Below are 72,089 nucleotides of genomic sequence, written 5' to 3' on the forward strand. Positions count from 1 at the left end.
ATCGACTGGTTTTACCGCAAATATGCCTTTGCCGGATTTAAAGGGTGAAAATATCGGAAGAGCGCAACCACTCATTATAAGTGTTGCTATGGTATTTGTTTGGCACGAGTGGAATATGATGTTGAAAACATGCTTATGCAATGATTAAAACAAGTTGTCATGTATTTGTACGTTCATAAAGTAATAATTACAATAATTTAAAACAGTAATAAAGGAGTGCAGTAAAGGAAAGCAGTAAAAGAAACAAGGGAAAAAAACAAGAGACGAGTCAGTTTCGCAATCGAAAAGAAAATTGAAGGCTTAAAAGAAATAAACAAATAATTGCGTATAAAGAAGCATAAATCACAATAATAGTCGAAATGGTAAAAGCCTAAATACCCCCAGCGGAGTTGCCATGCTGTCGCGCCCCCCTTTTTCTCGCGAAGTCGGGTTTATGACATTGACAAATCTTTTAATGGGTATTAAAAGAGAAGAGTCACCACCTAATGATTAAAGTGCATTAGGACACTAAGAAGAGTTTGATTTAGGAAAACCAGAGATTGGGTAAGGGCTTGAAATTATCCCGAAGGAAAGGTGTTATGCACCCCTCAGGATCAACTAGTGTGGTTCCCGACCATACTATAATTGTGACTTTAAGTAAGCAAATAAGAGTTTCAAATATGAGGGGGGTTTTCACATAATGGTTGCAAATAGATAAAATTAAAAGAAGTGAAAGGCAAGCTGAAATTTGAGAAAAAAACGGTTTAAAATTTTGAAAGGTAAACAACGAAATAAACAAGTAAAGGGAAGGGGGGTCCTGGGTTTATAAATAATATGGATCACCCCACATAATGTCCGGTAATCTCTCCTCGACGAGGGGTTACACGTGACATTATCGCGTGGTCATCATATCCATATCTACCCTTTCCCACCACGATAAGGTATTAAAACGCGGAATAGTCTCGTTTACTTATTGCATGCTATTACCAGCCCAAGCCTATCAGCCCTGGAGGTGCTTGGGACTACTAATCCTATAATGGTGGAAAAGTTGGCTTATTTGTGGTTTCAAAAGGTAAAAATACTAAGGCGACAAACAAAAATACGTATAACAAGTATGGGGGGACACATAAACAAATAAGGCTCAAGCATACCTCCTTAAATCAAAGAAAGCATATAGTTTAGCATGTCGTGCACGTACTGATTAAGGTCTGATTAAAACTTAAAGGGGGAAAGAAGGCTAATTTTTCACATATTTTCAGATAAGAAGTCCGAATTACACCTGCCCGCTGGTTGTAATTAACAAAAAAAACTGGTGCAGTCATAACTTTTATCGTAAGGCTTGCCAAAGAGTTAGACAAAACCTATAGGCATGATATCTACTGGTTTCAGAAAAGATGAAGTGTACTGATTTTAGAAGAGGTCGTCAGTTATTCAGGGAAGACGAGTTTTGACAAAAGATTTTGCAGATGTCAGACAATGATATTGTCGATTATAGACTTCTAGGTGAACGAAAATATTTCATACTAGGTTGTTAATTCTTATAGGCATGTTTTCTAGGCGTAGTTGACTTTAAAAACATTGTTATTGACATGCAGAAATCCTATAAGCAAGTCATCTATATGTAGTTAGTTATTTAACTCCTATAAACAATTTGCCTAATGATAGATGCACATGCAAATTGCGGGAAGTCCTATAGGCATATTATCTATATGATATGCAAAATTTCAGAAATGACTTATGGACATGGTCTCTATATAATACAGAAGTGTAGAAACCTATAGACATGGTCTATATATAATGCAGAAGTGCAGAAACCTATAGACATAGTATCTATATGAAATGCAGAATTACAAAAATATAATAATTCCTTATGAACATGGTATCTATATGCAATGCAGAAGTGCAAAAGTATAATAATTCCCAATGAACATGATATTTATATGAAATGCAGAAGTGCAGAAATATAATAATTTCCTATGAACATGATATCTACCCCTTTGCATGCATGATTCCCTCCCTTTTCACTAGCCATCCCTAATCGTTATTACAAGTTATTACAGCCCGGAATGAAACAAGAATAGCAAAATTAAAAGTATAACCAAGGGGAGCCTAATTCAGACTCCATGTCTGAAATATGAGATGAACCAACTCTAAAGATCATGATCCAAAGCCTTTCTCTCATCTTTGGATGTGTCAGAGTTCCTTAAAAGCCTCATATGGACTCCGGGCAGTACTCATACCCAAATGTTACCAGATTAAGGACATAGTGCAATGTGGAAGGGCCAGCCCTCAAGTGTCCAAGTTCAGAGGGAACTCAAGGTCCTAAAGCAAGGCTCACAAGAAGGGGTAGAAACTAGAAGCTAGGAGAGAGTGCAAGTGCAGAAGTGAAATTATGAAAGAGGAAAGGAGGGAAAAGGGAACAACTTAAAAATCAGAGCATATAGGGGTATAGAGGAGTAGGGAATTTGCAAGAACACAAGAAAAGTAGGCTGATGGGCATACTCATCAATGGGATATGCTGTCGCACCCTCCAGCCTGTTAGAGGTTAGGGCCTCACTGGTTCAGAACTCAAGTCATGGACAACAACTCATGTTGCCATGCCCTAAGTCACCACTTACAAACACATAGGGGTAATGGGGTAGGGAGCAAAGATTCATAGTAGAAACAGGCAGTAGAACATAGGCACATTAAGTTAAATATTAAACTCTACATAAGCAGTAAGGTAGCCATGGATATAAAAACTTTAAGTAAACACATTGGGGTGATGCTGAAACTAAAATTAGGACATAGCAGTTTAAGAGAAAACAAACAAAGAGAAAGCAGTAGTCTTGTAAAGCCAAAGTTCAAACGAGCATGTTTAGAAGAGAATTGTGAAGTCTGAAGTGTAAAAGTGTTGAATTGAAGGTGTCCTAAAGTGCAGAAGGGTCGTGCCCTTTTATAGTGCAGAAAGCAAGTAGAAATAGGTAAGAAAATAGTTTGGAAATCAATTACACAAGGTCTCTCTTTAATTAAGGGATTCTGATTTCAAACGGGCAAAATAATTAAGGAAAAGGGTCAATCAAACACTTTTCCAGAGCAATACAAGAGGGGTAAATACATAGAGGTATATTTAAGGACAAAGTCTTGATAGTACACGGTTTGTGCAAATAAGGAAAGGAAATCAGTTAACAGCTAGTAAATCAGAAATTGAGGATTTCGTATGAATGAACCAGGTCAGAAAGATGGGAAGGATTTCGACTTAAGGAAAATCAGCACCAATCAATTAAACTTATTAAAGGGAATTTTGAATAAATCACAAGTTGGAAAACCATTTTGAAGAAAGATTCTTCATATATAAAAGCACACAGACACGTTAAACATGAAGAAATTTGTCATGCGATTCAATAGAAGAGTCTAGTATAGGAGAATCAGAATTGTGTGCAAACAAAAGAAGTTCACACTTAGTTCATAAACCTAGAAATAAGTCTGAAAGAGTCAAGGGTCCTCAAACAGAACCCTAGTTTGATCATATGACCAAACTCGGAGGAAACCCCCAAATTCTAGGGTTTCTGACTCGAGTCAAAAACAGAGATGAGGAGGCAACATGCTTAGAGATTTCTTTTCAGAATCTCATGAGAAGACAAGAAAATACAAATAACATTCAAAGCAAACAACGTGTAGGAGCATAATGAGAGAATAGTCACGACAGTAAAGAAACGTGTTTAAGAAAACCTTTTAGAATGGACTTAAACAGAGTTCAATAGAAGAGAAAGCAATAACACATAAGAACACAATAGGAGATATAGCAGAAGAAAGTACTTTTCAGAAGGAACTTAGACAAGGTTCAGAAGAGAAAAGAGATGGTATAACACTTAAGAAAATAGTAGAAGAAACATGTTTAAAGAGGTCTTTTAAATGAGCTGAGACAAGTTCAATAGAAGGCAAACAAAACTTAAGAACTCAATAGGAAATACATACAGTAGAAGAACACAAAAATACCGGAAAAGCATAGAAAAAGATCATATAGGAAAACACAGCAAGATAAACATGCGAGCATGGTACAAAACACAGTAGAAAAACAAAGCATAGAAGAACATGCATAGCATAAGAAAGCAGTAGAAGCACATGCGTGACAAATACATAAAAAGAAAGGAAACGAAGAGTCGGAGAAATATTTTAAGCTTTTGCAGAAATCCTAAATCGGAAAGAAGTAATTTTTTGAAAAAACAAATTGGGAAATACATTTAAAAACTCAAGTAAAGAACAGATATAGAACAGATCTAAGAAAAAAATTAGAGAAAACCTCGAATAGCTTAGGGTTTCAGAGGAACCCTAAAACGAGAAAGGCTTTGAAAAGGTTCGATCTGAGTCGGAGAGGTTAGAACCATACTCAAAACATCATTATACGCCGGAGCAAAACCGGCAAGGGCCATAGAACCTTGGATCTGTAGAGATCTGAACGGACACCTTTGAGGTCAGACCTGGGACCTTCGAATACCAAGTGTTTGAGAGGGAGATGAGTTTAGGCCATCCATGGCTTGAGAGGCCATGGATTCCGGTAAGCTTGAGGTAGAAGATAGTGAGAGAGGCTAGGGTTTCGAGAGAGTTTGAGAGGAGAGGGATTTGAGAGGCGGCTGATAGAAGAGAATGAGGGGATTAGAGTAGTTATTGGGGAATTAAAAAGGTAAGGAATAATCGTGGCCGTTGATCAAAATGATCAATGGCCTAGATTAAATAGAGGGTCGGGCGGATCGGATAAGCGGGTCAGGGGTCGGGTTAAATTGAAATTGGGCTAGTTAATTTGGCATTTGAAATTGGGTTATTTGGGGGATCAATTTGGGCTATAATTGAAACAAAATGGGGCTATATTTTAAATAGCTAGTTTTTCCCTTTTTATTTTATAAAAAATAGTAACATGATTTCTAAAAATACATTAAAGGTACTAAATTAATTAATAATATATAGATATTATATTTAAAATATCAGAACCAATTTTATAATTATACGCGCAATTAAATCTTAAAATAGGTTAAAATTGCAATTAAATGCAATTTAACTTTTAAAATACTAGATAAATTTACAAAAATGTGCAAAAAATTACCTTAGCTATATTTTGGTATAAATGTGAGAATAAAATAAGTTATTCACCAAAATGATGATTTTGGGAATAATTATTAGTTTTTGTATTGCTAAAATAGGGCAATAAATTGATTTAAAAATCTTTTAAAATTAGAAAAAATACTAAAACGTTTGGATATACCTATATATGCATACATATGATATTTTGAAAGTATTTTTCATATATAAAATATACAGGGAAAAATTGGGTATCAACAAGCTGCATCTGCGACCTATTGCCCATGAGCCTTAGTCCGCACCTGCGAGTTCCAACCCGCTTCTGCTGCACCGCACCTGCGGTCCTAGCTCTGCAGGTGCGAAACCAATAGGTTTAGCAAAGTTCAGAAATTCCCAAGTCCAATTCAACTTCTGTCAAGCATCCTAAACTTACCCGAGGCCCCCGGGACCTCAACCAAACATACAAACCAATCCTAAAACATCATACAGACTCAGTCCAACTCTCAAATCACATCAAACAACGCTAAAACCACGAATCACCCTCCAATCCAAGCCTAATGAACTTGAAATCTCAAGAATTCTACAACCGATGCCGAAACCAACCAAACCATGTCCGATTGACCCCAAATTTTGCACACAAGTCACATTCAACACTACGAAGCTATTCTAACTTTCGAAATCAGATTCTGACCCCGATATCAAAATCTCACTATCGATTCGGTAACTTCAAAAATTCAACTTTCGGCATTTCAAGCCTAAATAAGCTACAGACCTCCAAAACACAATCCGAGCACACCCCTAAGACCAAAATCACTCAACGGAGCTAACAGAACCGACGGAATTCTTTTCCAAGGCCGTCTTCACATTGTTCCGACTATGGTCCAAATTCTAAGTTTAAGCTCTCATTTAGAGATTAAGTGTCCCAAAACACTCCGAACCTCCAAACGAATCCTCTTGGCAACTCACAATAGCAGAAATGAACATGGGCAAAGCAGTTAATAGGGGATTGGGGCATAAATTCTCAAAAAGACCTGCTGGATCGTTACATCCTCCCCCTCTTAAAACATTCGTTAGTCCTCGAACAAGCATATAGACATACCTGAAGTGGTGAAAAGATGAGGGTAACAGCTGCACATATCCTGCTCGATCTCCCATGTCACCTCCTCGACGGGCTGACTCCACCACTGAACCTTCACTGATGCAATGTTCTTCGACCTCAGCTTTCGAACTTGCCTGTCCAATATAGCCACTGGCTCCTCAACATAAGATAGATCCTTGTCCAACTGGACTGAACTGTAATCCAACATATGTGACAGATTACTGTGATACTTCCGAAGCATCGAAACATGAAATACCGGATGAACTCCTGCCAAGTTGGGAGTTAAGGTAGGCTCATAAGCAACCTCCCCAACACGTTGCAATACCTCAAAGGACCAATAAACCTCGGACTCAATTTCTCTTTCTTCCCAAATCTCATAACGCCCTTCATAGGTGAAACCCGAAGCAAGACCCGCTCTCCAACCATATAGGAAACATTGTGAACCTTTTAATCTTCTCTCTGGACTGGGCTGAACGGAGTCTATCCTGAATCACCTTAACCGTCTCCAAGGCATCCTGAACTAAGTCTGTGCCTAATAATCTAGCCTCGTCTGGCTTGAACCAACCCACCGGTGATCTACACCGCCTACCATACAAAGCCTCATTCAGTGCCATCTGAATGCTGGACTGATAACTGTTTTTGTAGGCAAACTCCGCCAGTGGTAAGAACTGATCCCAAGAACCTCTAAACTCCATCACACACGCACGGAGCATATCCTCAAGAATCTCAATAGTGCACTCGGACTGTCCATCCATTTGGTGGTGAAATGCTATGCTCAACTCCACCCGAGTGCCCAACTCATGTTGTACGGACCTCTGGAACTGTGATGTGAACTGAGTACCTCTATCTGAAATGATAGAGACTGGAATACCATGCAGATGAACAATTTCCCGAATATAAATATCTGCCAACCGCTACGAAAAATAGGTAGTACACACAGGAATGAAGTGCGTGGACTTGGTCAATCGATCCACAATCACCCAAATGGCATTAAACTTCCTCAAAGTCCGTGGGAGTCCAACTACGAAGTCCATGGTGATCCGCTCCCACTTCCACTCCGAAATCTCTATCTGCTGAAGCGAACCACTCGGTCTCTAGTGCTCATACTTTACCTGTTGACAGTTGAGGCACTGAGCTACAAACCTAACTATATCTTTCCTCATCCGCCTCTACCAATAGTATTGTCTCAAATCCTGATACATCTTCGCGACACCTGGATGGATGGAATACCGCGAACTGTGGGCCTCCTCTAGAATCAACTCCCGAAGCCTATCAAGATTGGGTACACATATTCGACCCTACATCATCAATACCCTATCATTACCAATGGTCACATCTCTAGCATCACCATGCAGAACCTTGTCCTTAAGGATAAGCAAATTAGGGTCATCATACTGATACTCTCGCATACAATCGAACAAGGAAGACCGAGAAATCACTCAAGCTAGAACCCGACTGGGCTCCGAGAGATCCAACCTCACAAAAAGGCCTGAACATCCATTGCCATGGGCCTCTCCGTTGCTAGTAGATAAGCCAAACTCTCTAGCCAGCGACTCAAAGCATCGGCCACTACATTGGCCTTGCCCGGGTGATACAAGATACTGATATCATACTCCTTTAGCAGCTCTAACCACCTCCTATGACGCAAATTAAGGTCCTTCTACTTGAACGGATGCTGCAAACTCTGGTGAACAGTATAGATCTCACAAGGAACACCGTACAAATAATGACGCCAGATCTTCAAGGCGTGAACAATATCAGCTAACTCGAGATCATGGAATTCTTCTCGTGTACCTTTAACTGTCTGGACGCGTAGGAAATCACCCTACCATCCTACATTAATACCGCTCTAAGGCCAATCCTTGAGGAGTCACAAAAAATAGTATAAGACCCCGAACCTGTAGTCAATATTAAAACTGGGGCTGTAGTCAAAGCTGTCTTGAGCTTCTGGAAGCTTTCCTCACTCTCTTCTATCCACTAGAACAGAGTGCCCTTCTAGGTCAACCTGGTCATTGGTGCTAAAATAGATGAAAATCCCTCAACAAATTGACTGTAATAACCCACCAAGCCAAGAAAACTACAGATATATGTAGTTAAGGATGGTCTGGGCCAACTCTGCACTACTTCCACTTTCTTCGGATCCACCTTGATCCCTTTATTCAATACCACGTGACCCAAGAATTCCATGAAATCCAACTAAAACTCACATTTCGAGAACTTCGCATATAATTTCTTTTCTCTCAAAGTCTGAAGCACTGTCCTCAGGTGTTGCTCATGATCTTCCCGACTTCGGGAGTATACTCGAATATCATCAATAAATACTATGATGAACGAGTCAATATATGGTCGGAACAAACTGTGCATCAAATGCATAAATGTTGATGGGGCATTGGTCAGCCCAAATAACATAACTAGGAACTCGTATGACCGTACCGAGTCCTAAAAGCAATCTTCAGGATATCTGGCTCCCGAATCTTCAACTGATGGTAACCTGAACACAAGTTAATCTTAGAAAATACTCATGCACCCTGTAACTGATCAAACATATCATCAATACGATGCAAAGGATATTGGTTCTTCACTGTAACTTTGTTCAACTGGCAATAATCAATACACATACGCATAGAACCATCCTTTTTCTTAATAAACAAGACAGGAGCACCCCAAGGTGATACACTAGGCCAAAAAAAACCTTTGTCAAGCAATTACTGCAACTGCTCCTTCAACTCAGAAGAAGCCATACGATAAGGAGGAATAGAAATGGGCCGAGTGCCTGGCAACAAACCAATGCCGAAATCAATATCTCTATCGGTTGGCATACCCGGAAGATCAGTTGGAAACACATCAGGAAAATCCCTTACTATTGGGACTGAATCAACTGTAGGGATATTAGTACTGACATCTCTCACATAAGCTAGATATGCGTCACACCCCTTGTCAACCATTTGCGGAGCTTTAAGAAATGAAATAACTTTATTGGGAGTGTGATCTAAAGTACCTCTCCACTCTACTCACGGTATACCTGGCATAACCAGCATCATGGTTTTGGCGTGACAATCAAGAATATCATAATGGGGTGACAACTAGTCCACACCCAAGATAACATTAAAACCTACCATACTGAGCAATAATAAATCGGCTCTGATCTCAAAACCACTAAGAGCAATTAAACATGACCGATAAACGTGGTCCACAATAAGAGAATCCCCCACATGAGTGGAAACATAAACAGGGGAACTCAAGGAATCTCGAGATACACCCAAATGCAGGGCAAAATAATAGGACACATAAGAATAAGTAGAGCTTGGATCGAATAAAACTGATGCATCCTATGACAAACCAGGATAATACCTTTGATAATAGAATCGGAGGCGACAACTTTAGTACGGGCAGGAAGGTCATAGTATCTGGCCTGGCCTCCCCCTCTAGGGCAACCTCTACCTCCCCGACCTCCACCTCTAGCTGGCTGAGCAGGTGGGGTAGCAACTGGTGCTGTGATCATAGCCTAGGAACTCTGTGGAGCACGTTGTGGCTAAAAAGTCTATGGAGGTGCACCCCTCCTAAGTCTGGGGCAATCTCTCACCATATGGCGTGTGTCGCCACACTCAAAACAAGCTTTGGGAGGATGTGGCGGCTGTGACTGGCTCGGGCCAGGTCTGCTAGACTGACTACTGAAAGCACCCCATGCAGGAAGCGCACTAGATATTGGAGGTGCATAATAAGGCTCCTGAGGTCTAGGAGGAGCTGGAATACCACTGGCTACTGGAAGAGCTGAATGAATGGGGCGACTCATATAACCCCTACCATGACGAACTCTTGTTGGGGCACGGGCACCAGAATAATGACCCGGCTCTCTAAACCTCTTGGCCTATCTCTCTCTTCTATATCCTGAGCATGCATACCCTCTACTTTCCTAGCAATGCTCACTACTTGCTGATAAGAAATATCCATCTCTAACTCCCGGGCCATTCTAGACCTGATGCTGGGAATGAGCCCCTCAATAAACCAGCAAACTCTCTCATGAACTGTAGAAACCAAGGCCGGTGCATGCCTAGCCAAGTCAGTGAAACAGACAGCATACTCCGAAACAGTCATAGTACCCTAGCGCAAATGCTCAAACTCTGCACGCCATACGTCCCTAAGGCTCTAAGGAACATACTCCCTCAAAAACATATCTGAAAACTGGATCCATGTAAGGGAAGCTACCTCAACTGGACTGTCCAACTCAAAAGTACGCCAACATTGATAGGCTGCTCCTCGAAGCAGGTAGGAAGTGAAAGAAACCCCACTCGATCCTGATATACCCATAGTGTAGAGGATACGGTAGCACTCTTCCAGTAATCCCAGAGCATCATCTAATGCTAGACCACTGAATATATGAGGCTTGTACTTCTTGAACCTGTCAAACCTCTGTTGCTCATCCTCTGAAGCTATTGCCCGGTCCTCGGGCTGAACTGGGGCTACAGGCGGTATCGGTATAACTTCTGGGATCTGATCAACCTGGACCCGCTGCTCTGGGACGAGCGGCAGGAGTATGTGCTCCTCCCCTGGCCTGGGATGTGGTTGTAGTAAGGGGAATCAACCCTACCTGAGCTAGAGTAGTGTACATGCTCACGAACTGTGCAAGGTCCTCCTGAAGAGCTGAAATAGTTGTAGCAGTAGGCGTATCAGGTGCTTGGGCTCCACCTGGAGCTACTGGTGGCTCCTTTGTGTTAGCTCGCATGGGTGTTCTAGCTGCACCACGTATGCGTCCTCAGCCTCTACCCCGGCCTCTGGCAGCTCTAGCAGGGGGCGCGGGTGCTTAGTCATCTCCAGTAGCACGTGTCCTCACTATCTGTGAGAGAATAGAAGACAGAGGTTTAGAGTTTCACTATCAAACAACTCGCACGACAAGGAAATCAAATGAAGTGGACTTTTTCTAACAGTTACATAGCCTCTCGTAGATAAGTACAAACGTCTCCATACCGATCCGCGAGACTCTAATAAATCGGCTTGTGATTCACGACTCCTATAAACCTAGAGCTCTGATACCAACTTGTCACCACCCAAGTTCTCCCTCCGTGAACTGTCGCGACGACACCTAGTCTTTACGACTAGGTAAGCCTAACAAATTGCGAAAAAAGGAAAATGAAATACGAAACAAGCAAGTTGCGGGTAAAACATAATAAAAGAGTTTAAAATATCGCTTGGCATATACAATACACACTCTCAAAACTGAATCAACACTCCCAAAACCCGGAATCTCATGAAATCACAAGCTATAGAAAACTACATAGTGTTCTAACTCCAGAATGTCTAATCAAAAGTAAATACAGGAAGTCTAAACCTATAGGGGAGAATAGAGAGGGACTTCTAGGTCTACGGATGCGGTAGATATACCTCGAAGTCTCTGATATTGCCCGCCTTACTGATAGAACAGCTGAGCAGAAGAACCTGGATCTGCACACGAAAAAACATGTGCAGAAAAGGGCATGAGTACACCATAGTGGTACCCAGTAAGTGCCAAGCCTAACCTCGACCGAGTAGTGATGAGGAAGGTCAGGGCCTTACTTGTTATATATATATATATATATATATATATATATATATATATATATATATATATATATATATATATATATATATATATATATATATATATACAGATAAAGCAGTATGAAATGTGATAGTATGATTAAGATACTAACAGTCGCTAAAAATAAAGTCACACAAGAACAACTCAGAACATAGAGATAGCAATAGGGATCTCCCGGGATATTGTCCCGTAGTCCCAAACGTAAATGTGCAGAGGATCTCTAGGGATATTGTCCCGTACTCCGAATCAAAAATATGCAGGGGAATTTCCCGGAATACCAATTCGTAGTCCCAAAGTAAATATCTAGTATGGGGGAATCTCTGAGATGTCGTCCCGTAATCCCAAATATAAATGTGCATGGGGATCTCCCGAAATACCGATCTGTAGTCCCAAAGTAAACATGCAGGGGGATCTCCCGGGATATCGTCACATATTCCCAAAGTAAACACACAAGAATCTCAAGAAAGAATCTACAGTTCTACCCCTGTAAAAGGTGTATAATAAAATCTGAGAGTAGTAAAATAAATGACACCACTGGTTCAGAACCAATGTGTTGTCCTAATCCAATCTCCTTGGGTTACAAGGATGTCAAATTTCGAGCTCTTTGTAATTTGGGTTAAGTACAACTTGTGTGATTTTAAAAGTTCACCACCAATATTTACAGGGTTGGTTTTCAATCGCTTACTAACAACGATCCTTTGGATTTCACTCGCTCACCAAAGAAACGAACAATGACACAATGTAACGACCCGGTCGGTTGTTTTGAGAATTTACGCCCTGATCCCCTATTAACTGCTTTCCCCATGTTCATTTCTACTATTGTGAGTTGCCGAGAGGATTTGTTTGGAGTTTTGGAGTATTTTGGGACACTTAGTCTCTAAATGAGAGCTTAAGCTTAGAATTTGGAGTGTAGTCAAAACAGTGTGAAAACGGCCTCGGAATGGAATTCCATCGGTTCCATTAGCTCTGTTGAGTGATTTCGGGCTTATGGGTGTGTTCGTATTATCTTTTGGAGGTCTATAGCTTATTTAGGCTTGAAATGCCGGAAGTTAAATTTTTGAAGTTTCCGGATCGATAGTGAGATTTTGATATCGGGGTCAGAATCTGATTCCAAAAGTTGGAATATCTCCGTAGTGTTGAATATGACTTGTGTACAAAATTTGGGGTCAATCGGACATGGTTTGGTTGGTGGCATGGGTTGCAGAATTCTTGAGATTTCAAGTTCATTAGGCTTGGATTGGAGGGTGATTCATGATTTTAGTGTTGTTTTATGTGATTTGAGAGTTGGACTGAGTTCGTATGATGTTTTAGGATTTGTTGGTATATTTGGTTGAGGTCGCGAGAGTCTCGGGTGAGTTTCGGATGCTTGACGGAAGTTGAATTGGACTTAGGAATTTCTGAACTTTGCTGAACTATTGGTTTCTCACCTGCGGAGCTAGGACCACAGGTGCGGTACCGTAGAAGCGGGTTGGAACTCGTAGGTACAGACTAAGGCTTATGGGCAATAGGTCGCAAATGCGGCTCAAAGACCGCAACAGCGGACCGTATCTGCGAAGAGTGGAGCACAGGTGCGACTCCTGGGGCTTTAATGAAATCTCGCAAGTGCGGGTCCCCAACCATAGAAGCGGGACCGCAGATGCGGCCTCATGATCGCAGAAGTGGAAATCGCTGGGCAAATATATGAAAAATCGAGGGTTTGAGTTCATAACTTAGAAAAATCAAATTGGAGCTCGGGGGAAGGTGATTCTGTGGGGATTTTGAAAAGAAGATCATTGGGTAATGATTCATAACCCCCTTTTGATTGTATCCCATTAATCTAAGCATAAATTCATCAATTAATTTTAGATTTGGGGTGAAAATTTGGGGGAAATGAGGAAAAGTTCTTAGGCCGAGTTTTGGGATTTTGATCGAGGTTTTGGTATTGAATTTGAGTTGATTTTGCTATGGTTTTGATCGTAAGTGAATGGGTGTTCATAACCCGTAACTTTTACCCGATTTCGAGACGTGGGCCCAGGGAGGATTTTTGGGCGTTTTTCTATTTTCTCACCTTAGCTTTGATTCCTTTAGCTAAATTCATTTTTTGTAGTTATATTTACATTATGAAATTGATTTGATTAGATTTGGGCCACTCAGAGCTGGATACTCACGGCAAGAGTGTGATTTCGATTTGATTTGAGCTAGTTCGAGGTAAGTGGCTTGCCTAACCTTGTGTTGGGGAACTCCCTTTAGGATTTGGTATTTTTATTATATGAGTGTCGTGTACGTGAGGTAACGAGTGCGTACACGTGCTAATTGTTGGAAAAATCCCATTTTCATTAAGTAAATATCTGTGTTTCCTTTTTGTTGAACACTAGTATTTTAAAGCCTACTTTTTAGCTTAAGAATCATGCTTAAGTGACTTAGTTGTTCTATCTGCTTACACTATTTACTTGAATTCTGTGCAGCATTTCAATTTTATCAGCAAAATTTTTCGATAAATCAATAGGCCTAATATTTAAACCAGAAAGCTTTTTATCTAAAAGCTGAGCTAAGTCATCAAGAGATTTAAATTTAAAATCCTGAATCTCAGGAGGTCTTTGAATATGAGTAGGAATAGCTTGATCAACTGTTTTACTTCCTGAAGTGGAGGCAATATCAGTTGGTCCTTTCTTAGTACCCATTTCTTTTATTAAAATAGTCAAATCATCAAGTTTTTTATCAAGAGAACCAATATGTTCTCCTAAAATTTTTACATACAAACCCAAATAATTGTTTTGAGAAATCAATTTATTAATTTCTGCAATGCTAATAGTTGCCACGTTATCATCAATAAATTTTTGAAAGGAAGTGAAAGTAATACCAGTATTATTAGATAGAATAAAGGGAGCCTGAGGAGGATAAATTGCTTTAGTAATATTACCACTCCCATCTTTATAAGATCTTTCCAAAACCTTTATATAAAGAGGTAAATAAGTTGTTATAAACCAAGGGACAAAATACATAATTTGATTATGCAAGGCACAAGTTTCATAAAATTCTTGAGATATATTGTTCAAATCATCTTTGCTATAAGTATCAAAAAACCATGTTTTAAACTGGTTCCACTTATTACTAAAAAATTCCTTTTGAATATAATTACGTGCCCGAGAACCGGGGCTAAAATCTATTTGGTATGGAATCAATAAATATTATTGGGGTCGAAATCCATCTCGGATACAGAAGGAATATCTTTATCTGAAATCCTCGGTAGAATTTGTGTGTGATAATAGAGTTGGAAGCCTTTTTTATAATTGGTATAAATTTATTATTTTAGAGATCATTTATTTTAAATGAAGGAAGTGCTTTGGGTTCTTAAATATGATGGAAGAACTGTTCAGTTATTTCTTTTTCTGAGTTTATTGTTAGTTCTGTATATCATTGTTTACCGTGAAAATGGTAACAACAATTAAATTTGTAAATGGAATTCTAAAAATACGTGATCTATTCCCGAGCTAGTTGTTAGAGCAGTTAATGCTAAGAAAGAAGCTTAACGATGAAATGCGAGCTAAAACAAGACTTTAATCAAACCGAAGAGGCCTGTTTCCCGGATGCAAAGCCGATCAATAAGGACCTTGGGGTCGGGACTCGAATCGAGCTCGAGCTATCGGGGGCAACCGGGAATAGGATAACAATTAAGGAAATGATCAAGCAAGGCTCTTTACGGCCAAAGTTGCGCAATACAGCATGAAATAAGTAAGAAGACAATAGATGTTAAAGCGGCCTTGAGCCAGTGAGAACGAACAAAATAGGAGAAGAGAGAGAGAGAGATATTATTGCTTTAGTGGAGAAATGGAGCAACATCAGCCCTTTACAAAGTGGTATAGGTTCCCCTTATATAGGCGAGGGAATATGATATGGTACAGATATGTGGAGATTAAACACAAAGTACAGAGATGGGATGGTGTGACGTGATGCCTCAGCATAGGCTCTGGATAGGCCGGGCCTGTCAGACGTAGCCATGTGCCTTGGGGGCTTCCCCCTCCATCCTAGCTTCGGTCTTTGTTTCCTCCGACTCGGGCTCCAACGAGCCCCGAGGTCGGGAACTTGGTTGCGGCCTCCCGCCCTCGGGGTCCCGAGGCATGCTTTCGAAATGTCCCGACAACAAGAAATCAAGTCTTCTAATTTCACCGCATACAGATAGTCTCCGCGTTTCCCATAATGAAGAGATGGGAAATGATTCTGACACTTGACTCCTTGACCTTCTTTCGGCGACGACGTACTGAGGATGCGACTCCTGGCCTGAGCTTCGTGGTGATTGGACATCCACGGGCTCCTGCTTTTCAACTTCATTCATTGCACTCCTGATTCACATTTTTCAAGGTGAAGGTACCGCCGTCGGCTCGATTTTCCATATATGCATTAACTGTGTCTGTTGGTCAGCCTTCCAAAGCCTAGATGATCGTGTCGTAATCTCCTATAAACGGGGGTGCCTTGGCTTTGCTTTTCTTATCCTAGCGCTTCCATTGGCTCGCTTGCCTTTCCCTTCTTATCATCTTCTTTCACCCCTGAACATCATGCTAGGGGCTCTTGACCTTAAGGTCGTTTGGAGGAGTTTCCTTAGACTTTGTTGTGGCCTTCTGCTGGGGCTTCCCTTCGTCGAACATAAATGTATCATTCCACTATTGTTGCAGTCATCGGTATACTGGCTCTTGCTACTACTGCTGGGTAGAGGTGATGATGGATGGGGAGTCAGTTTCTCCCTTATGTAGATAGCTGTTCGGATTATGCACCGCTGCTCACTCTCCTACCCGGACCTAGTGTGGCACTTCATCCCTAGGGTTTTTCCTCCCAAGGGATAAAGTGGCACTACCGGCCGCTGAGGCTGGGGCTCGCCGAATCTTCAACCTTTGGCTTTGGCGGGCCATGTCTCTTTTCTCTACCTCCTCTGCGTCCCCTCATTTTCCTCTTCTTCATCTTCTCCGGTGGGGATCCCTCGGGGGATTGAGCTGGGAACCTATGGGAGGTGGAGATCGAAGGAGTCAACCTCGAGGATACGTGCTCGAGGGTGCGGCGCCCGAGGATGCTGATACCAGAGATGGACTCTCGAGGGAGAATAGGGCATCAGGTTTTATCGCATGTACATCCTTCCGTTCCTCTACTTTGGGCATAGACACCTGTAGGTTTTTGCAAGTTGTATGTAACGACCCCTCGAGGGCTGCTTGTACACAAACTTTTATGAATAAGAATATACCCCATTGATTTTTGCTTTCGAACTTTGCTTTGTTTCTGTATGCTCTTATTCCCTTCGGGGCCCTTTGAACGTTTTCTTTTGTTTGCTGGCTGCTGATATCGGGCTTGGGTGCGAGCTTCCGTCTCGATCTTCTGCTGATCGGCATAGCTCTCATCCGAACGCATCGTCACCAATCTTGGATTGATCTGATAGGTTCGGGATATCGAGGCCCTCCGAGTTGTATGGAGATCATGCGTCGAATTCTGGGGCCTTAGGGAATGTTACCCTGGATGAATGTCATCTTCGGATACCCGGGGGCCCCTATTGATCTTGATGTAGATAGCCCATTTAGAATGTATAGGATAGACTTCTGGTGAGGAGTTTTCCTGTATTCGGGCGCTTCCTCGGACCTTCGTGGAGCTTTCGCAATCGGAGCTTCCTGTGTTTATTCCTCTTTTCAGAAAGAGGGGATCACAAGACTAGGTACTTGCCTTGCATCAAATGTTGGCGTTTAAAGCTTCCCGAAGTCTGAATTCTTTGGGCTGAGGTTTCGTGACGTAGAGTGCTATCTTGAGCTCGGAGATAATATGAACGGCTGCTCAAGTCTTGACTCCTCGTTGAAGGATGTTTTTTGGATCGGGTATTGACCCATCGATCTGTATCGAGGATGTTGGCTTCCAGGGGCCTACCTCGGGCAGGCGAATCATCGCTGCTTCTCGCATATATGTGGGGCGGCTTCGGCTTTTTCGCAAGACTTCTCTATTTTTACATAGCTGCCTTTATGTTTTGGCACGGGGTACTTCATATCTTAAGGCACAAAAAGTGTTGGTGCACGTGCTTGCTTTGACCTGTTAGCTTCACCATAGTCATGGAAACCACTTCGGGACCGATCCGGCCGGAGACGAGGGGTGCTGCTCCTGGTGCTCAGGAACCGAAGGAGTTCACTCTAGAGACGGCGTCCTTGATAAGAGAGGAATGCCTGGAGATAGTGAAGAGATACTGCGGGTGGAGCGAGGGGATAACACTGCATGTGCTTTCCCCAGATGAGGGCATTGTGGACTCCACTAATGGATTATTGAGCGTATACCTATTCCCTTTCATATTTGGCCCCCCTGATAGGGTCGTGCTTGATTTTTGCTTGAAGTATCGGGTTACCCTGCATAGATTCATCCGTCGTTTTGGCGAACGGCATTGATGATGAGGTTCTTCGCAGAGAAGGCCAGGCTTGAATTCACGCTTGATCACCTTGTCACGATATATCGGCCTTTTCATTGTTAAGGCCTGATAACTCTGAGATGTCGCTCGTCCATACACTTTGTTATTGATCACGAGGAAAGTGGGGATCGAGAGTGGGCCAGTTGGTTTATTCGGGTCCGGACAACCGACATTATCCCTGTGGAGTTTTTGCCATTTCACGAAGGGTAGAATTATGCACGTGAGTGAGGTGTTTGGCGCTTTTTCAGATCTCAACTATAGCGAAAATTAGCTGAGTAATAATGTTGTCTCTCTTGTTGCAGCAACTTCATGGACGTCGGGTAAAGTCCATGATCTGCTTGGCTGGGTTCGGAAGCTAGTGACCCATTTATCCTGTGACGAGCGCAGGTGGCGAGTTGTACTTCATACCGGATGGGGAGCGCAGTACCAAGGTATGTGCGTATGCTGCCTTTGCCTTGTCTTTGTATACCCGAAGTAATATTTTCCCCTTCTATTTGTGCTGGATTCGTCGTTTGCAGATATCGGGCAATTCCTTGGGATGGGGCACCCGTGGTGTGATGGAGCCTTTAGTGGTGCTGGTCGGGCTCACATTTCCGAGGAAGGAGGGTCTCCCGGGTCCACTGCTCCCGGAGCGCCTGATTCCCGACCGGCGGTTCCTTTGAGCGAATACGCCATGCCCGAGGTCGGTTCTTCTGGGGCCGCAGTGGCAAGATCAATAGGAGTGTGTTCTAACTTCGAGTAAGTCCGTCGGCTTCACTTTGTGGTAAGTTCATGTACAGTTTCCCTGTGCCCCGTGCCCTCCTCCCTCTATTGAACATTTCTTGTGCAGGCCTGTGATAGGCTTAGGTCTGAGCTGCTCCATCAAGGGGCCAAGCTTCAGAAAATTCTGGATGAGGGCGAATCCCTTAGGTTCCTTAGCGAGGAGAAGGAAGTTGAGTTGCAGCATTGGCGATATGAGGCATACAGGAGCTCAAACTATGAGAGTTATTTGATGGAGCAGGTAACTTCCTATAGTACGTGCTTCACTCCTTTCTAACCTTAAGGCTAACCCCTTTTGCCGTATCAGTTGCAGAGGAAGGCGGAGGCCTTGGAGTACCTCAAAGGCGACGTCAACCGTGTCAGAGTTGCTTACGGGGAGCTAAAAGCTCAAGTGCAGGATCGAACTTTAGAGGAGATGAGTGCTTCGGCTAAGGTTCCTGCCTTTGAGGTCCAACTCTGCTTGACTCATGACAACGCCAAAGTTCAAGTGGATATGATTGGGAAACTCGAATCTAATCTCTCGAAGGTCAGAGCTTAGATAATTGATGCCCGGGAAGAAGCAGCACTAAGTCGAACCAAGGCCGATCGTGAGATGGCGATTCGTATGAAGTATGCTGTTGATGCCCAAGTTGAGCTAAAGTGAGCCCTCGACCGGGGGAAGAGGATTGAGGAATATGTTCGTTGTAGATCCCGAAGCGAGGTACTCGAGGAGGTCGGTGCAAGAGGTTTTGTCCTCTCGGAGGAATTGGCTCGAGCAAAGGCGGATAAACATGACGCTCGGTCATTTCTTGTTGACGTTGCGGAGGGCGAACTCGACAAGCTATATCCCTTTAGCGCAGAGTATAGACTTTGCCATTTTGTCGCTCCAGACTTTGCCATTTTGTCGCTTTAGTCTTTGCCATTTTGTCGCTTCAGACTTTTCCATTTTGTCGCATTGGACTTTGCCATTTTGTCGCTTTGTCTCTGATATACGTAAGGCATGCCTGTAGATGGAGAATGCATTTTTTCGCGCATGTAATATATGAGAAGAAACTTGAAGCTTTATTTCTCCTGTACCTTTTTTTCTGTTGTTGCTTTCGATCGGGTCGGCTGGTTTTGGTGTTTGGCAAGGTCCTCATAGGCCCGGAACAGATCGGACAGACTTGGGGGCTCTTAAGTGCGATCCTTTTCGCGAGCAGGTGCTGGGGCCTCCGTGCTTGGCCCGGATGTTTAGGCTTAGTCTCTGAGTCGGGCTCTGGCTCGAGCCTTCTTGTCCTCGAATTTTGTGTGCCCGTGCGGGCAGGTAGTAATCGTTTTTATCTCTTTCCCTTGGGCATTTGCCGTTCCAACTATTTTGGGTCCAATCTTCGAGTTGCATTGTGACTCGAGCTTCAATTGACCCTCAAGCTCTTTCCTGCCTGCATGGGCAGATGATGGCCCTTTATGCTCTGGGTCGAAGTGACCTTATGGGCATGTGGCCCGGTGGTTTACTCGGCCGGCGATAGTGGCACTTATGCCATGCCCTTAAGTGTATTGTAGTTTTCGGGTCTAGTCTCTGAGTCACGTTGCGATTCGAGCTGTAATCGACCCTTAAACTTCCTCGATTTCTTGACCGGCGATAGTGGCACTCATGCCCTTAGGCATATTGCAATTTTCGTGTCCAGTCTCTGAGTCGCATTGCGATTCGAGCTGTAATCGACCCTTAAATTTCCTCGATTTCCTGGCCGGCGATAGTGGCACTTATGCCATTTGGTCGTTGAGACCTTTTAGTATATGGCCCGGAGGCTTGCATAGTTAACTATTTTGGATCCGGTCTCCGAATCGGGTTACGATTCGAGCTTATTTTAATCCTCAAGTTGTCAAAAAAAAATTGCTGGCGACAATGGCTCTTACGTTGTTTGGTCGTAGAGACCTTTCAATATGAGGCTCGTAGGCTTGCTTAGCTGGCGACAATGGCTTTTACGGTGTTTTTGCCCGTGGGCTATTTTGTAGGCTTTGTTTCCGCTCATTAAGGTCTTTTTAGAGTATTTTTGCCTGACCCGTCGTCGGTTCCAGAGGAACCTCGATTTCAAGTCATTGTCGGTGATGTTTCAAGCACCTCGTAAGGTTCATAGTTCGTAGGTCGAGTAGATCGACGCTCTTGCAGTTTTGAGTCGACGTGGTCGGAGCTCGTTTTTGCCTGTTGAGGGAAGCCTGTTTTAATCGGTTCTTTCCAAAGTATATTCGAAGTAGTGGCCTGTGATTTTTAGCGATAGTCGGGCTTCTCCCAGTCGTGTTATTTTGGTTGTATCAGCCGTTTTGACCGTAGTCATGTGCGTTTGGCCGTAGCCATTTTTGATCCCAAGCGATAGTTTAGGCATCTACACCGAGGGTATGCCCTTTAGGGATTCTTACAAATGCGATGTATAGCCTAAACTTCGGGGTTTTCATGTTTGTTGAGGTCTTACAATTTGTCATGCATATTGAGGTCTTACAACTTGTCATGCCTATTGAGGTCTTACAGTTTGTATGATGTAGAATAGATCTGGTTATGCCGAGTCTTCCCACTAGGGGTCTTACAGTTTTGGATTTTGCAGTGTTTGGCGATTGGCGACAGTCTCCGAGTCATCGAGTTTGTTTAAGCTTGAAGACCACTTCTCGTGAACTCGGAGTTGCATTGTGAGTGCTTTGTGAGCCCGAGGTTCTGACCCTGGGGCCGTGTGCGCACTGAACCATTTAAGTCTCGGAGTATCTCGGGACGTATTCAGCGGAGAGGCCTTTGCTGCGAATATTCCGAAATAGCCAGTCTCCGAGTCATCGAGTTTGTTTAAGATTGAAGACCGCATCTCGTGAACTCGGAGTTGCATTGTGAGGGCTTTGTGAGCCCGGGGTTTCGACCCTAGGGCCGTGTGGGCGTTGAACCGTTTAAGTCTCCGAGTATCTCAGGACGTATTCATCGGAGAGGCCTTTGCTGCGAATATGCCAAAATAGCCAGTCTCCGAGTCATCGAGTTTGTTTAAGCTTGAAGACCGCTTCTCGTGAACTCGGAGTTGCATTATGAGGGCTTTGTGAGCCCGGGGTTCCAACCTTGGGGCCGTGTAGGTGTTGAACCGTTTTAAGTCTCCGAGTATCTCGGGACGTATTCAGCGGAGAGGCCTTTGCTGCGAATATGCCGAAATAGCCTTTTTCGAAGTATGAAATGCCAAAAAGATATTCTTTATTGATTGGAATAAATATAGGTTGTAAATACATGTCATCTCGTTGCTGTGAGCTTGGCCCGCGTGGGTGCGGCTCCTCTAATCATCTGATCCATTTACATGATTCCGTTTTGAAACTTAGCCTGCCATTTATTGGCCCTTCCGAGAGGACAGCCTCCTTAAGAGAAGGCCATCGCACGTCGTTTGACTGTAGAAGAAAGGCCCGCGTTTTCATCGAATCCTCTTCTGGAGGTGTGTTGCTCTGCTAATAATCTTGCTGACGGGACCCTCTTTAGGTTGGAAGTCCGATTGAGGGAAGAGAGCACGGCAATACCCGCAGAGGCCTCGGATCTCCGAGTGGAGTTAGAACTTATGAATGCCTCGGCTGACTGCCTGCACATAGGTTAGCAAAAGAAAAGAAACAACAAGGAGCAGAGTAGTTCTTCTTTGCTGCGGGATGTGTAGGCGACGTTTCGAGGTCTAGTATGTTTCTTCCATTTTGAGGCGCGAGCCCTTAATACAGCATTCTCCTATGCTCAACTAGGCTTGGCGGAAGATGTGGTTCTGCTCACCCTTTGATCCATTCGAGGGCGGAGGCATTGATGCCGGCGATGGGTCACATAGTGAGGGATTTCCTCTCGTCGCGTGTAGCTCCTTGTCGAATACTTTAGTCCTACCTCTGTCGTGGAGTTTCATCCCTTTGGTGGAGTGTGGTCCAAGTCTCCTCCAGGCGGTGTGCCCATTGTCATCTGAATGAAATGTCCATGTTTCGCAGGCTCGGCATTCCAGCCCGAGCTCAGGCAGGCTGTATAGAGGGAGTGGCCTTCCTAATTATTGTGGCGATGGGCATCTGGAATCCATCAAAGATTCGAGGTGTGGGAGTGATTTGGTTCGTTAGTCCGAACCGCCCCATTAGCTTTGGTCTGACATCGTCGGTATTATTGATCGAACCATTTGCACTCATGAACACATGTTTTATTTGAAATAGGTCAAATGAGGGAGGGGGTTACCAATCCCGTTAATACGAGGCCGAGGCGAAGTCTCGACGTCCCTTTCCTTAGATGCAAGGATGTCCTTTGGGTATATTCCCTGGACCCGTCTTTCCCCGACGATGAGCCCTTTCACTCTGCATTTTATGAATCATTGAAGGGTGTCGCCGCCCCTTTAATGTCGTGGCAATACGCCGTGGCTTGTCAGCTTCATTTTTTCCTGATCTCCTTCCTCCCTTGGATCTGGATCCGAGCTTGATCGCTCGATGATACTTGGTGGCAATCTCTATTGAATAGCACAGTTGTCGTTCTTTTGAGCCGGTGACCGCGCACGCCCTGCGGTTCCTACGCTGGGCCATAGTTCCCTTGAAGGGGTCTTGGTCGAATAGGTCTGAGCCGCCTGGCGTTCTCGGTTTCACTTATGGTGATCATGATGTCTGGTATAGCAATGCTGAAATCATACTCGGCTGGGCAGGGTTTCCCTGCTAGTTGTGCCTGGTTGAATCTGGCTCCATTGGAGGTTCCTCGAGGGTGCTGTCCTCGGGCTATTTCCCTATTGTTGCGAGGTAGGTTGCATCTCGAGTCGTTCCTTCCATTCGCAGTGCATGGATGATACCTCCATCCGTTTGGCATAAGATTCTTTGTCGGGAGTCTGCTTAGATATACCGAACCCGATGAGGTTCCCAGACGGTTGTCCACGGCCCCGATTCATGGCCGATGTCCGGTGTGGGCATCCAACCAGACCTCGGCTGGGTATCTAATCAGGCTTCGCTTGAAACATCCTAGAGTCATCGAGCATGCTTCGTTTAGGCTTCGGGTGAAGACTTGTGTCGCCCGATCATCCAAAACCGGGAGCGATCTCATTCGTCCTATCAGGGAATGGGGTGAGACTTCCCGCGGTATTTCGTTTCTTCTTTGTTTGGCCTCAGGTGTATCGGGCCCTTTTGATACTGCTTTGATGGCATTGGCGTGTGATTCTGTGGAGGACCACGCTGGTATGGTAGGCGAGTCTGTGAGGTCAGGTTCCAGGCGGTAGCGCTACATCATGGTTTCTTTCGAGAGAGCTTCTTCGAACTTCATCAACGAGACGGACTCGAACTCATCATCTTGGAGGTCGCTGTCTTTGAATGAGCTTGCGTAAGTGGTTGTGCGCCCATAGGGATTTGAGGTCCTGTCGCACCTAGGGGGTTTCGGTGTTCCAGATTTTTGTAAAGCGAGTTCTGGGACCGTTTCCGTGGGAGACGGTTGCTGTAAGAGCTTCCACAAACCTGATTTAATCCATTCGAAAAGATTCCCAAGCATCCTCACTGTGGCGGGGTCGGTTACTGATCCGTCGATACTTGATCTCTCGAGTACCAGCTCGGCATAAGGAGGTGTCTCTGGCGCTACTGCGTTGGGAGTCTCAGGGCGACTTTGCAGCTGAGCGATAGCCAACTGTCGTGCCTGTAACATTTCAAAAATAACATGAAGATTAAATTCCTGTTCTACCCAGGCCAGAGTTTTTTGAGCTTCCTGTCGGTCAATGCACTATATGTTGTCATCGGCGCGTGAGGCTTCGTCGACCTGTTGCACGCCTTGCAAGCCTGCGTCTGCTTGAATCAACTAAATGCGTTATCGGGGTCTTACGGCGTCGCGCTAACCTCTGGAGCAGCCATACTGTTTTTGCCATGGTTTTCGGGGTAGTCGTTCTCGATTTTGCTTACCGAGTCGGACATTAACCTGAAATCAAAAGATCTTGGGCAAGAAAAAGTGTGAAAGATAATGTGCATTTGTGTGACGAAACTAGCAAGAAAATAATCACTATTATTTTTAGCCCCACGGTTGGCGCCAAACTGTTTACCGTGAAAATGGTAACAACAATTAAATTTGTAAATGGGATTCTAAAAATACGTGATCTATTCACGAGCTAGTTGTTAGAGCATTTGATGCTAAGAACGTGAAGCTTAACGATGAAATGCGAGCTAAAACAAGACAGTAATCAAACCGAAGGGGCCTATTGCCCGGATGCAAAGCCGGTCTATAAGGACCTCAGGGTCGGGACTCGAATCGAGCTCGAGCTATCGAGGGCAACTGGGAATAGGATAAAAATTAAGGAAACGATCAAGCAAGGCTCTTTACGGCCAAAGTTGCGTAACACAGCATGAAATAAGTAAGAAGACAATAGATGTTAAAACGGCCTCGAGCTAGTGAGATCGAACAAAATAGGAGAAGAGAGAGAGATATTATTGCTTTAGTAGAGAAATGGAGCAACATCATCCCTTTACAAAGTGGTATGGGTTCACCTTATATAGGCGAGGGAACACGGTATAGTACAGATATGTGGAGATTAAACACAAAGTACGGAGATGGGATGGTTTGATGTGACGCCTCAGCATAGGCTCTGGATAGGCCAAGCCTGTCAGACATAGCCATGTGCCTTGGGGGCTTCCCCCTCCGTCCTAGCTTCGGTCTTCGTTTCCTCCAAGTCGGGCTCCGACGAGCCCCGAGGTCAGGAACTTGATCGCAGCCTCCCGCCCTCGGGGTCCGAGGCATGCTTCTGAAATGTCCCGACAGCGAGAAATCAAGTCTTCTGATTTCGCCACATACAATCATGCTTATTTAGAATCACACATTATTATATTGTTGGCCTAGTAAGTGTCGAAGTTGACCCTTCGTCACTACTTCTTCGAGTTTAGACTAGATACTTATTGGGTACATATTTTTATGTACTCACACTACACTTCTGTACTTGATTGTACAGGATTTGAGGCAGGTGCATCTGGCCACAAGTCTGGCGTGTAGATTGATTCCCCAGCTCGAGACTTCCCAGTGAGCTGCCCTTTTGAGTTGTTCTACAGCAGCTGGAGTCTCTCTTATGCTTTATTTTCTGTCTATTTCCTTTCAGACAGTAGGCTAGCATTTGTTTTGTATATTCTACTAGATTGCCTACATACTTGTGACACCAGGTCTTGGCACATATGCTAGTAGACTTATGACTTTGATTTTGCTTACATGACTTCGATTTGTATTCTTTGCTTCCACTTATTTATGTTAAAATTGAAACCTTCTAGATTTTCTTAACAAACAGGAGAAAGTTACGACTTACTAATTTATTTAAAAACGGAAATTCACTAGTTGATCAGTGTTGGCTTGCCTAACAACGGTTGTGGGCGCCATCACGGCCTATAATGAAATTTGGGTCATGACACCTTTACTGTTTGTTGTAAGTAGTACTTATTTAAATTGAAGTACTAACAGTTTTGATGCAGGCTGTCTCCGCATTAGTCGACCGGATCTGAAGAGTAGTCGACTAGAAATTTAAAAAGACTACGATTCACCGCGTCTTGTACTTTCATAAAGTACTAGTATATAACTAGAATATTTCTTATCCTAGACTTCAAAATCTCATAGCATAATTCTTATGTATACCAAGCTAGCAAGTGATAGTTCCTTGTTAAGATAACGAAATCAACTAGGTACATGTGTTTTTTCTTTAAAAGAGCATATTCTGTTAATCAAAAACTTGTAGAGTTACAAAACTAAGTAGATGCTGACCCTCTACTATCCTATCCATATACTGCTAACACTAGTTTACAAAATTATAAACTAGTATTCTCAACAAACACAAACCAAAATCTAAAATCTAGGGAACGTCATACATTACACGAGCTAGAGGAAATAATTCAAAGATAATAAAGCTCTCTGGAATGTTGGAATCATGCTTTCTACACACTTTATCAGTATCAAAACTACCTTGCAAAAACATAACTAGGGATAGAGCTGCTGCCTGACTTCCTAGAAAAAGAATCACTTAAATGCTTGCCTAATTCGCCCAAAAGAGGTACAAAATGTGATCTTTGCGTTTTGCTCAATCTTTCTCATTTTGTATGATACTGTTTTCTTTTTTAATTAGTTTGTGCAAAACAATGACAAATTTCTCTTTTTGAAACTAGGATTATCCTTAATAACCATATTTGTCGCTAATTTTTGTTCTGTACTATTTTTTTTAATTCTTAAATTCAGGATTCAATCAAACGCCTTCAGTTTAAAATGGGATGGTGAGAGTATTATATTTTCCTAAGGCTAAACTTCAATTTTCTTTGCTTTTCCCCACCAAGGAAAATCATTGACATTTGAATTAACGGTAATAACCGCCTCTTGTGAGGCCATTAACGAGTGACACACCATAGTTATCGCTCCTTATTTCAACTAATGGACCCAAATGCTCTGCGCTATCACTATATAAGGAACAATATATGCTGTGAATGAAAATAAGCAAAAAAGAGAAACAAATAATGTGGCTTGTTTAGGAATAATCCTGATTTTAGAATTTTCTCACAAACTTTTCTCAGGGCTGGTTTAATAAGATCACGTTGGTGAAAAGGATTGACCTTGCACCATTTAACATCAACCATCAATCAGCCCAGCAAACAAATTACAACCACCTGACTCTAACTCTCTAAACATTTCAAGATTACCAATAGAAAAATGGACGTCTACAGAATAAGAATTAGTGTATTTTTTCTCCTTGTGTTACTCACATTTGCTGCATTAACGACAGCAACAAACATCCCAAGAAGGCAACTCAGTAACAAGAAATACAAAGGCCCATGCCGGGCCGAAAATGCAATCGACAAATGCTGGCGATGCGACCCAAATTGGGCCGAGAATCGCCAGAAAATGGCCGATTGCGCATTGGGCTTTGGCAGCAATGCGATCGGAGGAAAGTTGGGCCGAATTTACGTCGTCACGGACAATTCTGACGACGATGTTGTCGATCCTAAGCCCGGAACTCTCCGATATGGCGTTATCCAAAAGGAGCCATTGTGGATCATATTTGGCAAAAACATGAAAATTAAGCTTAGTAGGGAACTTATCGTGACTAGCAACAAAACTATCGACGGCCGAGGATTTAATGTCCATATACAAAATGGAGCTGGCATTAAGATACAATCTGCATCCAATATTATTATTTCTAACCTCCGTATTCACAATATTGTACCCACCCCAGGTGGCCTGCTCAGGGAATCTGAGGACCACGTTGGTCTAAGGGGTAGCGATGAAGGTATTGTTGAATTGTGTAGCTATCTCATCTTAAGAATTTAAGCTATTAGAAAGAATGCACTTTTTAATTAATTATTGAATTATATTACGTCTCAACAGGTGATGGCATCAGCATCTTCAGTTCGCATGATATATGGATCGATCACATTTCCATGTCTCGTGCAACCGATGGTCTTATCGATGCTGTTGCTGCTTCCACTAACATTACCATATCCAATTGCCACTTCACTGACCACGAAAAAGTAATGTTGTTCGGCGCCAACGATCATTACGTGCTTGACAAGGACATGAAAATTACATTAGCGTACAACCACTTTGGAAAGAGGTTGGATCAAAGGATGCCAAGATGCAGGTTTGGATTTTTCCATCTGGTGAACAATGACTACACTCATTGGGAGAGGTATACACACTATTGAATTGTCTAGCCGTCGCATTTAAATAAGCTAGAAAATACGATTCGATTAAATTACGTAATTATACTATGTCTGTATTGATAGGTACGCTATTGGCGGAAGCAGTGGAGCCACCATTATTAGCCAGGGTAATCGATTTATTGCTGAGGATGAATTGTTGGTGAAAGAAGTAACATATAGAGAAAAACTTACGGCGAGTGTGGCGGAATGGATGAAATGGACTTGGATATCAGATGGTGATGATATGGAAAATGGTGCTACATTTACACCATCTGGTGACCAGAATTTACTCGATAAAATTGACCATCTCAATCTGATTAAACCAGAACCTTCTTCTAAAGTTGGAATTCTTACTAAGTTTTCTGGTGCTCTGTCTTGCGTCAAAGGACGTCCATGCTAAAATGTTTTTCAGATTTATTTTCGGTGAATCCCAATTCACCACCAAAGAAAAGGAAAAAAAAAAGATAAAGAAAGAAATTAATATTGGTATTCATGCAAATGGCAGTAGTTATTTTCTGGTTTATATTTCTTGTTTCTTTTGGTGATGGGGTGACCTAGAGGATTATTATGTTACATTTAAGCATTGATCATTCTCTTCTCTTCTTCTCTTGCCTTGTTCTTATTGCTGCAAAAAACTTACTCACATCTGATGCTTATATCAAATCAATGAATAAATGAATATGTGTCTTCGATCTATAATACCAAATTGAAATATGTTAAAAATAAGCAGTGAGTAAATACTCCACATTCGTAAATTTAAAATCTTAGATTCACATTTGGCAATTGCATGCAATCTACATTTATAAACAAGTCTTTTAAGTCCTCTGACGACATAAGAGGCTTCGTAGAAAAGGAAGAACATGAATAAGAAAGGACTAAGGTCGTATATTTCTGTTGGTAACAAATTCTCTTCATGTAAAAATTTTAGAATTAGTAATTGTAAGTTTGTAACATAGAATTAAATGGATAAGGCAACGCAAGCAAACTAAGGTTTTAAGAGCTGCGGGTTGGGATTCCCTATACATACAATAAAAGCTAAACGGAGAAACAAATTTATTGCTATTGTATTCTAAATTCACTAACCCGATTAATTCGAATTGACAATAGATAGGCTTATTAAAGAAAGTAAAGTACTATCTATCGAAATGTTCTGTGTTCTTAGACTTCGGACTCAAGACCTTTAATTTAGTTAAACACGATGAAAACTCAATCATCTTATTGTATACGGTCGAAACCTGGCTCATCTATTGTATGACAGATCGGGACTGAAATGTGATGGGTTGAAGATTGACCCTGGTCTCTATCGAACCAAGGTACGAAAATAGAATATACGTATTCAAAATCACCGAGCTTATGACTCCGGAACCAACCCCGACTCCGAATAAGCTCGAGGAAATATTATCGGACCAAATAACGGAAGGCCGAAATATCCTAACCGATCAAATATCACGGCGGAAATCTCGGCACATATCAATGAGAGACCGATTAATTAGCGAATCATGAGATTTCCTACCTTTTATAGAACTGTATCTAAAGTAGGACTCCCTACTATATAAAGGGGGTCTGATTATTTGCAAGACACATTATAACACGCATCCCAAAGCAATATACTGTTATTACTAGTTCTTATTATCTTATCATTCTGCTCCAATACCGATTAAGACTTTTTACTCGAGGGTGACCAACCTTCAAGGCCAAGATTGTTCAATTTGTGTGGTTTGCATTTACTTTTTATTCATTAATTTCAATATTAATCTGATGTTCTTAATTTGTATCAAGTTAGATTATGTATCCTTAAAATCGCATATAAATTCAATTGTTATTCGATTTTGAGGGTAAAACAGTTTGGCCCGCACCGTGGGGCTAAGGATAATAGTGGTTATTTGATACGAATTGCCGTAACACACACTATTTTACACTTATTTTTTGAAGTGTCTCTGATTTCAAGCTTAAGCTCAAAATAACAAACTTATAATTAGCACATCTACATGTTGTCGATGAGTCTGGTCACCACGGTAAAAACAATAACATAGCGCCCGGTAACGAGGTACCGCCCGTTGATCCCGTCGGAATTCCAATTGCGGACCCATTGGATGCTAATTCACATGTGGCTAACGACACAAGCCTCCCTACTGACCTCGAGAATAGCATCCGTGGTGGAGTCCGGTCGACACCTCAGAATACTCAAAACAATGGAGGAGACGGGGTTAATCCACGGATGATCTTCAAAATGTTGCAGGCTCAACAGGAGGCAATAGCTTAGTTACAAAACCAGAGCTGCGTACCGAGTAGGATCGAGCCCGACCCATCTCGAGAGATCACTCACAGGGAGGAACCGGTCGTGGAAAGGTCGAGTAGGAATGAGTCGGGTAATAACCCCAAGATCATAAAAATGCTCGAGGAGCTAGAATTGGGGGAGAATAAAATTGAAGCAAACGACAAAAATGTCGAAACCTATAATTCTAGGGCTGACCAGATCCCAGGAGCGCCGCTGATATTGAAAGGCTTGGATTCCAAGAAGCTTGTGCATGTAACGATGCGGTCAGTCGTTTTGAGAGTTATAGCCTTGTTTCCCCCATTTCTGTTTCTTTCTGTGTTGTTCAGCTGTGTTGCGTTATATCGAGTTGGTAGGTTTGGATTCGGAGTAGTTTTTGAGTGAAATGATCATTTAGTCTCTTAGTTAGAAAGCTAAGTTAGAAAAGTCAACCGAATGTTGACTTATGAGTAAACGAATTCGGATTTGGATTTTTATGATTCGATTAGCTTCGTTGGGTGATTTTAGACCTAGGAGTGTGTCCGAAATATAATTTGGAGGTCCGTGGTAGAATTAGGCTTGAATTGGCAATAGTTGGAAGTTTAGAAGTTCTTAGATTTGAATTCATGGTTGATTTAGTGTTTTAGAGTTGTTTTGGGTGTTACGGAGGTTCGACTAAGTTCGGGTTGTGATAGACTTGTTGAAATTATTGGTTGAGGTCCTGAGGGCCTCGGGTAAGTTTTGAATAGGTTTGGGTTGTATTGCGCTAGTTTTCTTATGTTTTGATGTCATTTCTTCAAGCATAAATGATATCATTTTTAACAAACGAGCTCCGATTTCTTTTTAGATTGAAGCATTAGATCTGTATCATAATTACGGAACCGTAGCAAAAAGAATGGTCGAATTTAGACATCGTATGAGGATTTTAAGGTCATTTTACTAAGAATTAGGTTGCCAGATTTTTCAGATTAATTACAAAATTGCCACTGATAGCGTAATTAAAAATCTGCACTATTTGCAAATATTGAAACCAACATATCTCCTTCATTATAAGGTCAAATTGAGTGATTCAGAAGCCTAACTTGACTAGAATTTTACAAGAAATCCATTGGAGGAATAAAAAGTGAGTTTAGGGATCATTTGTCATGAGAAACGAGGTAGAATAACTGGCAGAAAAATATATATAACAAGGGTTTGCTCATTCGGTCATATTTTGAGTTGGGGAGCTCGGATTTGGGCAATTTTGGAGGCGATTTTCACCATAGGAATTGGGGTAAATGTTCTCTACTCAGTTTTGGTTATATTTCATGAATTCATCTTAGTTTTTGGGATTTGATTGATGATTTCAAAGTGAAATTGAGGGAGTTAGGGCTTGAGTTTTAGAGAGTTTTAAGTGAGGATTTGAGAGACCAAATGGAGTCCGATTTTGATAAATTTTATATGGTTAGGAGAGGAAGAGGTTTATTATTATGCTATTTTTGACTTGTTTTGAGACATAGGCCCGAGGGCCGGGTTTTGGCCGATTTCAGATTTTTTTGTCATATTTTGAAGTTTGTATTGTGGAATTCGATTCTTTAGCACATGTTGATGGTATTAATCTGATTATGATTAGATTCAGAGCTTTTGGATATCGATTCCAGAGACGAGGGCATCCCGTGGTAGGATTTTATGCTGATAAGGTAAGTAATAGTTTTAACTCTGACCTTGAGGGTATAAACCCAGAGAATTTGATATCATGTGATTGTTTGGAGGTGATACCCATGCTAGGTGATGGGCGTGTGGGTTTATACCTCGAGGGATTGAGACTTGGTCCATCCCGTGAGGCCTCATGGCCATTATCTGTGTTTACGTAGTTACTTGTTGTCGAACTTGTCTGCCTTTTTCACACTGTTTTGACTACACTCCAAATTCTAAGCTTAATCTCTCATTTAGAGACTAAGTGTCCCAAAATACTCCAAAACTCCAAACAAATCCTCTCGGCAACTCACAATAGTATAAATGAACACGGGGAAAGCAGTTAATAGGGGATCAGGGCATAAATTCTCAAAACAACCGACCGGGTCGTTACATTGTGTCATTGTTCGTTTCTTTGGTGAGCGAGTGAAATCCAAAGGGTCGTTGTTAGTAAGCGAGTGAAAACCAACCCTGTAAATGTTGGTGGTGAACTTTGAAAATCACACAAGTTGTACTTAACCCAAATTACAAAGAGCTCAAAATTTGACATCTTGTAACCCAAGGAGATTGGATTAGGACAATACATTGGTTCTGAACCAGTGGTGTCATTTATTTTACTGCTCTCAGATTTTATTATACACCTTTTGTAACGACTCGACCGGTTGTTTTACTTTCTAGAATCTCATTCCCCTAAATAAGACTTCTCGTACTTGCTTTTACTGATTTATGACTTGCAGGGATGGTTGGTTCGAGATTTGGAAGAGTTTGGGTTGAAATCAGAACACTTGATTCCTTAAGGTTGGCTTAAAAAGGCCAAGTTTGACTTCGGTCAACCTTTTTAGTAAATGGCCTCGGAATCAGGATTTGACGGGTCCAATAGGTTCATATGATAATTTCAGACTTAAGCATATGTTCGAATCGGGTTTTTGATGACCCGAGAGCATTTTGGCGCCTAATAGTAAAAGTAGGTTCTTGAAGAACTTTGAAGTTCTTCAAATTTGGTTTGGAGTGGGTTTTGGTGATATCGAGGTCTGAATTGAATTCCGAGATTGGGAATAGTTCTGTAATGTCACTTAATACGTACACACTAAATTTGGTGTCATTCCAAGTAGTCTAAGTATGATTCGGCGCATTCGGAGAATTTGGAAAACTTGAAGTTCAAAATTTGATTCAATTTGGTTTTAGCATGTGATTATTGGTTTCGTTTTTGTTTTTCGCATTTCAAAAGTTCAAGCAAGTTCGTATTATGATTACAAACCTATTAGTGCCTTTGGATGGGGTCCCAAGTGGCTCGGGTGAGTTTCGGACCCCGCGGAGCAAAGTTTGAGAAACCAGAAATGCCCAATTCTAGTTTCCTTCTTTGCGAACCCGAAGGGACCATCGCGTTCGTGTAGAAGGAATTGGGACTAGGGGGAAAATATGCTACGTGTTCCCGATAGCTTGTCCACGTTCGCAAAGGTTTGGGGTCAGTGACTTTTGCATTCGCGTGAGGTGACTCACGTTCGCGTAGAGTAGCCAGGGCTGGGCAAGGCCGCTTTGTTCTTCGTGTTCGTGAAGGAGCCCTTGCATTCGCGAAGGGTAGGCCAAGCCAGCCTTCATATTCATGAGACCTTGGTCGCGTTCGTGAGACCTTGGTCGCGTTCGTGAGACCTTGGTCGCGTTCGCGAGACCTTGGTCGCGTTCATGATGAAGGGTCTCCAGGGGGTCTAAGCCATTTGCCTTCGTGAACAAGAGGCCTCTTTCGCATTCACGAAGAAGGAGACAGCTGAGCAGTGAGTTTTAAAATCGGGACTTAGGCATTTTTGGGGTCATTTATTACACTCTTGGGTCATTTGAGAGCTCTTCAGGAGGGGATTTCGACCTAGCTTTGTGAGGTAAGTAATTTCTACCTAATGTGAGTTTAATACATAGTTTATGGGTAGATTATAACATGTAAATTAGTGAAAATCACGGGTTTAAAGGAAAATGGTTATGGAACATAATGCAAATCATATATTTATGTTCCTAAGGTTATGGATAACAACTTTCTTCGAAAATTTTCGAAATCCGGGCACGTGGGTCTGGGATGAATTTTAGGAATCTTTCATATCTAACGTAGATTGTTTTGCTTGGTCCTCGCCATGACGGGATCCCATAGAAGATAACCACTCACAAACTGAGCCTCAACCCAAAATTCCACCCGGTCAAGCAGAAAAGGAGACCCCAGTCCGAGATCAAACATGCTTTCATCAAGGACAAGGTAACTAAACTCCTTAAAATAGGGTCCATTCGAGAAGTCAAACACCCAAAATGGTTAGCAAACATAGCAGTAGTCCCTAAAAAGGGAACAAACTGAAAATGTGTGTAGATTATAAAGATTTAAATAAAGCATGTCCCAAGGACTCTTTCCCTTTGCCTAACATCGATTGCATGATTGATGCCACAGCCGCCCACGAGATCCTCAGTTTTCTCGATTCCTATTTCAGGTACAACCAAATACGGATGAACCTGGATGATCAGGAAAAGACCTCTTTCATTACTAAGTATGGCACATACTGCTATAACGTGATGCCATTTGGATTAAAAAATGCTGATTCCACTTACCAACGCCTAGTAAATCGGGTGTTCGAAAAACAAATAGGGAAATCCATGAAAGTTTACATTGACAACATATTGGTTAAGTCCCTGCTAGCATAGGACCATTTAAAGCATTTGCTGGAAACCTTCAGTATATTGAAGAAGAACAACATGAAGCTGAATTCGGAGAAATATGTGTTCGGAATGGATCGGGTAAATTTCTTGGAATTATGGTATCCAACTGAGGAATCGAGATCAACCCCGACAAGCTCAAAGCTATCAAGGATACCATCGTATTGAACAATGTAAAGTTCGTGCAAAGACTAACCGGGCGCATTGCCACCCTGGGGAGATCCATTTTGAGGTCCTCCGATAAGAGCCGCCATTTTTTCTCGTTACTGAAGAAGAAAAAACTTCACATGGACCTCGGAATGCCAACTGGCCTTGGAAGAACTCAAGAGATATTTATCGAGCCGCACTACTCCACACACTGAAGACAGACAAACAACTATACTTGTACTTGGCAGTATCGGAGATAGCAGTAAGTGGAGTCCTAGTTCAGGAAGAACAAGGTACACAATTTCCAATTTATTATGTTAATAGGACCTTAGGTGAGAACGAAACTAAATACCCTCCCCTAGAAAAATTGGCGCTCACTTTGCTAAGTGCCTCTAGGAAATTGAAACCATATTTTCAGTGCCATCCTATATGTGTTGTGACAACTTACCCATCCCGAAATATAATGCATAAGCCCGAACTCTCAGGACGATTGGTCAATGGGCCGTAGAAATCAGAGGATAAGATATTAAGTATCGATCCTAGACAGCCATTAAGTCTCAAATTTTGGCAGATCTTGTGGTCGATTTTACGCTTGCCCTAATACCCCAGGCTGAAAGAGAGTTGTTGGTAAACTCGGGGACGTCTTCGGGAATCTGGATCCTTTTTACGAACGGTGACTCGAACTCAAAGGGGTCCGGACTTGGCATCGTACTAAATCCACTCACAGGCAATGTAGTTAGACAATCCATTAGAACTGTGAAATTGTCTAACAACGAGGCCGAATATGAGGCCATAATTGCCGGTCTCGAACTGGCCAAAAGCTTGAGGGAGGAGGTGATCGAAGCTAAGTGCGACTCCCTCCTTGTGGTGAACCAAGTTAATGGAACGTTCGAAGTCAGAGAAAAATGAATGCAAAGGTACCTAGATAAGTTGCAGGTAACATTACATCGGTTCAAAGAGTGGACATTGCAGTACGTACCTCGAGATCAAAATAGTGAGGCCGATTTCCTTGCAAACTTAGTGTCGTCAGTCGAAGAAGACGAGCTCAACTCAGGGGCAATTGTACAGCTCATGAGATCGGTAGTAGAAGAAGGTCACGATGAAATAAACTCCACAAGCTTGACTTGGGATTGAAGAAACAAATATGTAGAATATTTGAAGACCTGGAAACTGCCCTTAGATCCAAAAGAATCGAGGACCCTGCGCACAAAAGCAGCTCGATTCAGCTTGTCCGAAGACGAAACCTTGTTCAGAAGAATGTTCGTTGGCCTAGTAGCAATATGTCTGGTACTCGGAGATACCGAGCACGTTTTGAGGGAAGTCCACGAGGGCACCTGCGAAAATCATTCAGGCGCTGAATCATTAGTTCTAAAGGTAATCAGAGTCGGTTATTACTGGGATCGACATGGAAAAAGATGCGAAGGAGTTCATACGAAAATGTGATGAATGCCAAAGACATGCTCCGATGATTCACCAATCCGAGGAGTTGTTGCACTTGGTCTTGTCACCATGGCCATTCATGAAGTGGGGCATGGACATCGTTAGCCCTCTTTCACGGCCATCTGGTAAGGCTCAATTTATATTATTTATGACCGACTATTTTTCTACGTGGGTTGAAGCACTGGCGTATGAGAAGGTTAGGGAGAACGAAGTTATCGACTTCATTTGAGACCACATCATATGTCGGTTCGGAATGGCATCCGAAATCGTATGTGAGAATGGAAACAATTTATCGGTAGCAAAGTGACCAAGTTTCTCGAGGATCATAAGATCAAAAGGATCGTGTCAACACCTTATCACCCTAGTGGGAACGCACAAGCCGAATCGACCAACAAAACCATACTCTAAAACCTCATAAAAAGGTTAAACGACACCAAAGGAAAATGGAAGGAAATCATACCCGAAGTCCTGTGGGCATACCGCACGACCTCAAAGTCTAGTACCGAGGTCACCCCATTCTGGTTTACGGTGCCAAAGCTCTAATACCGGTCAAAGTTGGTGAACCAAGTGTCTGATTCTGATATGCAACAAAAAGAATTGAATAACGAGTCCATGAGTATAATCTTGGAGATATTAGATGAAAGGTGCGAAGCCGCCCTCGTCCAGTTGGCCGCCCAAAAACAGCAGATCGAGAGATATTACAATCAAAGTGCCAACCTTTGATACGTTAATATCAGGGACTTGGTACTAAGGAAGGTCACACTGAACACCCAGAATACGAACGAAGGGAAGTTGGGGCCGAACTGGGAAGGATAGTACCAAATTCTCGAAACCGTCGAAAAAGGATCATACAAACTCGGGGCAATGAACGGTGAAAAGCTACCAAATAATTGGAACATGACTCACTTGAAATGATACTAATACTAAGGTACGACCCCGTTCTTTTCCTTTTTAATTATTTTTGAACTAACACTTGCAGGTAACCAACAAGAAGCGGAACAAATTTTTAGGTCGGAAAGCACGCGTTGCACTCTTTTCCCCATGAACCGGTTTTGTCCCAAATGGGTTTTCCTGCAAGTTTTTTAACGAGGTAATAGTAGATTGTGCTAACTTAGAATAGAAGGCCGGTCATGAATCGGTGTTAAGGATTGCATCAATGGTATCTAAGGCTTCTCTCTGTGATCAACCTCGAATACTAGGAAGCATTACCCTAGGATATCGACTTTAGCAAGGAAATTACTTCGTGATGGAAGAGTCTTGATAGGTAGGATTTATTGTAAGGGCCAAACCGTCAAACGAACCGTACCTCCATAGATTTCTCGAGTCCTAGCATAAAACATATATGCATGTATAACAGTTTTACACTAGAATTAAAGAAGTATCTTCCTTGCAATCATCTTATATTTTAAAATTTCTTATTTAAATTTATTAAGGAATTCCTTACTTCCAATCCCCTAAAGGTAACGAGCCCAAGGGTGCTTTAACCTGAGATGGAACAATCACTCTCTCACTCGAGGACTGCCGTCTGAAAACAAACTCGAACGGTCCAAGATATTAGACCTCGGGGGCATAAGACCTATTAGGCAACCCCAGAATTTTAAAGGCCACGGCCATCCCCACTGGGCGACACCCGAACTAAAAGTCTACGGTCAAATTAAAACAGCTCGGAGACGTCGAAGGACACATAAGAAAGACAACTAGGCCTTAAAATTTCTAAATCGGTTCTAAAGGCTACCCTCGGCAAACTAAGACATAAAAAATAGTCTAAGTACTTTGGGGAAAGAAAACTTTCGGTCATACTGAACCCCCAGAATGCCTTAATACAAAATAAAGTTAAAGGGAAGGTTTCTTTGAGTTTCTGAACAAAACCTAACTATTTCATGCTAAGGCATTTAGATCTTTGTAAATAAAAGTACATAAGGCAAAGAGAGAAATCCAAAGTTGTTGATGGAAAAAGCTTTATATTCATAATCAAAGTTCTTTTTACAAGTGCCAAACAACCCGATGAAAATTTTACAAAGGCCGAACGGCCTCAACAAAAATACAAAAAAAAACATCTACAGGCCTAAGTGGCCTGGTCTTCGCCGGGAGCAACATCGCCACCCTCGGGATATTTTCCATCCTTGGACTCTCCCAAGTCTTCGACCTCCTCATCGTCTTCGAGATAGGCCAATTTTTTGGCCTCGTCTTCAAGCTCTTTGGCACTCTCAATCTCAGCTGATAGGTCAAAACCTCGAGCATGAACTTCCTCAAGGGTCTCCCTTCAAGATTGCCATTTAGCATGCTCAATGATGCCTTTTGCTCGAACTTAAGTCGCCTCGGCATCGGCTTTATAAACAGCCACCATCTCATCGGCATAGGCCTTAATCACCTTGGCCTCCAACTTGGCCACTTCAAGATCCATGGCCAGATTTTCTCAATCAGAGACGGTCAAATTCAACTGGGATTGGAGCTCCTCGATCTTCTTAGCCTGAGCCAAGGATTTCTCCATTATACCTTGGAGCTGGAATCAGCCGAAGCCAGTTGGGCCTGGGCAATCTCCTTTTCTGAGGCCAGGCAGTCCATGTTCTTTTTCCATTCTTCGGCCTCAGACTTTACCGCATCTACCTCTTCTTGGAGCTGTCTGATCTTGTCAATCTTCTGTTGGACCTGCGGGTTTCGAACCCGTTAGTCACCATGTCTAATTCATCGTCTCTTCTTACCTACTCAACCAGGTCGGCATGCGCTTTTCGAGCCACCTCCAACTCAGCCCGGAGGCCCTTAGTCTCCCTTTCTCTTTGCTCACTAAGAAGTTTGTAAGCTTATCTTTTCTCAGTGAGCCCTCGGATCTCGGCCTCGTACTGGTGTAGCTCTTCCCGATGGCAAAGGAACATCTCGTGGTAGAGTATTGATGCCTACAAACACAGAGAAAGGGGTTATGATTACCTATAGACTAATCTAAGTATAAACCAAAAATTATTAAGAAGTATCTAAAGTTACCCGATTTAACGCTTGTTGAGCTTCATTAAACTGGCGCTTCCACCGCATTTATCTTGGCATAGTCCTCCTCTATCACCAAGCATCGGAGGTAACTAGCCACCGCTATGGGGGAAGAAAGAACCCGGGTATCTTCCGGAATGGATATAACGATCGACCACTTCCGATCAGGATTTGCACTCGGAGCCAGGAATCGATTTACTAGTTTGGTACTTGAGGAAAATCCACTCGTCCCTGTTGATGGACTCTTCCTCGACACCGGTAAATCACCCAACCTGGTGATTTCCTCGGTAGTGGTAGATTCTACTCCATCCAAAAAGTTATGAAAGAATCCACTGCCCCTTGTGGCTCTTCATTGGGTTGTCCTTTCAACGTCTAAGCCTCGGTAAACATAGAATCAGTAAATAAAGGTGAACCGGAGAGGTCTATCACTCCGAGTACGCCCTTCAGAGCACTATCCGTTGCTCGGAAAGAACTAGCTACGACCTCATTACTGGCCTCCCTATCTCAAGTCAAAGTGGCCTCACCCCCTTATGGTCCAGAAGTTTCGGCTAAAGCTCCTTCATCGACCTCTTCGAGTTGAGGCAATTTAGTTTCATCTCTCACCGGTTCGGAGGCCCCTCATATCACGACACATAACCACATGCGGGCCACCAATTTGGAGTTTTCTTCTTCTTCTGACTCGTCCCTCAGCTGGTGGAGTGAGTCCGAAGATAGCACCCGAGCATTGGTGCTACCCTTAGATTTATGCACTATATTTCTTTTTGTTCTCTTCTTTTCCGAGCTCGGAAAGCTCTGGGTCCTCTTCCTTTTCTTCTCATCACCCTTCCTTGGAGCAGGGGACTCGATGGGTACATCTTCGTCATCGGATGGAGGCCTCATAGCAACATCCTTGAAAATACCTTCAAAAGAAAACAGAACGAATAAGAATTCAACGGCACAAGGAAAAGATCAAGTATTATTAACTCAAAAAAAAGGGAACTTACCATGGGAACGAGCCTCCCACTGACCCTTCGAAAGTTTGTGCCACGCATGCTCGAAATAGAGTTTATGTGACACAATGCCCTCGGCCTACTCTTTAAGTCGAGGAACTGCATCCGGCATCCAAGCAACAGTTGCACCACAAAACATCGATAAGAAGATAGGAAATGGGAAAGCAATAAACGAAATCATAAAGGCAAGGTTATACTTACGTTTCATGTTCCATTTCTTGGGAAATGGCATGTCCTCGGCCGAGATTAAATTCGAGGTTTTCACTCGAACGAATCGAGCCAACCATCCTCGGTCCCGATCCTCATCTATACCCGAGAATGGGGCCTTACTGTCCCAACGGGCAAGTTTTATTAATCCCCCTCGATAGAGTCAGGGACTGTACAGATGCATGAGGTGACCGATGGTGAAGGGACACCCCTTGATTGTTTTTTACGAAGAAGCGAAGGAGAATTACTATCCCCAAAAAGAGGGACAGATTTGACCGAGAATCATCTCGCACCTCTTATAGAAGGCGATGATGACCAGGTCCAAGGGGCCCAACATGAAGGGTTAAGTGTAAACACTTAAAAAACCCTTCACGTGGGTAGTAATCGCTTCCTCGGGCGAAGGCACCACCGCGTGCTTGCCAACCAGTTGCAATCCTCCTTGACATTGGAGACGAGATTGTTAGTGACCAAGCATATATATCTCGAGACCGGATCGCACCGACCCGGTACCGAGGAGGTTTTTTCAACCTTGAAGTCAGCATTGGTCGAGCACCCGCTAGGAATAAATGCTTCAAGAGGAGGCTCCGCCGCTGGTTCCTCGCCGGCCGACCATGATGAAGAGGTAGTTTCTTTCTGTGGAACTGTCTTAGAAGTCTTCGCCATTTTTTCTTTTGAATAAAGATGAAGAAGAGGAAGTTAAATCATGAGATTGCGGGATCGACATGGAAAAAGATGCGACATGTTTACTGGGATTGCGGAATCATTAGTTCTAAAGGTAATCAGAGTCGGCTATTACTGGGATCGACATGGAAAAAGATGCGAAGGAGTTCATACGAAAATGTGATGAATGCCAAAGACATGCTCCGATGATTCACCAATCCGGGGAGCTGTTACACTTGGTCTTGTCACCATGTCCATTCATAAAGTGGGGCATGGACATCGTTAGCCCTCTTTCACGGCCATCTGGTAAGGCTTAATTTATATTATTTATGACCGACTATTTTTCTAAGTGGGTTGAAGCACCGGCGTATGATAAGGTTAGGGAGAACGAAGTCATCGACTTCATTTGAGACCACATCATATGTCGGTTCAGAATGGCATCCGAAATCGTATGTGAGAATGGAAACAATTTATCGGTAGCAAAGTGACCAAATTTCTCGAGGATCATAAGATCAAAAGGATCGTGTCAACACCTTATCACCCTAGTGGGAATGGACAAGCCGAATCGACCAACAAAACCATACTCTAAAACCTCATAAAAAGGTTAAACGACACCAAAGGAAAATGGAAGGAAATCTTACCCGAAGTCCTGTGGGCATACCGCACGACCTCAAAGTCTAGTACCGAGGTCACCCCATTCTGGTTTACGGTGCCAAAGCTCTAATACCGGTTAAAGTTGGTGAACCAAGTGTCAGATTCTGATATGCAACAAAAAGAATCGAATAACGAGGCCATGAGTATAATCCTGGAGCTATTAGATGAAAGGTGCGAAGCCGCCCTCGTCCAGTTGGCCGCCCAAAAATAGCAGATCAAGAGATATTACAACCAAAGTGCCAACCTTTGACACGTTAATATCAGGGACTTGGTACTAAGGAAGGTCACACTGAACACCCAGAATACGAACAAAGGGAAGTTGGGGCCGAACTGGGAAGGACAGTACCAAATTCTCGAAACCGTCGAAAAAGGATCATACAAACTCGGGGCAATGAACGGTGAAAAGCTACCAAATAATTGCAACATGACTCACTTGAAATGATACTAATACTAAGGTACGACCCCGTTCTTTTCCTTTTTAATTATTTTTGAACTAACACTTGCAGGTAACCAACAAGAAGCGGAACAAATTTTTAGGTCGGAAAGCACGCGTTGCACTCTTTTCCCCATGAACCGGTTTTGTCCCAAATGGGTTTTCCTGCAAGTTTTTTAACGAGGATTATGGTGCATTAGCGAACTTAGAGTAGAAGGCCGGTCATGAATCGGTGTTAAGGATTGCATCAACGGTATCTAAGGCTTCTCTCTGTGATCAACCTCGAATACTAGGAGGCATTACCCTAGGATATCAACTTTAGCAAGGAAATTACTTCGTGATGGAAGAGTCTTGAATAGGTAGGATTTATTGTAAGGGCCAAACCATCAAACGAACCGTGCCTTCATAGATTTCTCGAGTCCTAGCATAAAACATATATGCATGTATAACAGTTTTACACTAGAATTAAAGAAGTATCTTCCTTTCAATCATCTTATATTTTAAAATTTCTTATTTAAATTTCTTAAAGAATTCCCTGCTTCAAATCCCCTAAAGGTAATGAGCCCAAGGGCGCTTTAACCTGAGATGGAACAATCACTCTCTCACTCGAGGACTGCCGTCTGAAAACAAACTCGAACGGTCCAAGATATTAGACCTTGGGGGCATAAGACCTATTAGGCAACCCAAGAATTTTAAAGTCCACGGCCATCCCCACTGGGCGACACCCGAACTAAAAGTCTGCGGTCAAATTAAAACAGCTCGGAGACGTCGAAGGACACATAAGAAAGACAACTAGGCCTTAAAAATTTCTAAATCGGTTCTAAAGGCTACCCTCGGCAAACTATGACATAAAAAATAGTCTAAGTACTTAGGGGAAAGAAAACTTTCGGTCACACTGAACCCCCAGAATGCCTTAAAACGAAATAAAGTTAAAGGGAAGGTTTTTTTGAGTTTCTGAACAAAACCTAACTATTTCATGCTAAGGCATTTAGATCTTTGCAAATAAAAGTACATAAGGAAAAGAGAGAAATCCAAAGTTGTTGATGGAAAAAGCTTTATATTCATAATCAAAGTTCTTTTTACAAGTGCCAAACAACCCTATGAAAATTTTACAAAGGCCGAACGGCCTCAACAAAAATACAAAAAAAACATCTACAGGCCTAAGTGGCCTGGTCTTCGTCGGGGGCAAAATCGCCACCCTTGGGATCTTTTCCATCATTGTACTCTCCCAAGTCTTCGGCCTCATCTTCGTCTTCGAGATAGGCCAAATTTTTGGCCTCGGCTTTAAGCTCTTTGGCACTCTCAATCTCAGCTGATAGGTCAAAACCTCGAGCATGAACTTCCTCAAGGGTCTCCCTTCAAGATTGCCATTTAGCATGCTCAATGATGCCTTTTGCTCTAACTTAAGTCGCCTCGGCATCGGCTTTATAAACAGAGACCATCTCATCGGCATAGGCCTTAATCACTTTGGCCTCAAACTTGGCCACTTCAAGATCCACGGCCAGATTTTCTCAATTAGAGACGGTCGAATTCAACTAGGATTGGAGCTCCTCGATCTTCTTGGCCTGCGCCAAGGATTTCTCCTTTATACCTTGGAGCTGGACTCAGCCGAAGCCAGTTGGGCCCGGGCAATCTCCTTTTCTGAGGCCAGGCAGTCCATGTTCTTTTTCTATTCTTCGGCCTCAGACTTTACTGCATCTACCTCTTCTTAGAGCTGTCTGATCTTGTCAATCTTCTGTTGGACCTGCAGGTTTCGAACCCATTAGTCAACATGTCTGATTCATCGTCACTAACTCAAAAAATTCTTCTTACCTACTCAACCAGGTCGGCATGCTCTTTTTGAGCCACCTCCAACTCAGCCCGGAGGCCCTTAGTCTCCCCTTCTCTTTGCTCGCTAAGAAGTTTGTAAGCTTATCTTTTCTCAGTGAGCCCTCGGATCTCGGCCTCGTACTGATCTAGCTCTTCCCGATTGCGAAGGAACATCTCGTGGTAGAGTACTGATGCCTACAAACACAGAGAAAGGGGTTATGATTACCTACAGACTAATCTAAGTATAAACTGAAAATTATTAAGAAGTATCTAAAGTTATCCGATTTAACGCATGTTGAGCTTCATTAAACTGGCGCTTCCACCACGTTTATCTTGGCATAGTCCTCCTCTATCACCAAGCATCGGAGGTAACTAGCCACCCCTATGGGGGAAGAAAGAAGTCGGGAATCTTTCGGAATGGATATAACGATCGACCGCAGGATTTGCACTCGGAGCCAGGAACTGATTGACTAGTTTGGGACTTGAGGAAGATCCACTCGTCCTTGATGATGGACTCTTCCTCGGCACCGGTAAATCACCCAACCTGGTGATTTCCTCGGTAATGGTAGATTCTACTCCATCAAAAAAGTTATGAAAGAATCCACCGCCCCTTGTGGCTCTTCGTTGGGTTGTCCTTTCAATGTCTAAGCCTCGGTAAACATAGAATCAGTAAATAAAGGCGAACCGGAGAGGTCTATCACTCCGAGTACGCCCTTCAGAGCACTATTCGTTGCTCGGAAAGAACTAGCTATGACCTCATTACTGGCCTCCCTATCTCAAGGCAAAGTGGCCTCACACCTTATGGTCCGGAAGCTTCAGCTAAAGCTCCTTCATTGACCTCTCCGAGTCGAGGCAAGTTACATCTCTCACCGGTTCGGAGGCCCCTCATATCACGACACCTGACCGCATGTGGGCCACCAGTTTGGAGTTTTCTTCTTCTTATGACTCATCCCTCAGCTGGTGGAGTGAGTCCGAAGATAGCACCCGAGGATTGGTGCTACCCTTAGATTTATGCACCAGACTTGTTTTTGTTCTCTTCTTTTCCGAGCTCGGAAAGCTCTGGGTCCTCTTCCTTTTCTTCTCATCACCCTGCCTTGGAGCAGGGGACTCGACGGGTACATCCTCGTCACCGGATGGAGGCCTTATAGAAACATCCTTGAAAATACCTTCAAAAGAAAATGGAACGAATAAGAATTCAACGGCACAAGGAAAAGATCAAGTATTATTAACTCAAAAAATGGAACTCACCATGGGAACGAGCCTCCCACTGACCCTTCGAAAGTTTGTGCCATGCGTGCTCGAAATAGAGTTTCTGTGACATAATGCCCTCGACCTACTCTTTAAGTCGAGGAACTTCATCCGGCATCCAAGCAACAGTTGCACCACAAAACATCGATAAGAAGATAGGAAATGGGAAAGCAATAAACGAAATCATAAAGGCAAGGTTATTCTTACGTTTCATGTTCCATTTCTTGGGAAATGGCATGTCCTCGGCCGAGCAGAACTACTATCCCCCAAAAAGAGGGACAGATTTGACCGAGAATCATCTCGCACCTCTTATAGAAGGCGATGATGACCAGGTCCAAGGGGCCCAACATGAAGGGTTAAGTGTAAACACTTAAAAAACCCTCCACGTGGGTAGTAATCGCTTCATCGGGCGAAGGCACCACCGCGTGTTTGCCAACCAGTTGCAATCCTTCTTGACATTGGAGAGGAGATTGTCAGTGACCAAGCATATATATCTCGAGACCGACTCGCACTGACCCGGTACTGAGGAGGTTTTCTCAACCTTAAAGTCAGCACTGGTCGAGCACCCGCTAGGAATAAACGCTTCAAGAGGAGGCTCCGCCGCTGGTTCCTCGCCGGCCGGCCATGATGAAGAGGCAGTTTCTTTCTGTGGAACTGTCTTAGAAGTCTTCGCCTTTTTTTCTTTTGAATAAAGATGAAGAAGAGGAAGTTAAATCATGAGATTCCCTGTCTTTTATAAAATTGTATCTAAAGTAGGAATCTCCTACTATATAAAGGGGGTCTGATTATTTGTAACAGACATTGTAACATGCATCCTAAAGCAATATACTGTTATTACTAGTTCTTATTATCTTATCATTCTGCTCCAATACCGATTAAGGCACCTTTGACTTGAGGGTGGCCAAGCTTCAAGGCCAAGATTGTTCAACTTGTGTGGTTTGCATTTACTTTTTATTCATTGATTTCAATATTAATCTGAATTTCTCAATTTGTATCTAATTAGATCACGTATTCTTAAAACCATGTATAAATTCAATTGTTATCCAATTTTGAGGATAAACACTTACCACACTCTTCGATGCTAAGTGCTAACAAGCTAATATCAAGAACAGCTACTTACAAAAAGATTTAGTTGTAGAACAACTCCTGTTCCTATCTATCTTTTGGCTTTTTTACAAGAAGATTCACATATCTATAGGTATAATAGCCTGTTTGGCCAAGTTGGAGAAATAAGCTTATTTTGAGAAGTGCTTTTGAAAAAAGTACTTTTGGAGAGAATCAGTTTGTGTTTGGCTAATCAGTCTGAAAAACACTTTTGAGAAATAATTTGTGTTTGGCCAAGCTTTTTAGAAAGTGCTTTTAAGTGTTAAATTACGAATAAGGACATGAATAGATTTACTTAATAATTAATATTATAAGTAAATAAATAATATCAAAATTTTGTTATTACATGCAATAATTAAAAAAAAATCATTTTATTTAAGTAAAATATGAAAATAAAATTAAAAAGTACTTAATTCTTTTAATATAAGTTAAATATATTAAAATTCCTTCAACAAATATAAAAGCATTCACCCCTAAAGACATTATATATTAGAAAGTTTCCTAAAAATAAGAAGAAATATATAAATTAATATCCTAAGTATTAGGTTTAAGGGTTATTTTGGTATATACTATATTTTGTTAAGGGTATTTTAGGTAAGAAGAAAAGCGAAAACTGCTTCTGCTTCTGCTTTTGAAAAGAAACTACTTTTTTCTGCTTCTCTGAAACTGCTTCTGTTTCTTCCCAAAAGCACTTTTTCCCAAATAAGCTTGGCCAAACACCTCAAATTAGGGAAAAAAAGTACTTTTGGAGAAAAACACTTTTTTGTCTTGAAAAGCTTGGCCAAACAGGCTATAAGAAGCCTCCACACGCATATGTATTATCCATATATAAGCGGATATTTCAATAAAATATTTTATTTTAACATAAGCCAGCGAGTAAATCACAAATATATGGCTGGTAAAATGCCTTTTAACTACCTGGAACCCTTGGCCACAAAGAAACTGAAACTTGTGCAATGACAGCCTCTAATTGAAAAAGTGATGGGCAAGACCTCTTCATGGACAGGTAAAAAAATTGGCTTATTCAAGTAGGATTCAACTGGTGAAGACAGTCATTTTTGGCTTGTAATCATATTGGGCTCAACTATTTGTACTACTAAGCTAAGGTCATGAAAACAATAGAGGCATATTGTAGAACTTTATTTGGTCTGGAGTAAACACAATCACCAAGAGGGCCTTAAAAAGAGGGCAGCAGCTTGAACATATGAGAATTTCTTCTCGAGCATGTTGGATGGTGCGGAAAATTCTGGGGACCAGAGATATGCTTAGTCATATACAAAGCAGGAAAAATACAAAAAGAAGTTTGATCAGACATATATACCGGCATGATTGGGAGTTTGCCCAAAGTTCCATGGAGAAAATTAATGTTTAATAACTCAGCTAGACCAAAAATTATTTTTACTATGTGGCTGAGGTACAAAACAGACTACTTACAGTTGATAGACTTCTGAAAGGGGGCGTGCAAGTTGATCCAACATGTGCCTTATGCAAAATAGATCGAGAACGAAACCAAATATCACTTTTTCTTGGAGTGCAGATTCTCTAAGATGGTATGCTCAAAATTGATCAACTGATTGCAGGTACAATGGCACATAAGGAGTTCCTGGAGTCTACATATACTGGAGTTGTTGCAAAGATACAGACCCAAGACTAAGCAAGCATCTTTGATCAAAATGGTATATGTTGAGCATGTACTTTCTATATGCAGGAAAAAAATACTAGAGTTCATGAGAATACTCACTACTAGAAAATGCAAAATTTCTGACCACCAAATCCGTCGGAAATCAGTTATTTCTGATAGATTTAATGTGGGTCAAAAATTGATGGTCGTAAAATATTTGTGACTGAATCAGTCAGAAATTTTTGACCTTTTTGGTCGCAACTAGTAAAAGTAGAGTTGACCGAATAAAATCAAAAGTTTCAATTGTTTTGGTCGATACATTTGAAATTGATTCTGTCGCAATTAAAAATATTTATTAAATAAATAATTATTCTTCCGACCGAATTGGTCGGTATTTTAATAATTAAGTCAAATTATATTCAAATTTCCGACTGAATCGATCAGAAATAATAAAATTAATAAAATAATGAATTACATGTTCCGACCACTTCGGTCGAAAAATTGGGAATTTTCAGTTAAAGTTTCCGACCAAAGTGGTCGGAAATCAATCGTAAATATTGATAAAATACAACAAAAATTCTGCTATATTTCAAGGTACACTCCCTGCGAAATCGAATAATCAATATCACAAATGATCAATCAATTGAGCCAAAATCATCAAATACCAAACTAGTTTAAACATAATAAAATCATTTAACATGTGTAAATTCTATAATACCACATCAAAGTTTAAAAGTTTCCACCAAAATGATATTCAAGTATAAAATATATTAAGCAAATAACATTCACATGCAACCTTTGTCTAATATTAACCCAATCACAGACAAAGTCAAAACCAATCAAGTCTAAATATCATATTACACATTTCAAATTACTACCGATCCTTTAGACTCTAGTAAGTTTGCTCATGCTCATGAGACCTATGCAACCTAGTGCTCTGATACCAACTTGTCACGACCTGAAATTCCACCATCAGGACCGTGATGACGCTTAACATTTCACTTGCTAGGCAAGCCAACGTTACTTAAATTACTTAAACAAATTTAACAGTTTTAAATAAAATATTAATAATAATAAACTATAATAGTTTGAAATATATTGATAAAAATACCAAATGACGTAATCAGAATATATTCCAGAAATCTGGAGTCACGGATACATGAGCATCTAGAGTAATACAGATAAAGTCTGAACAAAATACAATTGTTTGAAGCTAAATAAACAGTAAAAACAAAATGGAAGGGGACTTCACGGACTGTCAACGACAGCCACTCTACCTCAAGTCTCCTATTGATAGCTGGTCCGAGCAAGATCTCCTCTACACGTCACTAGGACCAACTCTGGTATCTGTACAAGAATTGCAGAAGTGTAGCATGAGTACAAGAGACCCCAAGTACTCTGTAAGTGTCGAGCCTAACCTCGACAAAGTAGTGACGAGGCTATGACAAGATACTCACAATAAACCTGTAAAAAATAATAATAACAAGAACAAGAATAGAAATAGAACAGTAAAGTCAATTAACCAGACCCGAAGGTCAATTTCCAAAAAGGGCCTCACAACCATAGAATCTAAAATCTCATATCACAACACTAGGAACAATCTATACAACCACAAATAACTTATAACACAACAAATCTGTTGCGGCGTGCAACCAATCCCGCCATATCACATTCCGTCCTTATTCCTTTGTATCATCTCATATTATTACAATATTGTTGCAGCGTGCAACCCGATCCCCAATAGTTTCACAGAATTAACATAAACAACTCTTAAATTGGCCATCATAAATGACCCATTGTGTATGAGGATGAGGGTATTCTCTACAAAGAGTGTGGGCTAATTGGTCATATCTCAAAAAAAAAAATCCCCCTTAAAATAATTGCAGGCACACTAAAGCAACCAAAACTCACAATAAGTAGCTCGAGCGAACAAGACTAGAAAATGGTTGAGTTCTTAAGAAGGAACAAGCAACAAGGGAAAATAATGGATAGCCAAAAATAGAAGCATTTGGTAGCAAATGACGACTCAACGGTGACCAAGGTCTACAACCCAGATTCCGGTAAGTTCTCTGTTCTCGGGGAACATGGGGAGCAGGAGTACGAGGGAAAGTACTGGACAGACCCACATGAACAGGGAAAACACTCTGGAAAGGGGCCTGTTAGCACAAACCCAATTAGTAAGAGTGTGCAAAACCCAATTAGAGAGTCAGACCATGACCAAACTAACCCAATACACATTGGCCCACAAGGGAGAAAGCAACACGCACCTCCATAGTTCCACCACATGTCCCACAACACTTCTAACACGAGCCTTAAGGTCCCAGACACAAAAAAACCCTTCTGAAAACTCTTATAGTAGCAATAATGGCAAACACCCAACTCAATGGCGTGCAACTGCACAAGCCTAGGTGGAGGAACCAACGCCCCTCTTTGTCACATATGGACCACTACTCCCATGCTATTTCCCAACCTCATGGTTGGAGATGGCACTTAAAGTAACATCATTTCCCCTTAGCTTCACAATCGAAACCCTACCCATCACTGTATTTGTCCAGAATTCCCACTATCTGGCCAAGATAGTGATTGCATTTCTGAACCATGCGATGATGAATTTTGTCCACCAGCAGAGCTGGAAACTCTTATGCAAGCCCAAGTAGCACTAAGTCAAGAAATAATGTCAACCAACCAGCTCAGCCCACTCAGGGACAAGACTAGTCATACCCTTTCCTTCCCCACCCCCGTGTCGCCAGGAGAAACGATCCCCAACCCATATTTTCACTATGGACAGCAGAATCGACACTAGAGATAACCCCGGTGACAAGTTCGAAAAAGTCCACAAACACCCAGAAGCATCCAATTCAGAACTAGAGTCCTTATCGCAAAACTGGGAATGCCCAAAACAAAAGTAATACTCCTACAGCAGTAGGGGTTGATAGAGTTCAGAGGGCCAGGGGCGAAATACTTATTGCAATGTTGCCAAGGAATATGGTGATGTGCAAGGTAAGTCTAAGGTTAACCTTAGAACAATACGGATGATACTCAGCTGCAAATCTTAGTCCAACAATAGACTTGAACCTTACCCCAGTGATGCAACAGGACAACCTCATAAAGGATAACTTGGAAAGCCCTTCCTCGAAAGGGAAGGGCAAGTGACTAAAAAAGAAGTCACCAAATCACCCCAGGATGTTAATGAATTTCATAATCTAGAATGTTAGGGGGCAACAAAAGGCAATTTGGGAGGCACTGTGCGAAGATGGTGAAACTGCACAAGCCAGCCATGTTTAATCTCCTTGAGACTAGGATGACTGAGCACAAGCACGTGATTTAGGAACTGGGTTTCTCGGGCCAAATTCAGAACCTTGCGGTGGGTTTATCAGGGGGTATTGTCATTATGTGAAAAAGGATGACATTTTGAAAATTGATGAGGTCTCCACCATACCTCAAGGCAACAATGTCATGGTCAAGGTAACCCTTCCTATAACCCTTGGCTTTTTACTGCTAATTATGCTAGTAATACATATGCCATTACGAGAAGCTTATGGGAACAACTTAGAGTAATACCAAAGAGGTATAGGGATAGTTTATTAGTGAGAGGGGGCTTCAATGAGATTCACGTTACAAATTCAACTGTACCATTTTATGAGTAAATAGTTATTAAGGTTTTCTTCTCCTTGTGTCACAACACAGATAATGACCGAAGTAAATGTCATGTCCCCAACAAGAAAACCTCCTCTACCACAGCACTTGGTATACTCTTTCGATCTTCTATGTTCATAGAATTGGTTGCGAAGAATTCAAATATTACAGAGGAAGAGAACGAGGGAGGAAAAACAAAGATTCAAATATTACAGAGTACGCAGCTGGGATGTTCTATGATGGACTTTTAGATGCCTCATTTCCATTTGGATTTTCTTCTAACAATAATGTTGTTGAATTAGAGGGATCGTTTCTATTGAATGACATATAAGTATAACTACAATTGTCAAGACAATATCCTAGGAACAATGTTATAAACGGGGCACTTGTCATGTATGTCACACCCTTAAATCTTTTTCCCTTCGCTTAATTCTGTTATTTTATTGATGCTACTACGTTCAAAGAATAATAGAGATATTAATTTCTCCCCTAAATTGATGAGGCAGACGCCAACTTATTATTATGTCGTTTGTATCAAGTTCTATAGTATTGTTTTAAATTGAGTTTAACTAAAAGCAATTATACAAAATCGCAGGGAATTTGGCCGAAAATCTCTACGAATCAATCTTGAGAAAAATGATTCACATGTTCTTTGTTGATGTATGTCATTTATACATTGTTATTGCACTAAAATTAATCTCTTTATCAAAATGCAAAACTATTGTACATGGTTTAACGAATTCTCGCAATAAAGTCAATTTTTCGAGCATAAAAGAAATTTTACATCTAACTCCTCTATTTGGAGGTTCCTTATATCTCATGAAAGTGCAATTATTTTTTCTTTTTTCTTTTTGTAAAATATTACTGATAAATTCCCAAGGACTAGTAGCGCACAATTCAAAACTCCAAAGATAATATATCTAACCCCTCTACTCTTCTGCACTTAAATACATGGATCTTGTTTTCCACAAGGTTCGACACATACAGTTCGGCCAACTTACTTACGTGATGCGCTACCAGTTGACTAAAGTCCTGAAAGTGCACTTCTCCAGAAATGATATGTTATTTCATTCTGAGCTAGTGCTCCAATTGTACAATCCTTATTGTAAATAACGCCGTGAAATCTCTTTATGATAGTTGACACTCCACTGTACTCATAAAGGGAGGCAAATTGCTTATTAAAATGGTATTCATGTAGGAATATTAAAAGGAATTTATATCAGGAAAATATTAAGTGAAAACTTCTTACATAGTTAAATAAGGAAAAAATTAATATAGGTATAAAAAGAAGTATAATTCTAGAGAGAGAAAGTCTAACCAATCTCTACAATTATTAACCCCCCTATCATGGCGTCATCCCCATCCCCTAAAAAGGACCCAATACCCTCTTACGATGAAAAACCCCTGATCCACTAAACATCAACAATGCACCGATAGAAGTGGAAACAACAATTAAAAACACCTTAATAGAAATCCTAGGGTAAAAACATCTGGTAAAGTCAAATGTTTACCATCCCCAATACCACCTGGTAGAAATAGAGCTCGAAGCATCCTCATTCGAAGGAAGCACTAAGCCAATCACACTGTTGTAGGAACAAAAACTCAGAATTTACCAACCATGAAACTTCTCACTTATCATCAAGGTGTTTGGAAGGAAAATCCCCCTCACTTCCTCCAAACCAAGCTCCAACAACTTTGGCACCCAACTGAACAACTCGTCCTAATCGATTTAGGATGGGATTTCTTCATAGTATAGTTTGCAAAGGAGGAAATTATAATCGGTGCATTGTACGGGGGACCATGGTTCGTCATGGCACATTTTTTCTCAGTTCGGAACTGGGAACCCAACTTTGTTCCTGCAAACACAAAGATACAAGTCACAAGTATTTGGATTTGGCTACCACAACTATCCACAGAATTTTATGACAAGGAAATCCCAATAAATGTGGGTAAAAGAAAAGGTAAGCTCCTAATAATAGGTATATCTATGTTTGCTACATTAAGAGGCAGATACACGTGTATCCAGGTGTCAATAGAGGTACCACTACAAATATCGGAAATAATTGGCCATCACAAACGACCCATTGTGTATGAGGGTGAGGGTATTCTCTTCAAAGAGTGTGGGATAATTGGCCATATCTCAAAAACAAATCCTCCTTAAAATAATTGCAGGAACACCGGAGCAACCAAAACTCACAATAAGTAGCTCGGGCGAACAAGACTGGAAAACGGTTGAGTTTTTAAGAAGGAATATGCGACAAGGGTGTCGCGCCCCTTTTTCTTGCGAAATCGGATTTCGTCAAGTGACAAGTCTTTTAAGGAAGGTGTTTCAAAAGAGAGTCGCCACCTAATGATTTTGAGATGCATTAGGGCACCTATTTGCAAATAACTCTGTCTAACCAGTTTACATCATCAAAGATCGGGTAAGGGCTCGAAATTACCTCGAAGAGAGGGTGTTAGGCACTCTTCGAGGTCCACAACTGTAGATCCCAGCCGAACTCAATAATGAATTAGTCTATATGATCAAAGCTAAGAAACAAGGAATTACTAAACATGAATAATCATTTGAAAGACAAATGGATGGGGGGTCCTAAGTTTTTTTGCCTAAAGGATCACCCCGTGTAACATAAATAATACTTCGTAACTCCCTCGAGATGGGGTATTATTCATATTATTCAGCGAGCATAGACTATCATCTCATTCTACCCAATTACTATCTTTAAGTTGTTTACCTGAAGCGTACTAGTCAATTCTACGTCGTGTCCTACGCGTGCACTACCCATCCCATGCCTATGGTCCAGGAGGCATTTGGACCTCTATCTCAGGGTGGTTCTAGACTTTAACTTAGGCTGCTAAGAATGTCAAAATCTAGGTGGCATACAAAACACATTGTACTTTCACTTATAAGCAAGTAAAGGCTCAAGTTGGCCTACGCAATTAGACAACAAATGCACACAAGTCAGATTAACAAAGACAATTGCTGATTTTAAATAGTCAAGATTGCAGAAACCTATAGGCGGGATCTTTATATGAGTCTGGATTTAATGGGCGAACAGTTATACGCGAAATCCATTTCCTTAATACACTTCCCAAAACCTACATGATTTGCCTACTAATTTTAAGCTTAAGGGGATTAAACCTATAGGCATGATGTCTAGGCGTTTTACATGATAATAAACAGTGGTAATCATAGAAGCTCATCAGAATCACTTATTTGATCGTATAGGTAGGTTTTCTAAGGATGCCAATACACAGTGTTTAACAACTCTTGTACAAACGGGAAAGATGATAATAAAATTGATTCAAACCTATAGTCATGCTCTTTATAATTAAAACTGATTTTAGATCCTATAGGCATGATCTCTAAAACTGACTTTTGTTCCTATAGGCATGATTTCTACGATCAAGACTAGTTTTTTAGATCCTACAGATAGGATTTCTAACAAGTAGTCATAGAGCATATTTTAACCAATTAAAGGACATATAGGCAGGATTTCTACTGAAAAATAATGTGTTTGAACAAGGATAAAATACCTATAGGAATGCTTTCTACAATAACTGGAAAGTAGCATGTTTTAAGCAAAGACAGATTACCTATAGGCATGCTTTCTAATACATGAAAGCTGAAACATGTTTGAACAAGATAGCACATTTTTTTAGCTAAGTAACGAGCCTATAGGCAGGATTTCTACTCATTTCAATGCAAGTATAGGATAAAAACCCTTTCCCCAATTTTTACTAATACCTCAAATTGTTATTACAATAATTATTACAGACTCAGAATTGAATGTAGTAAATTACAGAATAGATATAACTATAGGGAGCCTACAGCAGGCCCAAAAGTACACTTGGCCAGGCCAAGCCTTCATTCTTATAGTTCACATTAGCACAAAATCACATATTCATGGACATAAGGCAGCCAGGACCTAAGGAATTCCCCAATGGTCTTAAAAAACAAAATTGAGCATATAGAACCAAAACCTCAGTGTGTCAAAGTTACCAAAGGCTTCAGGAACCTAGGGCATTGCTCATACTAGGGAAGTTAATAGAGATCATTCGGAGAAGGGACTAGAGACCAAGTTCTAGTGTGTCAGAGTACATAAGGGCCTCAAATAGACCTCGAGTAGTGCTCACACTAGGGAGGTCAAAGGACAGAACCTAAATAACCTTGGCTTTCAGCCGGCTAGAATAGGATTCAAAGAAACTTAACCAAGAAGTGAAAAAGAAAAGACCAAATTTGAGGAACAGGAGGGATTTAAACAAACACGACCAAATTGAACATATTAGGCAAACAGTTGACCAAATCACAGAATTTAAAAGCCATCTTAATATAAACTTAAGAAAAACAGGTGTAATGACTCGGCCGGTTGTTTTGTGAAGTTCAGCCTTATTTCCCCCATTTTTGCTTCTTTATGTCTTGTTCAGCTGTATTATGTGGTATCAGGTTGGTTGGTTCGGGTTTGGATTGGTTTTGGAGAGGTATGAGACACTTCGTCTCTTTTGAGTAAGCTTAAGTTGGAAAAGTCAACCGGATATTGACTTATATGTAAAAGGTATCGGATGTGAATTTTGATGATTCTGATATCTTCTTTAGGTAATTTGGGACTTAGGATCATGATCGGAATGTATTTTGAAGGTTCGTGGTAGATTTAGGCTTGAATTGGCGAAATTGGAATTTTGCCGTTTTCCTGTCAGTAGTGGAAATTTTAATATCGGGGTCAGAAGGGAATTCTGGAAATTGGAGTAGATCTGCTGTGTCATTTGTGACGTGTGTGCAAAATTGCAGATCATTCGAATGAGGTTTGATAGGTTTTTGCATCATTTGCGGAATTTGGAAGTTTGGAAATCCTTAAGCTTGAATTCGATGGTAATTTGATATTTTGATGTTGTTTGGTGCATTCTGAAGGTTGGAAAAAGTTTGAATTATGTTAGGGGATGTGTTGGCATGTTTGGTTGAGATCCCGAGGGCCTCGGGTGAGTTTCGAATGCTCAACGGATCATTTTTGGACTTGAGGAGATTACAAATTTTCTGTTATTTTGTTGCAGCGAATTCCTTCTTCGCGTTCGTGAAGGGGTCTCGTGTTTGCGAAGGAATGTTGAGTGAGGCTGGTGAGTTGTTCTTCGCGCTCACGATGTAGGTCCCGCGTTCATGAAAGTTCAGGAGAGTAAGGCTATGCATTCACAACATGGGCATCGCGTTCGCGTAGAGTCAAGCTGGGAGGTCTTCGTGTTCGCGAGTGGGCCCTCGCGTTCGCGAATAAAGGAATCATGGTCTGAGTTAGTTTGTGCTTCATGAACGCGAGGGCTCTACCGCGTTCGTAAAGAAGGAAATGTCTGGACAAAATGTTTAAGTTAAAAAACGAGGGTTTAGTCCATATTTTAAAAAACTCATTAAAGAGCTCGGGAGAAGGCGAATTTAGAGGTGATTTTTAGAGGAGTGATTAGGGTAAGTATTCATCACTTTTTTGGGTTAAATCCCATAATTATGTCTTGATTCTTATCATTTTATTTGAGAATTTGGGGTAAAAATTGGGAAAAAGAAAAGAAAATTTGGAGAATGGATTTTTGGGATTTGGATGACCTTTTGACGTCGGATTTTTATGAATTTGATATGGGTAGACTCGTGAGCGAATGGGTTTTCCAGTTTTGTGATTTTTATTAGATTTCGAGGAATGGGCCCGGGGGTCGGGTTTGGCCAATTTCGGGATTTTAGAGTAAATTTGATAATTTCCGTATGGGTTTCATTCCTTTAGCATATATTGATGACAATAAACTGATTTTGGTTAGATTCGGGGAATTTGGAGGCCGAATCGAGAGGCAAGAGCATCATGGGCTAGAGTTTGGCTTGGCTTGAGGTAAGTAACGCTTCCAAACTTAGTTCTGAGGGTTCAAAACCCCGAACTATGTGTTGTCGCACCTCCTTTTTCCGCGCCCGCGAGGGTGCGTAGGGAGTTTTCTCCAATTGAAGGACAGTCGAAACGGGATTTATTTATTTATTTATTTTTTGTTTCAGAGTCGCCACCTGGGAATTTTAAGGCGTCCCAAGTCACCAATTTCTAATCCCTGAATCGAGGAGAATATGACTCTGTTTGTTATTCTGCGAACCAGAAATCCTGAGTAAGGAATTCTGTTAATCCGGAAGAAGGCATTAGGCATTTCCGAATTCCGTGGTTCTAGCACAGTCGCTCAACTATTTTTTATTATTGGCTTAATTATCTTGATTTTACTAAATGCGTTTTTATTGCATGATTTTTGCTACCGCTTTTACTTATTGTTTACAATTATATAAACGAATTACGCGTACGTATATTCGTATTATATACCTTTCATAATTACAGGGGATCATGCCACGCATACGTGTACACAATATAATTGACCATATTATATTCTTTATTATAAACTCATATGTTCAAAATTTAAAAATTAAGAACATCGTCACCATTGTATTTAAACAATGAATTGCACATCTCGGGCTATATGAAATTATTTTGATATCTTTGGAGAAATCTTTTTTATTAAATATTCGCTCGAAATTGCGCGTACGCATAATCCGAATTTGCTTTTAAAAATATAATCAGGGTACGCGAACGCATCCCTAATTGCGCAAAATATTTGTGATAATATTATGGATTTTTCACAAATTGTTTATTATATCTACACATTTTATATGAAAATCCTGAGAAATTCACATTTAAGGGATGCCTTTAAATTCTTTTAAAAAAGAATTCACAATTTATTAAATGTTGTCCATCAATTATAATTCTCGCGTATAAATTATATTCATCCAGACTATTCAAATTCAAAGAAAAGAATAAAAATATGATTAACGCTATTTTTGGCAAATACAACATATATATTTACCAAAGAATGAATTGCATATGAAACTAAAAAATGATTTATAAAGGGAAGAAATATTTTTCAAGAATTTTCATTATTTTTATTTAGTGCAAAGTTTATTTCTACTTATCATTGATATAAAGTGTTGCAATTTGTGCTTATACATATCATCTCATTCTCACATGCTTGTTTTTAATCCAAAATTATAATTGCTTAGTTAATTTATTTATAACGATGAATAATCAAATTGATGATAAAGGGGTTATTATTCGAATTGATTCAATAAAATTGTATTACATGCAACATAGTTGTGCGCCTGAACATTCATAATATTCTTAACATCGTAACGAGCTATACCAACTCACCTTACTTATATGATTATAAATATACCTGTCATCATGTCATATATGAACATATAACTTATATCAATCTAACAAAATCATATTTTTACAAGATATACTAATAATGTAACTTCTTAATACTTCCATTCTACTTTACATTTAGCTAAAGGTATTACGGGATGTAATCAATGGCCCATTTTTATGCCATATTCCCTGTTTTGACAACTCAAATATGACTATACTAATGAGAAATTCTGGTATAGATAATACTATTACAGCACTTATATGAGTCTTAAAAGAGAATGATCAACTACTAATTATCATGTCAAACATACTACTATATTAACCAAACATGAAACAAGACTGAACTTTTAAAATAATGAACTTAGACAAATAAAAATAGAATTGCAATTCAAGCTTCATTGATTTGTCATGCTGAATCTCTTTCCAACATAGAATTTAAAAGATATGTACCTGGAAATGAAGATAGAAGGAGTAAATTTCAGCAGTTTCAGCAGTAACAAAATTCCGGCAAGATATACCAATAACACAGCAAGTCTTGAACAAGACCCGTTAACCCAGATGAACAGTGACAGAAACTTGAGAGAAAGATTTCAGATTCAAACTGAACAATATCCACAAACAAACAACGGATAGATTTTAGAAGAATAACATTTTTTCAGATTTCAGTTTCTTCCTGTTTCGGATTCCTATTTCTGATTTTTCTGTTTCTGTTTTCTTTTCTTCTTCTATCCAGATTTCTCTCTATGTATATGTATTTCAGTGTATATCTCTAATGCCTTAGAATCAGACTCTCAAAATCTCTCTTCCTCTCTTAAAAACTCTCTCTGAAAACTGATCTTCAGTCCCTTTTAAAATCTATCCTTCAAATCAGATTTTTTTTTCTCCTAATATCTCCTCATTTTTTTTCTTTTTTTCATCTCTGTCCAGCTCCCTATATTTATAAAGGCCTGCCCCTTTCTTTTTAAGTGCTGCCTGGACCCCTTTCCTCTTTAAAAATCAGAAAGTCCCATTAAAATCTGTTTTTAAATACTTTAAGTGATCTTATCCTGATTTTAAGCAGCCCCATTACCCTTTGTATCCCATTATCATATTAAACTATAGCCATTAACATTCCACTTTCAGCCCACTATACTATCACATTACCCTTACTGTTCTGTCCCAGAAATGCCCCCAGAAATCCTACTGTAATTACTGTTATTACTGCTTTCAAACTTAAAATCAGAATCTAACAATACAGATTTTAAAATCTGTTCAAACCTGATTATTAATCTGATTTATGACAGCTACAACTAATTCTCTTAAGTTCTGAATTGAATCTTAACTGAGAATATACTCTTTCTAATACAATGGTATCTAATCAATACTTGTGAAATGGAGTTTAAACCTAGCATCACAATAACATTACACTGAACTCAGTACAATAATTCCTGAACTTCAGCTTTTGAACTGAGATCAAACAAACAGGAGCATTGTCAATATACTGACAATGCCCTGAAACTTAATGTTCAGGAAACAATATACATACAACAATTATTCTGACAGACTTATTGATTTACAAACAAGGGTGATTTCACTGACGAGTATTAATTTAAACTGATTATTTACAACAATTGTCAACAAACAGTCTATAAAAACAGATTATTTCAATCAGTATTATCACAAATGGGAATTCATAATGTAACTAATCGACGAATTTAATCGAGTCGATTACACACATTGTGAACAAACATAACCAACTGAAACAATTCATTTATTTGATTAAGTAGACTGGTAAGAGATAGAAATGACAGAATTAATCAAACAAAAATATGAAAAATTAACATGTTATTAAAACAAACAAAAATACACGTAGAATACACAAAAGAAATAGAAAAATACCTCTGAATCCTTCAAATTTATTCAGACTAGAATTCCACTTGACTTTTTGAAATCAAACAGACCTTAGTCGAAGTATTTTCAACTGAAAATACTTTGACTAAGGTCGATTAAATCTCAATCCTTCATTTGTATTGAAAAAGATTCCAAGATTGGAAATTTAGGGTTTCAGATCTTGGATTTTAAATCCGAACATTTCCGGGTAGATTCGAAGGGAACCAAAGACGACACAAGGGTGAGGGAAGCCTAGGGGTGATTTGGTGTTAGTTTAGAACAGATCTGGGTGAGTTTATGTTTGTCTCGAATCTTCAAATGAAGATTCGAGAAGCTCTGAAGTGATTCGAGCCAAACAAACACCGGATCCATAACGAGGCATGCTAGGGGGTGCTATGGTGTTAACTAGGGGCTGTTTGGTTTAGATCTGAGTTTGGCTCGAATCTTCAAATGAAGATTCGAGAACCTTCAGGAAGATTCGAGCCAAGCGGCTAACATATTCGGATAGAGGGTGTTCAGGGGGTTCTGGGGTGTTAAGGTGGTGACCGGCGGCGTTGATGCCGCCGGGTTTCAGGCGGTGGGGAATAAGGGCGGCTAGGGTTAGGGGTTTGGTTTCGGAAGGGATGATGAACAGTAGAGAGGAGGGGGGTGTTCAGTTAGGGGCCGGGGTAGGGGTTTGGGCCTTATATAGGGGTGGGGTGGATTGATCTCATCCGTTGGATCAATTAAGATGCACGGTTGAGATCAATCCACTTAACCAAACGTTGTCGTTTGGTTGAAATTCGGGGTCAGGCTGGATCGGGTCAAAGGGTCGGGTAAAGGGTTACGGGTAAGGGGGTGAGATCTCCGCCGTTGGATTGATTCAATCCAACGGTCCTTGATGAAGCGTGACCAAACGCTGTCGTTTTGGCTCGTGTAAATTGGACCGGACAGGCTTGTTTGGACTGGGCTTATGGGGCTCATTTTGTTTGGGCCTGGATTTAGGTCCAGGTCCGATTTTCTTTTTACAACTTATATTTTATTTTTTTTATTTTCTAATTTTATTATTAATCATTAAAATCTTAATTAAAATTATAAAAACAAAAATTACCCTTCCAAAGATATTAATTACCTTTTAACAATTATTTAACACACAGACCAAACATTAATCACACAGTGAAATAGAACAAATGCATATTTTGTGATTTTATTTTGAATCAATTATTAAATGCGTAATTAAATCCTAGATATGCATGAAACATATATTTTTATTTTTATTTTCATTTTATTATGACAAAGTAAACATTTACGGATATAAGACAAATATTTAACAAACACCACGCAAATTCAAAAATTGCACAGTAAAAGAAATTTATTTTATTTTTGATTTATTTTGGAGTAGTTTTCGTAAGGCAAAAATCACGTGCTCACAGCTGCCCCTCTTTGTGCGGAAACTCGAAGAGTTTTCGTGCAAAGATAAAGTGAGCGGATACGAGCGATTTTTGCCTGTTCAAATACTCCATGGGAAGCATTTTTTTGAAAGATTTGACCGAATCTCTGCTTCAAAGGTTTCCTACATATCCTTGGCTATAAAGGAATCAGGTCAATGTAGTTTGGGAAGTTTTGGATAGCTGGGACTACCGTGGGACTGTGATGTTACTGTTGCTTCGTGCTGTTTTTACTGCTTGCTGACCTCCTTATTACACCTTACTTCAAAGGTAATATAAAAAGCTAAACTAGACTATGGTACATGAATTATAAAATCTTATCTAGATCATACCCTTGCGTTTCTTGTTGTCTTGATATCTTGGTGACTCTTGGGCATTTGGCTTATTCCGTATTCCTTTTCATTGTGTCCCGTATTTTCTTTATCTATTTGGGATTCTTGTTGTTTCCTGCTGGGGACTTTGTTGGACTCCTCTGCTTTATTGACTCTAAATGTGCTCCTTTCTCATATGAGCGGGTTTTTGATTTCAACACTTCAATTGTATTCCCTTGTTCTCCAGGTGGGTGTCTGACTTCTGTCTGCTTTAATTGTATTCCCTTGTTCTCCAGGTGGGCGTCTGACTGCTTCTTTTCTTTGTCCTCATTCTCCAGGTGGACGCCTGACTTCTTCAATTCTTTGTCCTCATTCTCCAGGTGGACGCCTGATTTCTTCAATTCTTTGTCCTCATTCTCCAGGTGGACACCTGATTTCTTCTTAACTTCTTCATCCTCATTCTCCAGGTGGACGCCTGATTTCTTCTTAATTCCTCATCCTCATTCTCCAGGTGGACGCCTGATTTCTTCAATTCTTTGTCCTCATTCTCCAGGTGGACGCCTGATTTCTTCAATTCTTTGTCCTCATTCTCCAGGTGGACGCCTGATTCCTTCTTTAATTCTTCATCCTCATTCTCCAGGTGGACGCCTGACTTCTTTAATTCTCATCCTCATTCTCCAGGTGGACGCCTGACTTCTTTAATTCTCATTCTCATTCTCCAGGTGGACGCCTGATTTCTTTAACTCTCATCCTCATTCTCCAGGTGGATGCCTGATTTCTTTTTAACTTCTTTATCCTCATTCTCCAGGTGGACGCCTGACTTCTTCTTTTCTCATCCTCATTCTCCAGGTGGACGCCTGATTTCTTTAATTCTCATCCTCATTCTCCAGGTGGACGCCTGACTTCTTTAATTCTCATCCTCATTCTCCAGGTGGACGCCTGATTCCTTCTTTAATTCTTCATCCTCGTTCTCCAGGTGGGCGCCTGACTTCTTCTTTTCTCATCCTCATTCTCCAGGTGGACGCCTGATTTCTTTAATTCTCATCCTCATTCTCCAGGTGGACGCCTGACTTCTTTAATTCTCATCCTCATTCTCCAGGTGGATGCCTGATTCCTTTTTTAATTCTTCATCCTCGTTCTCCAGGTGGACGCCTGACTTCTTTAATTCTCATCCTCATTCTCCAGGTGGACGCCTAATTTCTTTAACTCTCATCCTCATTCTCCAGGTGGATGCCTGATTTCTTTTTAACTTCTTCATCCTCATTCTCCAGGTGGACGTCTGACTTCTTCTTTTCTCATCCTCATTCTCCAGGTGGACGCCTGATTTCTTTAATTCTCATCCTCATTCTCCAGGTGGACGCCTGATTCCTTCTTTAATTCTCATCCTCATTCTCCAGGTGGATGCCTGATTTCTTTTTAACTTCTTTATCCTCATTCTCCAGGTGGACGCCTGACTTCTTCTTTTCTCATCCTCATTCTCCAGGTGGACGCCTGATTTCTTTAATTCTCATCCTCATTCTCCAGGTGGACGCCTGACTTCTTTAATTCTCATCCTCATTCTCCAGGTGGACGCCTGATTCCTTCTTTAATTCTTCATCCTCGTTCTCCAGGTGGACGCCTGACTTCTTCAACTCTCATCCTCATTCTCCAGGTGGACGCCTGACTTCTTTAATTCTCATCCTCATTCTCCAGGTGGACGCCTGATTTCTTTAACTCTCATCCTCATTCTCCAGGTGGACGCCTGACTTCTTTTTAACTTCTTCATCCTCATTCTCCAGGTGGACGCCTGACTTCTTCTTTAACTTCTTCTCATCGGGTTTTTTCTGACACAAATGTTGTTTTTGCCCCTGTTTTAAAATTAAAGAAAACTTTGTTAGTTTTAAAACAGGAGGGTTAACTGGGTATTCTCGCCGACGGTGGGGCTTCTCTGTCTTGTTTTGTTGCCTTGAAATGGTTGAAAGACTGTTTGTCCTTGTAATTGATCCTTAACTATAGGATTCCCCTCTGTATGTTTTCCTTCAAACCCTTTTAACCGTAATCATATGTTCTCCTGACATTGCTGATCCGCTTTTGATTCCATTTTTCTTACACCCATATCTTATTATTTTTATCTCCCGCCTTTCATGGCCGTATTTTGCATCATGTAACCCTGAATCTTGGTAGTATACCTTGACATTCCTTCTTATTTGTTTGGAATAAAACTTATCTCAAAGCTTTAGAAAAGTAAGATTATTAGTGACGAAACACGCTGATTTCGACGATTATAGAATAAAAAAGAAAAATCCAAATTTGGATGATCATTGACGAAGGAATAAAGGACTTATCTGATTGGAGTCACTGGCGCCAATGATCATGGTATGCAATTTGGATTAATAAACCCAGTCTTTTAATCAATCTCCTTTCAATTGTCTCATTTTTGTTTTCCCCAAAATTTCCGTAATCCAACTTCATTTTTCATTTTATAGACCTGTTGGACTTGCAATATCTCAAAGAGTTTTCACCAATAAATCTTCCTCATTTGTTCATTTCTTACTTCTTTTTCGCCTTATGGTGCCTACGAAGGTTTTCACCAATAAGACTCTCTCATTTTACTTTCTCTCAACTTCCATCGCCTTATGGTGCCCGTGTGGGTTTTCACCTATAAGACTCTCTCATTTTTACTTTCTCTCAACTTCCATCGCCTTATGGTGCCCGTGTGGGTTTTCACCTATAAGACTCTCTCATTTTTACTTTCTTTTCTTGTTTGTACCAGAGTGTTATGAACCATCTTCATTTGTTTGACTCAGCATTTTTCTAAGATTGGTCGAAATGTCTTTTTGGTATGTGGTGGGAAATGGAAAGGTATCAAAAACTAAATAGTTTTGGTATGGGTTTAAAATTACAACTCTTGGAATCTTTTTCTTATTTCCAATACAACTCCTGCCCCAGTTTTCTTGATTGGGGTCTCTTGATGTTTCTTTTGTACACATTATACATATTGTGCACCCTATGACCGAGCCGTGAGGCACCTACGTATCCTTCTTTGAGGAATCAGGTCAAACGTAGTTCACCAAATGATAGTGATTTTTTTTTAAAAAAAAAATTCAAGCTTCATTGATTCCAAGAGAGGGTAAGAAAGAAACAAATGTGGCTCAAAATGGGAAGCAAAGGGTATAGTGTTTGGATAGCAGAATAAATTGCCTTTGTCATTCCAATCTTCGAAATAAATGCTAAATACAAACATTCAAAAAGTTATGCATAATATCTCTTTACCGCGTCAGAATTGATCGCCATGTCTATGAATTTGCCTTCAATATCTGTTAAGCATAGTGCACCATTCGATAATACTCTGGTCACAATGAATGGTCCTTGCCAATTCGGGGCAAATTTGCCTTTTGCCTCAACCTGATGTGGAAGAATACGTTTCAGCACATGTTGACCCACTTCGAACTTCCGTGGACGCACCTTTTTATTGTATGCTCTTGCTATTCTTCTTTGATATAATTGACCATGACATACTGCGGCCAATCGTTTTTCATCAATCAAGTTTAACTGTTCTAGACGGGTTTTGACCCATTCATCATCATCAATCTTTGCTTCGGCGATGATCCGAAGGGAAGGAATCTCAACTTCTGCAGGAATTACTGCTTCAGTGCCATATACCAATAAATAAGGAGTTGCTCCTACTGAAGTGCGAACAGTAGTGCGATATCCCAATAACGCAAATGGTAGTTTTTCGTGCCATTGTCTTGAACCTTCTACCATTTTCTGAAGTATCTTCTTTATGTTTTTGTTGGCTGCCTCGAATGCTCCATTCGCCTTGGGCCGATATGGGGTAGAGTTGCGATGTGTAATCTTAAACTGTTGACATACTTCCTTCATTAAGTTGCTGTTAAGATTAGCACCGTTATCTGTGATGATCACCTTTGGGATTCCGAATCGACATATGATATTTGAGTGGACAAAATCGACCACAGCTTTCTTGGTCACCGATTTGAATGTCTTGGCCTCAACCCATTTGGTAAAATAATCAATGGCTACCAGAATGAACCTGTGCCCATTGGATGTTGCCGGCTCAATTGGTCCAATCACATCCATGCCCCAGGCAACGAAGGGCCATGGTGCCGACATTGTGTGTAACTCGGATGGTGGAGAATGAATCAAATCTCCGTGTATCTGGAATTGATGACACTTGCGCACAAAACTGATACAATCTCGCTCCATGGTAAGCCAATAGTAACCAGCTCGGAGGATTTTCTTTGCCAACACATATCCGCTCATGTGGGGTCCGCAAACTCCTGAATGTACTTCAGATATGATAGCTGTAGCTTGTCTGGCATCTATGCATCTTAATAATCCAAGATATGGTGTTCTTTTATACAAAACTCCTCCGCTTAAGAAGAATCCATTTGCCAATCGCCTAATGGTCCTCTTTTGATCTCTTGTGGCTTGTGCGGGATATATCCCCATCCTGATATACTCCTTGATGTCGTGGAACCATGGTTCACCATCAAATTCTTCTTCAACCATATTGCAATAAGCGTGCTGATAGTAGACTCGAATATGTAGTGGATCCACATAAGCTTTGTCTGGATGGTGCAACATTGATGCCAAAGTAGCCAATGCATCGGCGACCTCATTATGGATCCTTGGAATATGCCGGAACTCCACTGATTGAAACCGCTGACAAAGATCATGTAGACATTGTCGGTATGGTATGAGCTTCAAATCTCGGGTTTCCCATTCTCCTTGAATTTGATGTACCAGAAGATCCGAATCTCCCATGACTAAGATTTCTTGGATACCCATGTCTGTGGCTAGCCTTAACCCCATAATACAAGCTTCATATTCAGCCATATTATTGGTGCAATAAAATTGCAGTTGAGCCGTAACAGGATAGTGATGCCCTGTTTCAGAGATGATTACAGCTCCTATCCCGACTCCTTTCATGTTAGCAGCCCCATCGAAGAAAATTTTCCAGCCAGGTTTTTCAATTTGCTCCATCTCATCGATATGCATTATTTCTTCATCGGGAAAATAGGTTTTCAACGGCTCGTACTCCTCGTCGACCGGGTTTTCAGCTAAATCATCAGCCAGTGCTTGGGCTTTCATTGCAGTCTGAGTCACATAGATGATGTCAAATTCTGTGAGCAATATCTACCACTTTGCAAGTCTTCCCATTGGCATAGGCTTTTGAAAAATATATTTCAATGGATCCAGACGCGAAATGAGGTAAGTAGTGTAGGACGACAAATAGTGTTTTAACTTCTGAGCCACCCATGTTAGGGCGCAACATGTCTTTTCCAGATGAGTATACTTAACCTCATAAGCTGTGAACTTCTTGCTAAGGTAGTAGATGGCCTGTTCTTTTCTGCCAGTGAGGTCATGTTGCCCCAATACACAACCAAATGAATTTTCCAAAACCGTCAAGTAAAGAATCAGAGGTCTTCCTGGCTCTGGCGGGACCAACACGGGTGGGCTTGACAGGTATCCTTTTATCTTGTCAAACGCCTCCTGACACTCGTCGGTCCATTCGACCGCAGCATCTTTTTTCAACAATTTGAAAATAGGCTCACAGGTTGTTGTAAGCTGAGCAATAAACCTGCTGATGTAATTCAACCTTCCCAACAAACTCATTACTTCAGTTTTGTTCTTTGGAGGTGGCAATTCTTGGATGGCTTTGATTTTTGATGGGTCTAGCTCGATACCTCGTCGACTGACTATGAATCCCAGCAACTTTCCAGATGGAACTCCAAATGCGCATTTGGCAGGGTTAAGCTTGAGGTTGTACCTGCGAAGTCTTAAGAAGAATTTCCTCAAGTCCCCAACGTGGTCGGACTGATGCTTTGATTTTATGATCACATCGTCCACGTATACCTCAATCTCCTTGTGTATCATATCATGAAACACTGTGGTCATCGCTCTCATATAGGTTGCTCCGGCGTTCTTCAAACCGAATGGCATTACCCGGTAGCAATAAGTTCCCCATGGTGTGATGAATGCCGTCTTTTCTGCGTCTTCTTCATCCATTAGAATTTGATGATACCCGGCATAACAATCCACGAAAGATCCTATATCATGCTTGACACAATTATCGATCAAAATATGGATATTGGGTAATGGGAAATTATCCTTCGGACTTGCTTTGTTGAAATTGCGGTAGTCGACGCATACTCTAATTTTGCCATCTTTCTTTGGCACATGAACGATATTAGCTAACCAAACAGGATATCGAGTGACTCGAATGACCTTTGCTTCCAACTGTTTGGTGATTTCTTCTTTAATTCTCACACTCATATCAGGCTTGAATTTTCTCAGTCTCTGCTTGACAGGAGGCACCGTTGGATCGGTAGGCAATTTGTGAACCACTAAATCGGTGCTCATGCCCGGCATGTCGTCATATGACCATGCAAAAACATCTTTGAATTCTATGAGTGCTTTAATTAACTCTTCTCGGATCTTTGGTTCGAGATGGACACTTATTTTAGTTTCCCAGATATTACTCGTGTCCCCTATATTGATGTCCTCGGTATCACTCAAGTTAGGTTTGATTTTTTCCTCAAAGTGAATTAACTCTTTACTAATCTCTTCAAAAACCTCATCTTCATCATATTCTGATTCATAATCACAATATATTTCTTGAATTAATATTTCGGAACCAGATTGATTTTTAAGACTGGGCTGAGGATTCCTCATGCATGCCATATCACTAGAGCCAGCGTAAAAGGAACTGTACAGGAAAGAAGAAAAAGAAAAGAAAACTATCAGGAATGATAATAAAAAGGAAACTGCTTTTTATTGGATGATGAAAGATAACAAGGTTTTGCACACTTCAAACAAACTGTAAGATAATCTTTGGGATTACAACCCTGAAGTAACCCAAACAAACTGGAAAAAAATCAAAATAAACTACCAAGACTCCTTTCGAATGGGGAGAGGAGTGGCTTTCCAATTATTAAGCTTTGTTTCTGGCCCAACGAATTGAACTTCTGCGTTGCTACACCCTTCTCCGCTTTCCAACATATTCACATCATTAAACAATTTCTCGAATCTTTCAATTAATTCCTCCTCAGGATTGACCCGGGATTTAGGAATTGTTGTTATCGGGCGATTTTTAGCACCGGTCTTGACAAAAGACTTTGACAGACATGGGACTGGTTTTGTAAGAACCCATGCTTTGTGTTTCAACTTTCTGGCCTTTATCACGTCATTGACAGTGGGTATGAACCCCAAACCGAATGTTCCCCAGTTCTCGGGGAGAGATACTGGTTGTATAATTCCTTGCAAAGATGAGCCCAGACCTTTGCCGGGTATAAAACCATTTTTTAACATTTCATAAGCTACCATGACTGATGCAGAGGATATCTTTGGATTCGGAAGGTACTTCCCCTCTGGAATTTTCTCTACCGACACTGTGTCGGATACTTGGTATACCCATGGTCCCTGGTCATTTTATGTTCCCTCGACCGGTACAATGGCCCTGCTGTGAGCATTTAAACTTTCTTCTCCATGCACAACTATTTCTTGATGATCCCATTCGAACTTGACCGCCTGGTGTAGTGTTGACGGGACTGCTTTAGCAGCATGGATCCATGGTCTACCCAACAGCAAATTATAAGAAACAGTTATGTCCAGTACTTGAAACTCCATTGTGAATTCAACTGGCCCTATTGTCAGTTCCAACACTATGTCGCCACATGAATCTCTGCTTCCACCGTCAAACCCCCGTACGCAAATACTATTCTTCTGGATCCTCTCCTCTTTAATTTTTAATTTGCTTAAAGTGGAGAGAGGGCAGATGTTTGCACTTGACCCGTTGTCAACCAATACCCGGGTTACTACGGAGTTTTCACCTTTCACGGTGAGGTAAAGAGCTCTGTTGTGCTCAGTACCTTCCATAGGCAATTCATCATCAAAAAATGTAATTCTGTTTGCCTCAAAGATTCTGTTGGCTATTCTTTCCAAATGATTTACAGAGATTTTTTCAGGAACATGAGCTTCATTCAGGATTTTCATCAAAGCCAGACGGTGCTCCTCTGAATGGATCAGTAATGACAACAATGAAATTTGAGCGGGCGTCTTCTTCAATTGATCCACAACAGAATAGTCATGGAGTTTCATTTTTCTTAAAAACTCCTCAGCTTCTTCTTCCGTCACAGCTTTCTTTGTTGGTGTTGGATTATTTTTAGTTTTTCTTAACTCTTCAGGAGTAAAACATCTTCCCGAACGAGTCAATCCTTGCACCTCACAGACTTCTTCCTTGACTTCTTTTCCCTTGTACATTACAGTCACCCGTTCATAGTTCCATGGAATAGCTTTGTTGTTGATCACTGGTAGCTGGGTTACAGGCTTGATAATAACTCGATCTGTACGGGCTCCTTCCACGAATACAATGGGTTTGTTGGCAACCCCTGGTACTATCACTTTCAACCTTTCTTACTTTGTGGCAACCTTGCTTGAAGACCCCTTCTCGTCTACCACAGATGGTTCGTCACCATTTCTACTTTCTTTAGGTACCGGCTTCTCCTCTGTTAATTGCTTATCTGGCTTGGCTTCATGAGACTTGATCATCATGACAATTTGTGACGGCTTCTTTGTCTCCCCATCAGCTTGTATGATTTCTATCATATTGGCCTCTTGATGGGCTGGCATTGGATTTCTATTGGTATTGGGAGCTTCGGGGGTTTGAACCTCGATTTTATTAGTATCAATCAGCTCTTGTATTGCATTTTTCAAATGCCAGCATTTTTCCGTATCATGGCCTGGTGTACCGGAGCAATACTCACAGCTAATGGTGTAGTCCAGATTCTTTGGAGGAGGATTGGGTAGCTTGGATTGTATTGGTCTTAGCATGTCCAACTGTCTCAGCCTGTGGAACAGACTAGTGTAAGACTCTCCCAATGGAGTGTAGGTTTTCTTTTTCTGTTCCCTTTCTCTCCTGAACGCTGGACTAGGCCTGAAACCTGGTCCGGGATAGGCTCGTGGGTAAGTACCTGGTATAGTAGGAGCACGCCAATTAGCGTAAAAAGGTGGTTGGTTGTATGCTTGTGCATGGTTAATGGAAAAATGAGGCTCCGAAGGGTGATAGTAGTGTTGGGATGAGTCGTGGTGGTAAGTTGATTGGCGAGGTCGTTGTTGATTATAGTAAGGCAGTGAACCTCTGGGTCCTGACCAAATTCCTAAATCAACTACCGCTGCTTCCTCCCTCTTCTTTCTTCCGATTCCTCCTACACCGCCTTGAATAGCTTGAGTAGTCGCCTTAATCGCTGAATAGCTCATGATTTTATT

The 72,089-nt window shown here is 41.2% G+C and overlaps 1 protein-coding gene across 1 annotated transcript; it reads left to right on the forward strand.

Moving 5' to 3' along the window:
* The first annotated feature begins 27,385 nt into the window (after positions 1-27,385).
* On the forward strand, positions 27,386-29,068 carry LOC107804209 (pectate lyase). Its single transcript, XM_016628058.2, has 3 exons — positions 27,386-28,058; positions 28,157-28,457; positions 28,555-29,068. Exons 1-3 carry the CDS (start codon positions 27,482-27,484, stop codon positions 28,868-28,870), a joined length of 1,194 nt encoding a protein of 397 aa, XP_016483544.1. The 5' UTR covers positions 27,386-27,481; the 3' UTR covers positions 28,871-29,068.
* Positions 29,069-72,089: the final 43,021 nt, after the last annotated feature.

Source organism: Nicotiana tabacum, chromosome 22 (genome assembly GCF_000715075.1).
Source record: "Nicotiana tabacum cultivar K326 chromosome 22, ASM71507v2, whole genome shotgun sequence".
NCBI lineage: Eukaryota > Viridiplantae > Streptophyta > Magnoliopsida > Solanales > Solanaceae > Nicotiana > Nicotiana tabacum.

Bases quoted from the DNA above. Each gene is read 5' to 3' on its own strand.
- LOC107804209 (XM_016628058.2), top strand. From the start codon at position 27,482: ATGGACGTCTACAGAATAAGAATTAGTGTATTTTTTCTCCTTGTGTTA. The intron at 28,059-28,156 runs GTATTGTTGAAT...ACGTCTCAACAG, and splicing joins TCTAAGGGGTAGCGATGAAG to GTGATGGCATCAGCATCTTC. The intron at 28,458-28,554 runs GTATACACACTA...CTGTATTGATAG, and splicing joins GACTACACTCATTGGGAGAG to GTACGCTATTGGCGGAAGCA.